The sequence below is a fragment of the Uloborus diversus genome, chromosome 5 (assembly GCF_026930045.1).
Source record: "Uloborus diversus isolate 005 chromosome 5, Udiv.v.3.1, whole genome shotgun sequence".
NCBI classification, from domain to species: Eukaryota; Metazoa; Arthropoda; class Arachnida; order Araneae; family Uloboridae; genus Uloborus; species Uloborus diversus.
In genome coordinates, this window is record NC_072735.1 from 145,634,427 (window position 1) to 145,693,428 (window position 59,002).

General features: G+C 32.4%; 2 protein-coding genes across 2 annotated transcripts; one reads left to right on the top strand and one right to left on the bottom strand.

Annotated features, from left to right (window-relative positions):
* Positions 1-7,646: 7,646 nt before the first annotated feature.
* Positions 7,647-18,988, bottom strand: LOC129222862 (10 kDa heat shock protein, mitochondrial-like). Its single transcript, XM_054857419.1, has 4 exons — positions 18,833-18,988; positions 15,234-15,395; positions 12,299-12,388; positions 7,647-7,830 (listed from the first exon to the last, which is right to left on the bottom strand). Exons 1-4 carry the CDS (start codon positions 18,833-18,835, stop codon positions 7,780-7,782), a joined length of 306 nt encoding a protein of 101 aa, XP_054713394.1. The 5' UTR covers positions 18,836-18,988; the 3' UTR covers positions 7,647-7,779.
* Positions 18,989-20,040: 1,052 nt separating this feature from the next.
* On the top strand, positions 20,041-48,918 carry LOC129222861 (heat shock protein 60A-like). The gene is given in 14 exon segments (XM_054857418.1): positions 20,041-20,164; positions 25,591-25,762; positions 36,046-36,298; positions 37,625-37,707; positions 40,345-40,440; positions 40,596-40,689; positions 40,804-40,972; positions 42,267-42,474; positions 42,948-43,085; positions 43,226-43,261; positions 43,263-43,401; positions 47,128-47,306; positions 48,583-48,680; positions 48,682-48,918. Coding segments are annotated over 13 exon segments (1,722 nt in total). The 5' UTR covers positions 20,041-20,164; positions 25,591-25,594; the 3' UTR covers positions 48,743-48,918.
* Positions 48,919-59,002: the final 10,084 nt, after the last annotated feature.

Sequence of the window (59,002 nt, forward strand, 5' to 3'; positions counted from 1 at the left end):
AAACAACTTTGAAATGCAAGAAAAAAAAAGCAATTAGTTAATTTCAAAATGTATAAAAGAAGAATACAACTTGGTTATAAAATTAAAGAATCACTTAAGTCTGAAGAAAAGAAAACCTTTATAATCTGCGGTGACAACAAATAGTATAACGGCAAAAAAACAAAGTTTAGTTCAATTTTAGCAATTAAATTAAAAATGCGAAGAAGTAATAACTTTTAAGCTTTTATAGTATTAATTCAAATACCAAAGATTTCTTCTTGAAATCGTGATTTCAGACGCTAATTACTTCGAGGCAATGGAATAAAGGCAAAGGAGCTAAGGCTTTAATGAAGGCTTCCTCTTTGCCTGTATGGTTGTTTATTTTACGTAGCATTGAAAGCGTAAATGGAAATTTCAAGCTAGGTAAAATAAACAACCTAACAGACACAGACGCAATCTTAGGAAGTTCATCCTGTGGTTATTAAGTAAGATTCAATACTTTGACGTTGAGGAAAAAAGATGCACAAATATGCGACAGGCAGTGTATAATCGCACCCAGAGCCGGCCTTAAGCCGATTAGAGCAAAAGAGCCCAATGGGGCCCCGCGCCAGCAGGGGCTCCGCTCTAAAAAAAATTTTTCTTAAAAATAAATAGGAAAATAAAGTAAATAAAAAGTTGAAAAATGAACTTAAATTAATTATCATATGCTTAACTGAAATTTAATTTGTTGGTATGGAGCTACTTTCAGTGCGATTAAGGGAATAGGGGGAGCTTCCTGAGGCTTTTAGCATCCCTATTAAAGTTAGCAAATGTATGTCCAAAACTACTTCAAATAAATTTCCAGAAGAAAAAAAAAACATATAGCCAGTTGAACATTTTTAAATCCATATCTAAGGCCGTACCTGCAGTACCCTATAACTTCTGGTCAAGAGAAAGCAACTAAGTAGTAGGGAACAAAAGTACAAATTTTTAATGATTATCAGCAATTAATACGGTCCGCAATAACGTAAGAGTAAAGGGTCCCTATCCCAGGATCTTACTATCACATGGGAAATGCGGAGATTTACCGGAAACTCCGAAATTTCAGGAATTTCCAAAGCTATCTTTTTAATTTATTTCATTTAAATATCGACTTTTATAATTGACTTGCTTTCTTAATTTCTGTACAATTTCTTTAAAACAAAATTAACACTAACGTAGGTACAATTCTGAAAAAATAAATAAATAAATGATAAACTTCAAATACTGATTGTTTAATAAGCGTAAAGCATCTCCATAACAATTTTTAAAGAAAGCAAATTGCCATTCTTCTTCTAACGTTTAAATACACATAGCCTGGAATTTGGTTTTTTATATCTTCAAGGCCAAAAAAAATCTCGGGGCAGCCATCAAAACCCTGAAATATCTCTTAAAGTGACTGAAGATGCGTTTTGAAGACTTCAATTTCAAAAAAGTCAGGAGAAGGCTACTCAAACGTCCACTCTTACCTCAACTTTATCACAAAAAACTGACCAAAATTATATCATTCAGTTTTCAATTTTAAAGAATTTCCAAGGGAGGAAGATTCATAAATTTCACGACCCTCCTCCCCTTCTTCTCATCTAAAGTCTCCAAAGGTAGCCTAAAACAGTGTTTTTAAGATTTAAATTTTGGAATATTTCATGAGGAAGGCTTCTGAAACCTTTTTTCTAACTAATGACCCCTTTCTTTAGCATCAGCACAATAGCTTAAAATTTCTCTTTTAGAAAATACTGCCACGAGAAAACCCTCAAACCCTTCCTTCCTATGGATAGCATAAAATTGGTTTCAGTTTCGAAAAAATTCCGGGAGGAATCTCCTCCCTTTTTCTCTATTGTTACCAAATAGGGCCGAAAATTGAGTTTTTAACACTTCAAATTTTAAAAATTTTCGAAGAGTCACTGAATCCCGTAACGTCACCACTGATAATCTAAAATTGCGCCTTAAAGCCCTCGAGTTTGAAAGTTTTCCGCAGAAGATCACCAAATTCCTTTCTTCTCCATTTTCATCAAACATCACCTAATTAAGACCAAAATTTTTGACAGGAGCCCCTAATTCCCTATCGTTACCAAAATTAATCTAAACTTATCTTAAGTTTTAAAAATAATTCGGTAGGCAGGGAAACTCCGCCTCTTCCCATTTCCCTTCATTTTACACAAAATTGTCCAAATTTACGATTTTAGACGTCTGCTTTGAAGATTCTTCCGGGGACCTTGGGTGATTTATCTGACCTATAACATCCTCCCCTCCCCAAAAAGAAAAAAAAAACCTGATTTCCGTACCGAAACTGCGTTTTTAAACTTCAATTTTCAAGAAGAGCTCTCCCGTTCCGCTTCTTACATCCCAAATACGTCTGGTTTTTTGCATGTAGACTAAAATTGCTTTTTTAGAACTGATAAAGGTTGGTGCATTTTCCTTTTCCGTCTAAGCTATAAATTGCGCACATAGGTGGCTCGTACGAGATGGGTGGGGGAGGGGGGGGGGGGCAACCGTTCACTCACTTCCAACGGTGAAGGGGCGTGCCCCTCTCTTCTCAAAGTTGTGCAATGATGATCGATAAAAAAAAAAGATTTTTTTTCTGGGTGGGTTGATTTATTCCACGAAAATAAAAACTAAAAATTCCAACTAAATGGACTTTTCTCAAGTTATTTCACGTCAATCGAACTTTAAATTGGTAGAGGGAAGTCTACAGTGGCCATTTGGACAGGTTTTGGAAGCCATATTCTACATTTTCTGGAGGTAATCAGTCATGTTAAAATCCCATAATATCGTCCAGTTTTACAAAAAAAAAAAGGGGGGGGGGGGAAGAAAAAATCAGCATCAGGTGCGCCGTTCCCTAACCCCACACTTCTTTTGACCCCACAATTTTCTCGTGCACCAACCGCATGTGATTGGGCATAAAGATTCACAGAGCTACTTTTCTTACGTTCTTAAATTTTACACTTATTTTTGGGGCCATTCATTCATTCATTTCTGAAGAAAAAAAGAAGTTAAAATCAAAAGTAGAAATTTTAAGGAAGACTGATAATTGCGACAGTTTCGAATCCTCGGCTGAATCTGAAAAATCAGTTGGCACTTTTCCCAATTTGTACAACCATTCTGTAAAGGGCCCCGCCAGATTTCTTTAATCGGGTCCCGCATCTGCTAAGGCCGGCTCTGTGCACCTCATTAATTTTACTTTTTTTTGAACAGATAATTGGCAGAAAATGCGTAGGGAATTAAAGTACTTAATTTTGTAAAGCAAAAAAAAAAAAAAATTTTTTTCTTCATAAAATCAATTTTTCCTGATTTTTTGTAATTTTTTCAAAATTCCCTGATCTGTCGCCACCCTGTTCTAAGTTTACTGGCATAAAAAAGTTTTTATTGTTCTTGAAGCCTATATTTTTTGTAGTTGACGAATTCAAAGAGAAAAATGCCAGTACAGTCCTTTTCTCCTATAATTTGATAACCTAGAAAAGTAGATGCTAACCCAATAAGGCCACCTGATGAATACGCAAAAGCGGGTGCCAATTTAGTTATAAATGAGCATGATGTAGTTATATTTAGCGCATTTACCTTATATAATGGAGATGGACTAGGGTGCTGCGAAAAAAATTCTAACTCGTCAAAGGGTGCCGCGAATCTAAAAAGTTTGAGATCCCCGTTTAGAATTGCGTTGCAGCTTGAGTCCACAGTATACTAATTTTCCTTCAAGTTTTTATATTTAAAAAAATAAAATAAAAAAGTTTAAAAGTACCATGTTTTTAAAATGAACTAAAAAGAATAAAATATTTCCTCTAAGTTTCATGTAGATTTAAAGACCTATACAATTTCAGAATTTCTTACAGATTGTCTAGAAAATTTTTGATTATGAGCTTTTAACAACTATCAAAATACTTGTGAGCTTTAAACGGAAAAATATGAATCGCAAATTTTCCAGAGAATCTGTAAGAAATTTTGGAATTGTACAGGATTTTAAATCTATATGAAGCTTAGAGAAATTATTTTATACTTTTTTGTTCATGTTTAAAAACATGGTACAGTAAAACCTGTCTACAACGATACTGTTGAGACCTAAAAAAGAGTATCGTAATCGACAATTCGATTATTCATGCTGACATTTTGCTGGGGCTAAAAAAAAATGTTATAGACAGGTTATCATTATACACAGGTTTCACTGTATTTTAAAACTTTTTATTTCATTAATTAAGAAAAAAAAAACAGCATCATAAAAATCTAAATAGAAATAGCATGCAGGGGTGCCCACATGGAGGGGGGGGGGGGGGCATGGCGTATACTATGCCATTGAAATTTTTAGGGGGTGGAGGGGGTTGTTTTAAGGCATATTTTCCTTTATTCTTGAGGGGGGGGGGTGAGCAAGACCATTGGTCTTCTCATTGTACTGGTAATTTATCTTTTGTTATAACTGGTATTAAACAGGCCATGATTTTCTGACCGAGTATCTCCACAAGATAGGTATCTTAACATCTAGTACCTGTCTAATTTGCGGTTCTGGCAACATGAATGCTACTCATCTCCTCTCCTGCTCGAAACTTGACCCAACTGATCAAAAACTAAAATTACTCGGAAAGCTCTATTGGTCTGCAGGATCTGTCATGGACTCTCTGAAATGATTTTCTTTTTATTTCTGCTACAATCATGAAATCTTATTTATAGATTTCTTTATGGTTTTAAATTGTTACTTTTGTTATAAGTTCAATTTATTGTTTATTGTAAGTACTTTTCCTGTTCTTGGCTGCCTTTTAAATGGATTAATATTTTTCTGAATAAAGCCATGTGTAACATAATTGGCGTTAAAAATAATCCAACTTTCAGGGATCGCCTCTTTCATAAATTTACCTATATCCTGTTTCAAGTATTTTCTGCCTCTAGTCTAACACTTTGGTCATGCCTTGCTCAAGCTTTGGACGAAAATTGCAACACTGAAGGGGGAGGTCTCACAAACTTCTCCAGGGGTGATTGTAACTCCATGAAAAAATACCTGAACTTTTTTTCCAAGAATAAATAGTGTTTTGATGGGCATATATATACACATTACGTGTATGTACACATCATATTATGTATATAAATAATTTAGATACATAGTTATTTGTTGGGGTTGAAACTCGAAGTTTTAATTGGACTTCATACGTCCATGTGCATGGTGGGAATTAAATTCTTTTAATTTTTCTCATTTCTTAAAATTTTTTAAAGAATGTTTTATTTTCCTCCTTTGTATCTGAATCCTTAACCATTAATTACATTCATTTACTAATACACTAAGGCCTAATACACCAGCATTTTTTAATGATTCCCGTTTTTTTTTATGAGTATTTGAAGAAGAATGTTGCATTGCAATAATGCCTTCACACCATCATTAGCATATGTAAAGGGCTTGTTGCAAGAAACACAAAACCAAAATCCAATCCTATCAATTTTTTTACACTATATTTCCATCTTTTCATTGTAGGAATCCACTCTGTTTAACCATTCCCAATTAAACTTGTTCTTCTTTCCTGCATCGATGGAGCCAATATCTTCAGATTTATCCAGATACCTCATTTTTTAAATCAGAACATTCAAAGTTCAAATGAATAAATTTATCAAACAAAAAGTAGCCAAATGAATAGTAAGAGTTAACTAGTAAAATTTAATTAAACAAACTAATTTATATTTACGAGGAGCATATTAATAACGATAAAGTATAATTAGAATTAGTTCAATAACAACAGAACGCACTCAGATAAAGATCATAAACCAGAATATAAAATAAAGAAAATATTTGCATACGATCAATTCCCCCAACTGCCATAAAGAACAAAGACAGGAGTCGAAGCTCTTATCACTTTTCTTTTCCTACCTTCCCCCAGTTTAAGAAACATGAACCATAGCTTACGCTTTATATTTATACCAAATGTCTTCAATTTGGATTTTTTCGTTTCATTAAACATCGCCCTAAATTTTACTAAAGTGGGTTTTTCTGAAAATATAGAAGTTCCGGTATTTTCGAGGATGAAGATACTGGAATTCAAGATGAAAATAACGAAAATCCTGTAAAATACCGGAACACAATCACCCCTGCTTCTCATAAAGAATACAATGAATTGTAACTACATGAACTTGCCAAAAGATACTGATAAGCAGGAGGGGGGAGGGGTTCAAGGTCAAAAAAGAAAACGCTATAGAGGAAAAAACCATTCAATCGGACTAATAATGAAATAGGTTTGGTGTGGATGAACTTTAGAGCATTCTGTGGGACCACATGTGTTACAGGCTCATACTTCATCTATGTCATGAGAGGGATTTATTGGAGGAATTGTGTAATGAAGTATGAAAATGGAGGATTTGTCTGCTGTCTTATAACCGTTAGCTTCTATCCAGAGACTCAAATATTCTTAGTGGCAGGCTGAAAGACTGAGATCCTCATGGCACTTTATAAACATTTTATAACCATCATTTGCATTGCAGGTTTTCAAACATTGAAGTTTGTGTGACATTAAAAACGATGCAAAACAAGTAAATATAATTGAATATTATAATACTTTCACATGAAAATCCCTCTAGAAATAACAAATTTCATTCTTTGAATTTCAGCAGAAATTGGATGGGGTATGACTTCCAAGAGAAATCAAGTTTCCTATCAAATAAGACAAGAATCGGGTTCTTACAGAGTTGGCTCTCAATTCTGGGGGAAAAATTCCGTGTTTTCCCTGTATGAGTAAGCAGCATTACAAACCAGTATACATAGTGTATGTTTGTTTATATCAATGATATTTGTGTAAGAAATTTAATATCCCGATAGTTTAGAAGAATTATTATTTGTTATTTTTATTAATAAAACTTCAGTTTAAAAATTAAATATTTATTTTGAACTTTTTATTTAAGAAAAAAATAGACTTCCCTAAACCATTCAATAGTGGGACCTTAAAAGAAAAAAGGCAGAAGTTAGCAGAACAATAAATATTGATGACTAATCTTGTGCTCTCTAAATTATATTGGCATAAAATTGAAGATGCATGTCAAACAAAACGTTCAACAATTTTTGCTTTTATGATAGATATTTTGGTATTTACTCAAACAAAAACCAGAAAAAGAAAAAGTTAAAGTAAAACTACATTAATTTATTCTTTTCATTATTTTTTTTTTTACATTTTAACTTTAAGAAATTTATTGGTAGTTTATATATTTAAGCATTATTTTTGAAACTGCAATTTTAAAATCTTAGAATTCCCTGTATTTTGCAGATTTTAAAGAAGAATCCAAATTCCCTGGATTTTTCTCGAGTTTTTTTTTTGTGGATTTTTGAATTTCCTGTATTCTCAGGTTTCCCCGTGGCATGGCAACCCTGTCAGTATGAATGATAAACTAATGTAGAAAAATTAAGATCTTTATGCTAAAAACTTTTTTCTAACATTACCCTTGTCGAGGAACATGAAATAATCCAGTCGAGCTAAAACTTAACATTTTAGGTTTATTCACTGGTAGAACAACACTATATTTAAAAACAAGTGACACAAAATTTGAAACACTTTTTGTTTATACCAAATTTTCTATAAGTTTTCAAAAATGAAAAGTATCAGAAAAGTATAAAATATGCATTTTATTACATAAAACTATACAGAAAGTTTAACTGGAATTTATTTTCTGAAATAGAAAAAAACTTCATAAAGTTCAAAGAAAATATTTATTGTTTAGCTAGTGATTAAATGCATTGTACAAAAAAATTTCAAAATGTATATATAAACGTAATGATAAACTAACACGATGAACTTCTTCCAATGTAACGATTTAACTTTTTATTTTCTACTTCGCCCACTTTCCAAGAATTTCGCTATCTCTAAAAAGAAACATATCCTAATGGGGAAAAAAAAGACAATTTAGTATACAGCATTACCTATATAAAAAAATTGCAATATTTAGAGCAGATTAGCAGGAAATGAAAGTTTCTTTCTTAATGTGCAATACACTTACAAGGTTCCTATTAGAGGAAAAAATGTGGGTGAGAAAATTTCACTCTCTGTAGAATTTAGTGAACTTTTTTTTAAAAAAAATCTCATTATTTAACAGACTTAAAAGAAATCACGAGAAAATGCATTAAAATATTTTTCGAGCGAGTGTTTAAGTGCACAATTCTCGTCATCTTGCGCTCTGTCGGGCACCCTGCACTTATATTGAAACAAAAGTGAATAGGTACTTTTCTTTTCTTTAATGACCATAGGGAACAGACACATTTTTTAAATTTAAAAAACTTACACATAAAATAAATTTAAAAACAAAATACTAAAAATGGAATCAAAAGAAATGGAAGTGTGAAATGAAAAAAACTATTTGTTGATTACAGCACTCAAAAATTACAGTTAATCTTGATATCTTTGCATTTAGGTTAAATCTAAAGCAGATACTAAAATTTTAATTAAAAAATATGAGAAGAAATAGGTGGTATGCAACTGTGTCTGAATAGGTTTTACTACATCACCACTATTTCTCCTTCGCTCAATTTTTGATTTAAATTTTATTAGTTGCTTTAGAATTAAACTAAATATAAAGATAAGATTAACTGCAAGTGTTGAAATCAAGAAATCATACTTTTTTTTAATTTCATACATTTTGATGCAAACCAAGCATATAAAGGGTCTTTGGATTTAAAAAAAAAAACATTTCTTACATCTCATTTAAAAATGCAATTGTTCAATAAATACTTTAAAAAAGAGATAAACATATTTCTTGAATTCTATTTTATGATTATTTATTTGTATTTATGCATGCTACCTTATGTTGCAGAAAATTACATACATATAATGTTCATAAACTCATTCAGCATGTTTTCTCATTCTAAGCATACATGGTGTAACTTGAACTAAAAAAAAGCCAAATTAGAACTAAAAGGTAGTAGATTAAGAAATATCAGCAAAACTGCCAATTATTCATAACTACTACACAATTGGTACATTCCTACTACTCAGCAGGGAAATGATGAACTGAACTATTCATTCATACCATACAGGTAAATGTTGAAAACTTTGAAAGAAAAATTTGTATTCCTGGTGACCTGGTAGAAGAAACTGCGAGACGCGAGATGTGCTTCACAGATTTTTCCACATTTTTTGGCGGCATGCAGATAATTTTACCGAAGAAAAAAAAGAAAGAAAAATAAATAAATAAATAAAAGAAAAAAAAAAAGAAATACAACTTGGAAACAGGAATGAAAATCTTCTGCGGATGCGCGATTTTCTGCTTTTTTTTCTTCATTTTCCGGCCACCGAGCATTTTTAAGCGATCGATCGCGATCGCATTGAACTTCGTTTTGTGGGTGGGGAGGGAAAAAGGCTCGAGAATGACGTAGAAAGCGTCAGCACTCATTCTTTTCGAAATCCGATTGCATCCACTTCCATAACACTCGCTCATTTTTGTCTACTATGCCATCCTATCACTTAAACTTTTATAACTTTGTGTGAACTATTATTTTCAACCCTTCTTTATGTATTTCATTTTTTGCTGAAGACTTGTACGCTCATTGTTTTGCCGCGCCCATTTCACAGCCACTTTCTAGCGATCGCGCAAATGCCCCTTCACGTCCCTTCTGCCCCGACCTTCCCATCAGGATTCTTGCTGAGGCACAAGTTCTTTCTTGAGTAGAATGAAGTAAGGAACTTTTTGCTGTTGGTGAAGAGGATGAAATAGGAGTGGAGGGAGAAATGCTGGAGAGTGACGTTGGGTGCAATCGTTAGATGTAGCTTTTGAAATTCCATTGCATCCACTTCTGTAACACTTTCTCATTTTTATTTGCTATGCCATTCTACTGCTTAGACTTAATACCTTTTTGTAGACTAATATTTTCAACCCTTCTTACACTTTATTTATTTATTTATTTATTTTGTAAACTGCCATGCCCATTCAAAAATATTTATCCTATTCCATCCCAGTTAATTTAAGCCAACATCATTCCTCAAATCTAGTTTTAATGCTTATCAAACTTACCAAAGATATAGCTCTTGAAGATCTTAATAAATTCAAATTTATTTTTAATTATACTGTGCTATTTTATTATGACAGACGTGTAAATATAGGAAATTAAGGATGCTTACATTCTCAAATCATGACATAGTGTTTAAAACTTTATCAATTTAAAAATAATCATTTTTATGCTAGTGCTTAAAATGACCATCAAAGCTCAAAAAGTTTTAGATTGGGTTTAGTTTTTTAATGTTTTTTATAGAATATACACAGCTGCTCCATAAAATTTCAAAATGATCCTCAAATTGTCTCTCCAAGGTTAGCCACACTGATAATGTCATTTTGTAATTAATGTCCAATGATTCAGCTTGTTCTAATTATATGGAAGTTTTATAGCATTAGATGCCACATTATAAAGTTTTAATTTCACCTGATTTGTGGGCTATGGGAAATTGAAAGTGGTAAATGGAATTGATATATCTGTTAAAATCTTAAATAAATGCATGAATGCAAGCTTATTTTATTTATTCATTTGTTAGCATTTCTACTAGCAAAACAATATATATATATTAATGGTATCAATATAATTGTAAAAATGTATATATATTTAAATTTTAAGTCTCGCAAATTTTCCTCTTTTTTGACTTCGGGCTGTTTTTATCCCTGTGGAAAAGATCGTTTGGAGATCGCTTTTTGAGCGATGGATAGTTCAGCATTTTAGCTAGAAACATAGTTGCCATATTTGGTCATTCACAAAATCAAAGTAGAAAAATGCAAAAGTTTTCAAAAACAAAGATGAATTGGATGTTTTATTTTTCTGCCAAGAAATGAAAATAACTTAAAATGTACAGCAAATCGTTTTTTTATTTTTATTTTTTAAAATAATTTTCTTGAGGAATAAAAAGTTTTGTGAAAATTTCACCTTATCCTCATTGCTTTGGACGCAAAAGCGCTAAAACTTTTTTACTAAAGTTTAGTCTCATGAGGATTTTTATTTTGAAAATATTTCTTTGCAACAAATTCAGAAATTTATATCTTAATTTTTAGCATAGTCGCCATGCTTGGTCATTCCCAAGATGTTGGTACGCAAGACTCATGAAGTGCCTACGTTTTCAAAAACGGAATTGGATGTTTATTGCAATGCAAACTGTTGAAAATTGCAAAATGTGCCTTTTTTTTTTGGTAATTCTTAATTGTTTTTAAAATTGCAAAATTTTATCTTCAGAATATTATCTTTTCTTCATTGCTTTAGAGGCTAATGTGCTAAAAGCTGACTATTTTACCTAAATTGTAGTTTTTTAAGGATTTTGAACTTATTACTAATTTTATGTAACAAATTCAAATATCTATTTATAACCATGAATTTTTCGCGTAGATGCCATGTTTGGTCATTGGCAAGACGGAAATAAACGATACTATTACTTACCTAAATTTTCAAAAACAGAATTGGATGTTTACCTCAACACAAACTATTGAAGATAACATAAAGTGTTCAATAAATCATGTTTTTTTTTTATAAAATATTTTTTTGAAAAATGCGAATTATTATCTGCACAGTTGTGTTTGATCCTCATTGGTTTGAAGGCTTTGCTATAAGCTAAATCAACAAAGTTGCAAGCACATCATTTCACTTTTTTTTCCAGGGAAGGCTATAAGGTAGTGAGAAGCAAAAGGATACAAGTGGCAAAATTAAAAATTTGGAGATAACCAGTACAGATGGTAGGTGAACCTCTCTTCTGTCTTGGGGCAACAGATTGTACTAGTAGCCCTGATAGGTGCTGCTGTATAGCATAATTTAGAAAGAAATTTCAGTGAAAGCCTACCTAGGATCTAATCTTTAAACGTGTTTTACTTGAAACTTAAAATAGTTCACTTGTATCCCTATGCTTCTCACTGCCTCATATATTCTCAATTTAGATCGTACCAGAAAAGAGCAAAACCCACCCCTATATGAAAACATTAATTAGCTGCATTCACAAGAGATTTTTGTGCCTTGCAAATCCTCGCTCCAGCTTCAGGAGAAAAAAAACAATTGGAAAATTCAATTAACATTTTAAAAACAGATGGTTGTAAGCAAGAATTTTGTCTTTGACCCAACACCCTTAGAGGTACCCCAGCAAGTAGACAAACTCATTTTGTGCTATGAATTTTAGGAAAAACTTTGCATTTATTCCAGAGGGAAGCAGGAGGAAGAAAAATCCAAACATTTACCCGGGAAATAACTGGAATGCCGTTAAAAGCAGGTTATTTCCAGGGTTGAAAGGGTCTATGAAAGCATGTCTACTGATTGGTCAGTTGCCCCCTCCTGATCCCCCTAAATTATTCACCTAGCAAATTGGTTTCATATTTGAAAACAAAGAAAAAATACCTTATTGTCTATTTCAATTTTGGTTCCACCGTATTCTGGCAATAAAACTTCATCTCCTACATTAACAGCTGGTGGAATATGTTCACCATTCTACAAAAAGAAAATGAAAATAATTAATTAAACTGTTACAGAAAAAAACACTTACCAATTTAATCTAATGCTCAAGAAAACTCTGAAACTGCTAACTAGCAAAACATAGAATAAAGTGCACAACCATTTTTGTATAAAGAAAGCAAAACCATCCAAACAAAATGACACACAACGATTTTTTGTTTTGATCCATTTAGCATTCCTATTTCCGGATCTTTTTGGAAGGATAAAAAGCAAGTTAATAGATGCACCAATGTTGAATCCTTGGATTTTTAAAAATCATTTTTAAATATATGAGCATAAATGAATTTGACAGAAAATGTTTTAGATACCAGTCATTTACTCTTTGTATCAGTCTTTGTAGAATTAAGAAAATATTTTAATAGATTTTTAAATATGTTTTTGTCAAAAATTTATATTATATACGAAAGTTATAGTGTCATACAGAGTATTTGGCATTATTTATGGGTGCTACTCTTAAAAAATCATAACACTTATTATTTGAAATGGACTGAATATTTCGTATATACTCTTACTGCCTTTCGGCAAACAAAATATATTTGGTTTGGCTGACTGTACTTCAATATTCAGCAACCGAATTGTAAACAAATTTAAATGTTCAATAATTGGTAAACAATCATATTTTTTTATGCATTAAATGAAACTTACAATTTTGCATCACAGTACAAAATTCAAATAGCAACTTTTGAATTTTATGGAGATCCACAGCAATTTTAATGTGAGATAAAACACTCAGATGTTACATAGTTATAGTCAGCAGTAAAACAAATATATAAAGTCAATTTATTACTATTCAACATTCATTTTTTTTAAAATACTAGCTGCGTGCCCGGCGTTGCACGGGCTACCTAAAAAATGTAAGAGCAGTCCAGTTGATGCTTTTGTAGTACACTGACACTAGTTTCTAACGCGTTAAGGAATAAATAAATGCGCGTAAAGCAAGGTTTGCAAAACACCAGTAAAACATATTTTTGCCAAAACACCTCATCAACGTTAATAATCGTTATCAATGATACAAGTTATGAGTACATTTTCAGTCAGCACAAAAGGGGAAAATATATGCATTATCAACTATAATCTTTACTCACGTTAAACTGAATTACATCTGATAGACTATATCGGAAATATTTATGCACAATAACAATCCGCTTTTTACATAAAATAGTCTACTACCCGGCGTTGCCCGGGTGTTTATTAATGCAACATATCACTCAGATAAAACAGATAAAGAGTGGTATGCTCAGATAAAATCAGAGCATACCACTCAGATAAATATTTGGATGGATTCTATCCACATGGTCGTACAAGAATTACATCAATCCGTTTTCCAGGTACAAACGCTCAAAGAACTCAAATAACTTGTAAATCACTCATTTACTTTATGACGTGCACGGTCCTCCTCGAAAATGAAAGTTATGTCATGTGACGCGTATTTAACAATCAGGCTTGAACAAAAAAAAAAAAAAAAAAAAGCAAAATTTTGCTGCAGATTACGGCAAAATAATCGAAAAGTAAACAACTTAAACACCCTGATTACAGGAAAAGCCTTAAAACAAAAGCCTAATTTTATTTCTTTATATTCGAGAAAAAAAATTGCAACAGATGTTTCTTTTCAATGACTTTCTTCACGCTGTAAATTTTAATAAAAGCGTTCATCCGGAAAGTTGAGTTGAAGCACTGAATAATAATTTGAATGGAGGAAAGCCTTCGAAAAATATGGATTTTATTTTGAAATCTAAGAGTCATAATTAATAATTTTTAATTGATATCTCCGCTAATTATTATCGGAGAATTATGTTAAATAGCCAAACATGAAGACGGGAGGATGACGAATCCATCGATACCTGGTTCGATGGTCAGTTCACTGTCGTTCGGGAGAAGAAGCTTGGACATAGATAGATAGATAGATACTCAGATTTTATATGTATAAGATAAAATACATAGCTAAAACAGGAGAAATGCTTGGAATTTTACAGTACCTTCATTTCTTACATTTTATACCATATCAAATACTATTAAAATCTGTGCACATCTGTAACCCTATCTTGCCTGAAATGATAATATCTCCCAGGTCAATACTGGTATCGTTGAATACAGGACACAACCAGGGGAAGCTATTTCCCCCTGTCTCACTACTCTAAACCTTAAGGGGTAAGATATCCAGTCCTGAAGACATCTAGGGGTATAAGGATTAAAATTATCGATTGTCACCAACCACAGGTGGCAGACCGGGATTGGCAAGTGAAGCAACTAGGGGGCGGAGCCTCCAAGTAAACTATTAAATGTTCAAAAACCTAATCAAAATTAATCCTTTTGGTCCAAGTTTAACAATCCATTGCATTTTAAGGGGGTATTCTGGATCCAGAGGCACGATTTTCGAGGGGGAATTAAAAAAAAATAATCATTTTTACTATCAATTTTATTTTTATCACTACAGTCTACTGTCAATTTAACTACTATCAATACTATCAATTTTAAGAAATATTTTCTGCATGTAAGTTTTAATGAAAATTCTTTCATAAATCATAGGTTAAAGAATAATAAATTGATGATTATATACACACACTCATTTTTATAAATAATTTTTTTTTATTCATATTTTTTATATAATTCACTCTGTAACTACAATAAACAAAAACTATAACAGCTTGATAATTTTTAGAAACTAGCTATAGGCACTTTTCCTAAAGTAGTTTGGTGGTAATTTAGTTTGAGATCAAGAAATGGCACCATAATCAAGAGAAGAAAATCTTCACACAAAGCTATAAAAAATTAACAAATATATATATTTTTGTCTTATTTATGTCTTATTAGTCATACATACCTCTTTTCTAGCACCAGGTCCTACAGCTACAACAGTTCCACGATGAACTTTGCCTTGTGCTTTCTCTGGTATCATAATACCTCCTTTTGTTCTAGTTTCTGGGACAAATCTTTCGACTAGAATTCGATCAAGAAGTGGAATCAGGCGTTTCCCAGCACCTGCCTGCAATTTCATAAATTTAAAATACTTTATTCCATATTGCAACAGAATCGTATTTAAGCAAAAATGAATATTTAATTAAAAATTTAATGAAATCCAACCCTGATTGCAAATCTCTTATAAAGATGAATTGAGGGCCAGAACTCTTATAAAATTTATATCCACTTAAAAAAAATTCTAGATGACATGTGAAACACGGAAAAAGAAAGATAATCATGTATAGTAAAACTTGCGAATCACAAAAGCAGAATCAAGAGGGAAAATTGAAAATCTTTCTGAAAGCCTTATTATATAAACTAAAATGAATTACAGTAGGTGCCGCTTAATGTGATCACGGGTAATGTTATCATTCGCTTAATGTTATCAGAATCACAAAGTCCCGGAACACTTATATGTTAACACACATTAAAAAAGTCGGATATCATAATCGGCGTCTTCGTTTATTGTTATCACTTTTTCATAAACTTTCAATTTTTTTTCCCATTTTTGTTCCTCAATTAACAGAAATACATAAGCAAAAAATGACGAGGCTAATTTTCTGTGTAGCATTTTGTGGTTTCAATAGCAGTTCAAAACTTTTTTCTAGGAATGAAGCTACAGAAATCGCCCCCCGTAACCACAGACTTCCCATAAGAAAACTTTTTTTAGCACTTAAAAAAATTCAATCACTGGACATGTTGCAGGCATTGATGTAGGACCTCCATTGTTATAATTACTTTGTAAGCTGTTAAAGAATTGTGTGGAGATTTAAAACAAAACAAAGTTAAATTAAAATTTAAACAACAAGGAAAACCATGCTGGAAAAGATAGAAAAACTGAATGTGTTTTGAAACCGGTTTACGAATGTCAGGGAAATCGGTCAGAGTTTATTTCACCTATTACTATGTGATTAAAAATTGCATAATTCAGCTTTAACTTTTTATAATTCAGACATTTTCATTTTGTTCATTTAATAATTTAAAACTGCTTTCAGTTGAGTCATTATGATTTTAATTTGAGGTTGCCAAAACAAATGCACCTTAATTGGAAAAAAATCATTATTTTGTGTCTCCTGGATTCTTTTCGGTTATTGTTAACAGTCTCTTATTGTTATCAAATTTTATTTGTCCCAAGTGATCACATTAAGCGGCACCTACTGTACAAGTATTTTATTTGTTTGCAGATATATTGTTGTGCAATATACTTGTTAGTCGACAATGATTTAGTTACCAATTGTGTGAATACAGGCTTAGAATTTAGTAAAAAAAGAGGTCATAATTCCAGTTTTATATAACTTGGATGTTACAAGTACCTTCAGTAATGTTCAGAAATTGTTTAAACAAATGAAAGGTATATACCAAAAATTACAAGTCTTAAAAACTTTAGTCCATCTTCAGCGACATCAAAGGAAGGGCAGAGGTGGGAGAATCAAGGGTGCCCATATGGGGGGAGGGGGGGCTCAAGCCCCCCTTTGAAATTAGAATTTTCTTGCTTTTAGTACTTTTTTCTTCGCAAAAATGTAAAAACATTTCTTCTCCAGCATTAATACGTTATTAAAAGTGTCAAATTTTAACAACTCTTATCTGCACTGAAATCAGTTTCCATGGGGAAAATATCTGAGCCCCCCCCCCCTAAAATTTTGCATACGGGCGCCCTTGGGGAGGATCGGTTGATCTCCTCCAGATGTTTGTTGAAATTGATGTTTTAAAAACAGTTTTAATCAATCTTTGGTAGTGCTAGAAGAATAGACTAAGAGGATTAAGGTCCTTCCACATAAAAGTTTTCAAAATTGATGTCAAGAATTGCAATTTTAGGGTTTTTATTCAAGGGTGCCAGTATAGGGGGGGGGGGGGACAAGTGGGAGCTCAAGTCCCCCTCCCCCTACAAATTAGAACTTCCTTGCTTGAAGTACTTTTCTCTTTGCTATTAATGAAAAATTTATTTAAAATGTCAAACTTTAATAAATCTAATCTGTACTGAAATTATTTCAATGATGAAAATATCTTGCTAAACTATACGGGAAAATATGAGTTCCCCCTTAAAATTTTGCATATGGGTGCCCATGGTTTTATTGGAGTGTTAAGTGTAAAATAATGTTCGGTAATTCTTGAAATTCTTTCAAAATTTAAGTCCATTTTAAAGTGACCTAGGCTGAAGAGGTGTCCCAGCTCTTTTTGGAAATTTTCCAAAACTGAAGTTGAAAACCAAAAAATGCAATTTTGTGCTTTCTTTGTTGATGTAATGAAAGGGGAAGGTTCAAGGCTTAGTCTGAAAATTATTGGACATTCAATTCGGATAATAGCGATTGCAAACTATATTTGGCAACAATATAAGCAGTAAATTACCACCCAAAATCTAAGGCAGAACTACCTTTGAAAAACTAGAATAACTTTCGTAGGTCATCTCACTTCAACAAGAGAAAAAATACTTCCAGTTTTGAGCCCATAAAAAAAGATGAAACTGCAGTCTCTGGATGTCATAACTGAATTGTCGATATTTTGCATGTAAATTAGGGTGGTGCCCTCAAGAATTGTTTTAGGAAATTGAAGTCAATTTGAGGCAAGCTTCGAGTATGGCCCGTTTTTGTGCCAAGGCTCTAGCTTTGGGAAGGAAGGGTTTGGAGACTCTGCGAAACTACCGAAAAGTAAAATTTTAAACTGCTTTGAAGTCACTGCTGCTTTAGAAAAAAAAGAATCAATTTCAAAAAGATTCTCGGGGATATGTCTTCAAGTGAAGAGTTCTTTTTAACTACTTTCTTTGATTAAAAAAAAGGATGTTAAGTTACATGTATAAGTAATCTAATATAAATAAAAAAATTATTCACATAACCTTCAAAATCTATTAAATACAGAGAAGAAAAACTAGTCCTTCTGCTAACTGAACTGCCCATCACATTTTGAATGTGTGTATGTTCGATTTTTGCAAACCCTTGAAACTAAAATTCGTGAGGCGTATTATCAGAAAATGAGAAAATACAAAAAACCTTTGCCATACTCGAGTATTTTTTTCCATGACAGATTTGAGCTATCGAGGTTGTACAACACTTAAATGCTACTTCGATAAAATAAATAGTAATGAGATTTAGGAGAGACGATCGAACAACATAACATTTTCAACTAGGCACATTCAGTACGAGCTATTGTTTGAACCAAAAACCATTTCTAGTAACATACCAATGATGGGAGTGTTTAAGTTATTTTAACGATTCTCTGTTAACGTACCGATGAATAAAACTTGTTTTTTTTTTTTTAAATAAACAGTTATAATAGTTGAAATGAAGTTTATCTTGTTTAAAATTTCGTTTCATACGCTCTCGAAGCAACATAGAAATAAATTAAAATACAGTAGTTCAGTGAAGTTCTAGAAAGCTTTTCCACTAAAGAAAGCTAGAAAACACAGGATAAATGAGTATCAGTTCAATTCGAATTGTTTTATTGATTGAATCGATTCTTTCAACTTACCATTTTTATATAAATAATTTATATATAGTTGAGTTTAAATGACAACTTCAAACACCCGACTAGTTCCTCAGACTTTTTTAATCTGAAGATGAGAGCACCGGTATCGTGCCCTACGAAAACACGTGGGTCAATAATAAGAAGAGAATCCAAATTAATTATTTAATAAAAACATATGATTTTAAATTAAATTTTGAATGTAAATAGCAAATTTTAAAGCCGAACGAAGAGCTTTAAAATTTCTTTAAAATTACGTCAGATTCCAGAAAGTTCCCGAGTTTCTGCGGTCACATTTTTTTATCAATCTGATACGAGAACTAAAATTTTCGCACTGACCTGGCTGCAAAACGTCCGTACGATCACGTAAATGACCTAAATTTTCAAATGAGAACGTTTATGGAAGAAATGCTTATTTTACTGGGGGAAAAAAACTACATGCAATTAGGAATAGCTTTATTCCGAGCTTTAGGTGCGTGTAACGGGAGCTGAAAAAAATTAGTAGATTTCTTCGCTATGGTGAATTTGGGTAAAAATGGGCAACATGAACACAAAAAAGAAGAACTATTCCCCTAAGTATTTCTGATGTTCAAGTGCAACAATCATTGGCAATAATGTTTTTTTTTTTTTTTGAGCACTTTCAAAAACGGATCTGTTGAACTTGAAAGGGTGCATTCAGAAACAAGGATCGGTCGCCTCGGTACCACCGGTGCCGGTGCGGTGGAACCGGCGACGTTGCCTAACAGCTGGACCACTAACATCACAAAAAAGTCTGTGTTGACCAATCCATCAGTCGTGTTTCATGTTTTGATCGTAATGCATGCGGCTATCCCGTCACGAAAGTTACGCATTGGTTGCGTTCGACAAACCTCACCGGTCTACCAGTAAGCAACGGGTAAAAACCGCAGCGTTCTATGATCAACCGGTTACCTCACCGGTTACCATTCTAACCAGTTGATTGGTTGATTGGAGCACGTGATCATTAGTTGTCACGTGATTAACTAACCGTTCGCTCTCGGTCGTGCTCATCGAACGCAACCATTGATTGGAGCGTCGTTTGCTGCTGAACTAGAACTACCGTCATACCGGACTAACCACGCGGTGTTACCGGTGGATTATTTCCGAAGGCAGCCTTAATCATGCAGCCGGCTCAGCTTGTAAGTAGTCAACATACAGCAAAACCGTCTGTTTCTGCGGGCCTACAATTACAAATTGAAAGAGCACATGTTTTCCAGACGCCCTTGATCTCGTGTATCTAACCGGCGAACTTACCGGCTTGATTGTTGTGTAAAGAGATATATATTTCCTTAACTTTTTATAAAGTTTCTATTTTTTAAGGTAAGCATATTCAAAATATTCAATGAGCAAAGATAATTTGGTGCATTTCTTTGCCTCAAAATGAAAATTTGAAAAGGATGGTGGACTTCTTAATTGTCGAGGGCATTTAACACATTCAGGATAAGAAGTAAAAGTTAACCATTGTACAAGGGAAAAAAACAAATGATACAGTCAACGTCTTAAAGCTTCATTTGGCAAAAATAGCTACTATATGTTTCCAAATTTGCTTTGATATGATCGATTTTATCATTTAATTGCGAATATTAAGAAGTCACTCATAAGTGTTGTCTACTTCAATAACGTTGCATTTCAGCGTAGATAAAGATTTATTGGAAGAAATAGTATAAGTATGCAAATTGAAATTTCCAAGTTGCTGTAATGCACTAAAATAGGTTCTAATATTTAGAAAATATTTGTTAGCTTCGTTGTTACACGATTTTAATAACTAGTGACGCAACATTAAGAAAGGAAAATTGGTATATTGTAAAATATGAACAAGATGGGGCATCGCTAGTTATCTAGAATCGTTCAGGTAAAACAATTGGCGTTTGAACTGGGAACTATACACTTAATTGATAGGAGTTAAAAATTGTCCCAGCCATGCGCAAGTTTTCACCCTTCATTTTGCAAGGTAAAACCTTCTGCATATAGAGTGCTACTGAATACAGTAGCCCCTCGTTATATTGCTCATTCGGATATGTCGCTCTTTTCTTCTGTCTCCCGAAATATTTAAGCCTTCAACTTGCTTTAAGTTTGAAACCGTTCATGAAAACACATAAGAAAAGGTCTTTCTTCTGCAGGAGTGCTCACCTAGGGCACAGACTGCACCATTGAAGTTTCCTGGGGGCAGGGATATCTTTCTCATTTTTAGGGGGTCTTTGCCATATTTAGTAAAAGTAAAGTAAGCACCATTGATCTTGGGGGGGGGGGGGAGGCACTTCTGTATTCTGTCAACGAACAAAACAGAGATGCTTCTACCCTTCTGAGCTCGCTGGAAAAGCAGCGGCAATTCCTTCCATCCAAATGTACATACCGGCAGAATATTTTAGTTTAAGATATAGTTTGGAAACTACAGTAAAACCTCTCTATTACGGACACCTACAGGGACATAAATATTGTCCGGTTTAAAGGGGTGTCCGCTTTCCTGAGGGACACTTGAAAAAATAAAAAATAGTTTTTAAATAACCTACTTATTACAAAATAATTAATAACACTTCTTAAAAGAAAACTTATTCTGAGATCAAAAGTTATATGCTTGTAATTACAGAAAAGTAACAAAATGTAATAAGTGTTACATATGCTTCAATTCAAGGTTTTCAAGAAATAAACTATAAAACACGCCCAGAGAAAATACAAAAACATACCTATGTCAGTTTCGTGAAAAAAGATGTAATTGAAGTTTGTTTTGAGTAGTTTTTGCTCATCATATCTTCATGATAAATTTTAAGTTCTTGCGTTAATTTTATCCCTACTTCATCATTTCTTTCGGTGTAAAAATGTCTTAGTTGATCAATGTATATTTGAGCATCACGTAAGCTTCTAATTTTCGTTTCTTCAGAAGATACTTCCACTACTATCTGAGGATCGTCGTCTTCTCCTTCACTTTCGGTTTCGTTATGTGTTATGCTTTCAACTATCTCCTCCATTTCTAAGGAATTGATTTCACATTCAACATCACCATCAATTTCAACAAATTCATTGCCAATTAAAACATTTTCACCACTGAGGCGTATTAATTTTGTTAAATCATTAACGGGTTCTTCGTCATTTACTGTTCCTTCTTCAGCAACAGGTAGACCTTTTTTGAACCCAGCTTTTAGAAAACAGCTGGTAATTGTAGTCACCTTGACTTTTTGCCACGCTGCATTTATCCATGAAGATGCCTGTAAGACATCGATTTTTACCAAGCTTGCAGTACATTTTCCTCCATCTAAACCTGAAACGATGTGCTTTAAAATTAGTTGTCGATAAAACACTTTGAAGTTTTTTATGACACCTTGATCCAAAGGTTGGCAGACAGATGTAACATTTGGAGGGAAAAAAAACAATATTTACATTGCTCAGTTTCACATTTGGATGAGAGGTCGCATTGTCCAGAAAAAGAACTTTGCGCTTCTGATGTTTCATTTTTTATTTAGTTCCATTAGCCATTCAATCATTAAATCCATGTTCATCCAGGCTTTTCTGTTCGCTTTCCATTGAAAGCCAAGTTTTAGCGGATTCATACCTTTAAAGCACCTTGGCTTTGCCGCTTTTCCTATAATTAAGGGTTGCTCTTTAACACCATCCATACTAGAGCATAATAAGACCGTTAAACGCTCTTTTGACATTTTGCCACCATGACATTTTTCACCTTTAAAGCACATGGTTTTTTTCAGGTAATGCACGGTAAAAAAGCCCTGTTTCATCGGCATTTAAAATATTTTCGGGATCATAGTCTTTAATTATGGATGAGTTTCTCGACCCATTCATTTACCGTTTCTGGATTTATAGTAGCGGACTCTCCACTTATTGCATTAAGAGAAACAGAATGTCTCTTCCGAAATCTTTCAAGCCATCCATTCGAGGCTTTAAAATCCTTTATTCCAAGGCTCTGCGCAGCTTCTAGTGCTTTTGTTTGCAGCATTGGTCCTGACACGGGAACTTGATTGCTTCGCACTTGGCAAAACCATTCGAACACGCATTTATCAATTTGATATGAAGGTCCCTTTTCAGATGATATTCTGTACTGCTTGCTGTTTCCATTCTCGCACCAAGCTTTCATTAACTTTTCTCTATTTTTTACAATTTCTGCCGCTTGTGTTTTCCCTACGCTAAAATGCTCTGCTAATTTTCTTACACCACATTTTTCACTTTTGTGATATTCGAGCACCTCAATTTTTTCTTTTAAAGTCAAAGCTTTGCGAGGCATTTTTTCCAACGTAGATTCGAATAAGGACACACTCGACTACAGGGTCAAACGCAAAACTTATTCCAAAAACTCTTAAAATGAAATAATCCTTCCAAGGAAGCTGCTCCACCTCCCCTTTCTTTGGCAACGATCCCCCATTATTTCGATCCATAAATTTTCAGCTTTCTTTTTCCCTTTGAAATAAGCTCAATAACTGGAATTAAGAACGCATCACTTCTCAACCATCGGCCCCGTCCATTAAAAGGCGCCGATGACGAACAGCAAAGGCCGCAGTAATAAAACTTAACAATATATAAACGAATCACCAATTCTCTTTTGTAAACTCTGAAGACCACATGGCGGACAGTTTAATTACTCTTGGGGAAAGATAAGATGTTCGGCCAGTGTACCATGTGTTTTGTTCACTTAAGCCGCACCCAATAACCAACAATTGCCTTTCTGGGAATCCAAGCTGTCCCCAGGAGCCTAAAATGTACTCCCTACCCCCAAACAATGGGTTCTACATTCGTTTCCCACCTCAGCAGATTTTTTCCTGGCAGATTCTGAACCGGTTGTGCATTTTCGCAATGGGGTAAATAACTTTTATGGTTTATTGTGGAAGGAGGAAAGGTGTTGCTCATTGTTATCTCTGGTTCTCTTTGTGTCAATTATTGAAAAAGTCCTGTATTGGAAGTGAACCCCAATCTAGGATGTTCAATAAATCTCTCTTTTTTCTTTCAAGGAGAAAGAGTCAGATTTGCTGAAATAGTCCGTCGGTGTCCGCTTTAATGAGAGAAGAAAGAGCTTTTTTCCAAGAAATGTTGTGTCCGGTTAAGTGAGTGTCCGCTTTAATGAGGGGCATTTTAATGGCTTAACCATAGAAAAGGGAAGGGGAAAAAAAGAAACTGTCCGTAAAGAGAGGTGTCCGCTTTAAAGGGGTGTCCGTTAAGCGAGGTTTCACTGTATTTGGCATTTTCTTTTGTATTGATACTGAGGCCCTTACAATGAGAGACAGCAGGAAGGTGTCAAGAGAACAATGCCCTTTTCACTGACTGCCATTTACTACCATTGAACAATAAAAAGGGAACCCTTCTAGTTCAATGTTTAATACAGAAAAGATTTGTGCTTGGTGCACTAATTGGGATTTGCATCAAGGAAAGTAGGAATTACCTGGATTCAGGCCCGTGTCCAGATTTTCATAAAGGGAGGGGTTTTAATCTTACCTGGGGGTGGGGGGGATTCAATCCCTCACAACCTTTAGTTTTACTACAAATTTTCGATCCCAGTACGCCGTTTATGCACCAGTAAGTACTGCTGCACCCCCCCCCCCCCACCACCCTTCCCCTAGAAGAGTAATTCTGGCTGCTCGAGTGACCAAAGTATTCCTTCATTTTTCAGATTCACTTTTATCAAACCTTGTTTGTTTCTTTTTAATTAAATCTGTTAACTATGCGGTTTATTTCAACAAATATTAAAAACTCTCCATGAATTCTTTTTATGTAAGAGAATGCATATCAGATTCTATGTTCTGAAATAATGCTTAGAACGAGCTTATTGTAGATGCAAATTACATTATTAAACACAATCACTAATACATCTTCATAGCTGCAACACATGCCAAATTCATCATTACCACCTTACATTAAGCAATACTAATGCTTTGTATATATTGGTAGATAATTCAACGGTTCAACCATCGCAGTTTTTCCAGAATGTTATTTCAGTCGGCAAAGCTTTAACAGTTGTAAATTACATAACATTTGAATGTTAAGCAAAATTTTTTAAGTTATAAAAGAAAGAAATTCAAGCGTTTAAGTCCAACTGAGTTGAATTAGAGGGAAAAAATACAGAATTATTGAGTTAAAATTACAGAAAAACTTCAAAGAGAAAGGGGGGGGGGACGTTCAATGCAGGCTTTCACAATAAAGTTAATTTAAGTCTATCATTTTCTTCATTTGACATACTTTTCTTTTTCAATGGGAGGGGTTTAACCCCTAAAACCCTCCCCTTGGACACGGCTCTGACCTGGATGGACAAATTTTTTAGGAATAATATGGTTACTTTTACTTTTCACGTCCTCAAATGGTAGCAATACATGAAAATAATTCTTTTTCTTAAGTGAAACTTAAGAGAAAAAGTATCTTAAAACCAGGGGCAGCACTTGTCAACATCGCCTGGGGCAGCAAAACTACTAACTAGATCTAGCCCTACTACCAATCTTGTAGTTTCCCTCCACTAAACTCGAGTTTGACCATGGAGAGATGACATATGACCTTGAACTTTAAACATCATTTGTAATAGGAATCGACTACAAGACGTGAAGTAATAAGAGGCGTATTATCGCCCATTCTATATGTATTACAAGATAATAACAAACGACCTATTAAAATGCTTCTGCGTCAAGTCGACCACCATCTCTCCATGGTCAAGCTTTGTAACTAATCCGATTTAGGAACTATTGAAGTTGAATTTAAAATATCATACTACTTGTTACAACTTCTAATAAATCATATCTGTTATTTTTCCTTTCCAAAAGCAAGATGCACAATCTCCACTCTGTTTTGCGACCCTTGTTGTCTCGTCACTTTGCTTTAGGATTACGAAGGAATTTCGCCAAAGATGTTAAATTTGGACCAGATGTTAGGGCTCTTATGTTGCAAGGTGTGGATGTGCTTGCCGATTCTGTTGCTGTTACAATGGGACCTAAAGTGAGTAATCTATTTTTTATGAGCCTTTTATAAAAAATACTTAATTATATTAAAACATTAGTTCTCCAAAATAATTTTTTAAATCGTGTTCTCTTAATATTTGTTATTTTAATTGTAGGATTTTAAATTTTTATTTGTAGGGTGGTGACAGATCCTAGAAATCAGGGAAACTTAATTGATCAGGGAAAAACCTGGAAAATATCGGAATTTCAAAAAGACAAAAACAAAAATTCAGGGAAATTTGATTAAATAAAAGAAAAATTGCCTTTGCTTGAAAAAATAAGTACAGTAATTCCTTGTAATAAAAGAAAAATTGCCTTTGCTTGAAAAAATAAGTACAGTAATTCCTCGTACACTTCTGTTAAAAAAAAGAAAGAGGTGTGAATTGCCCCCCCCCCCCCCCCGTTGAATAATAATGAATCACAACCATGGGTGCCCATATGCAAAATTGTGGAGGAGGGGGGGGGGGGCTCGGATTTTCCCCCATGGTTTTGCTGGATATTTTCCCAAGGAGACGGAGATTTGACATTTTTAATAACTTATTCATTCAGGGGTCTGGCCAGAGGATATTTGGGTCCATTAACGGACCCTTCTCAAAAATCCGATCAACCAAAACGGACCTTTCACAAAATCCGGATCAAACAAAACGGACCTTTCACAAAATCCCGATCAAACAAAACGGACCCTTCACAAAATTCTGATAAACAAGATCGGATCTGTCACAAATTGTTTATTGAAAGAGCAAATCTGAAAGCAAAATAATGCATATTTCTGTGTATAAACCGATAATTTTTGGAACCTTTTTTAAGTCAAATTAGAGGGATCAGCTAATACAAAATCGGCTAATTTTGAAAAAAAAAAAAAGGCACTCTTTCGATGCTTCTGCAATGGATAAATAATTGCTACTGATAAGTAAATATAATGGTTGTTTGTTTTATCACAGCTAATTAACAGCGGTGTTGTAAACTTTTTTGAAAAGGCATTGGTAAGCACTTTTCTCCGCTCATGATTTAATAAACAATAATAATATATATCTGCGAAATGAACTTAGAACTGCAAAGGGATAGTAAGGGTGAGGGAAAAATATGATTGCTTCAGATAGGGTTACCAACTTCAAAACTATCACCACTTAGTGTCTGGCGTTGAACCTTTATAATGACTTGATTAGAAAATATTCTCATCATTTTGTTGGCTTGTCAATATTTGCGTTTTTACAGTGCGGGTGCGATGTTTAATTGTTATTTTGGGAGAATATTATATGGGTTTTGATTTTTCGATGCTAACAAGGATGATGAACTTTAAATAAACTCTTTTAATTACCGTTTTTTTTTCCTTTAGATGTCTACAGTTTGAAAAACGCAATCTTTTAACATCCGATATGAGAATCATATTTTGTTCTTTTTTCAAGCTAACTTCGCTTTATTAGGATTCAAATAAATGAAAAGTCTCTTTATTTCTGTTAGAACTCTCATTTCAAGTTTTTAAAGCAAAATTCCATTTTCTGTTATGAGTCAAAAATTAAAATGCTGAATAGATGGTCTATGAAAGAAATTAACAGCTGAAAGTCAGTTTGGTTTATAATTTTGCTTGTTTGTTTTATGCAACGGTGTTGTTGCAAACTTCTCTGAAAAAGTGAATCGTAAGCACTTTTCTCCTTGCTCATGATTTAGAATGCTATCATTTGGTGTCTCCTCTCTCGTCTTTCCTCTAGCATATAGTACACAGATTATATTGCACATAAGTTGGTCCCTTTGTATTTTACACAAGGCTGTATATTATACTGTACGTAACTCACACGGTTCACAAAATATATGTGAGGATTTATCGTTTTATCATCGTTTTATCAAACAATAACATACAGCAAAATGAACTTAGGACTGCAAAGGATAGTAGGGATGGGGGGGGGGGATGAATGTGATCGCTTTAGATAGGGTTACCAACTTTAAACTTACAGGGTTCGTACGGGTCATGGAAATCCTGGAAAGTCATGGAAAAAAAATAAGCAAATTTCAGACCTGGAGAAGTCATGGAAAATTGAAAATTTCATTGAAAGTCATGGAAAAATGTCCTGAACAAAGAGAAAGTAACAGTAACTAAAGGAGCATTAGAAATCTTGAGTGATTTAACTGTATAGCACACATAAAAGCTATTAAAAGTGGAAAATTGAACGATCCCAAAATCAAATCTGAATTTTGAAATCTCATTGCATCCACTTCTATTGCAGCCGCTTGTCTTTTTTTGCGATGTGATTTTACTGCTTGGACATCATTTATTTTGAATTTACTGTTATTTTCAACACTTCTTACGTTTCATATTCTGTAGTAGCGAAATTTCACGTTCTTAGTTTTGCCACGCCCACTCAAAAAGAAAAAAAGCAATTCAATTGCATCCGAGTTCGATTCCATCACTCTTAAGAACTTTATTATTAAACTGATCAGAGTTTATCTTCATTTGTTGAAGATTTTAGAAAATAAAGGTCTTTAGTCAGGCGATAGAATTCAGAAAAAGAGGAATTCTAATACTCTAAAACAGTAGTGCCCAACATACGGCCCGCAAAACTAATCCATGTGACCCACTGCTACGTTCAATGTCAGGAATCAAGCATGTTCTGGAATTTCTGTTTCTATTAATTTATATGCATTTAAAAATGTGCAAATAAGTAAACAAAACAAGTATACTTTTGAATCAGAAGATTGATTCATTACTAAAGGGTTTTTTCAAAAAAGATCTGATTTAGAAAAACATAAAAAACTAAACTATGTGGCTTTACTTTAAAGAATCAAAATACTGTCAGGTAACGTGGATGATTAAATGCACTGTTGACACTAAAAGGCAACTTTTGAAGCAAATTTATTGAAACTTAGTGATGACTCATTCAACCTTTGTCCCATTCAATATCATTCTGCCTGTTTATAAATAAAATATGTGACATTTAAGCATCATCAAATTTGTTTCACTGCATTTTTACTTTACTTAAATTTATATGATGAAGAAGAATAAGAATAGTTTTTTTTAGGTGTACACTTATATTTTTCCCATTACGAGTAAGTGCTTCAATGAGGCTGTGGCATTCATGTAGACGTTTCGCTAATGCTCATTTCCAAAAATTATCGAGTTTGAGATTAAATAGTGCTATTCTTTTCGAGTAAAGAGGTCATGAAAATTTTCACTGAAGTCATGAAAAAGTCTTGGAAAAGTCATGGAATTTTTTTATCCAAATAGAGTATGAACCCTGAACTTATCGCCACTTAGCATCTGGCGGGTGCGATGTTTAACTGTTATTTTGGGAGAAAGTGATATGGGTTTGATTTTTCGATGCTAAAAAGGATAATTAATTTTAAATAAACTCTTATTTATTCTTTAGATGCCTACATTTTGAAAAGCGCAATATTTTTACATTCGATATGGAATCATACTTTATACTTTTTTCAAGCTAACTTCGCTTTATTAGGATGAAAATAAATGAAAAGTCTTTATTTTTGTAACAACACTTATTTTAAGTTTTTAAAGAGGAATTCCATTTTCTTTTACGAGTCAAAAAATTAAATGCTGAATCGATGGTTTATTATTTATTTATTTATTTTGATTCAACTGTGCCCAGGCATTAATGAAATGTTTATCATAGGACTCTAAAGTGCAATTCTAAAATAATTTTATCAGAAATATTTATTTTACAAGCCGTTTTTATACTTTTGATGCTTTCATTTTGAGGTTTGTGATGTCTTTGCATCCGCTGTAGGAATCCGATTTTTCGAATTTTTGATGATTATTACGCTTTGTTAAGAGGTAAACAATTGAAATATCTTCCTATTTTTGTTAAAATCACGGAATTTATAAGTTTTAAACGAAATTCTGTGCTTTTTAAGAGTGTCTTGAGTCAAAAAGTTGAATGCTGAACCCTATTCTGAATTTTGTGTTACTTATTTATATTTTTGTTACAATTATTTTAAATACTGTACAGAAATATATCTAGTATAATTTAACATAATGCAGAATGGTAGATAAATATTGATACTTGAAAGAGCGATGCCCCCCCGCCAAATATCAGAAAAAAATCCAGAATGATTTTCTCGTCATAGAAAAGGAAAACACTCAACTTTAAGTTTAATTGATGCAGTTTGTGCCATCTCTAAATTCTAAAATTTCGTTTTAACAATTTTTTTTTTGCGAAATTTTTCGATTTTTCACAAAATTAATTCATTTTTCACAAAATTATTTGATTTTTCACAAAAAACGGACCCTGTGAAAAATCCTGGACAGACCCCTGTCATTATTGACTGGAAAAAAAATATTTTTACATTTTTACAAAGAAAAAATTACTAAAAAAGGAAGTTCAAATTTATAAGGTGACTTGAGCCTTGAGCCCCCACTTGCCCCCCCCCTCCCTATATTGTCGCCCAGATTTAGATAAAATGAAAAGCTTTCTGCGAACACAAATCTTAACTGGAAAATTTTCTGCAAATAATTATTTTGCCTAACTCGCCCTTGAGTAAAAAATTAAATTTATATTCAAATAAGAAAGAGACAAAAAAAAAGTGCTTTAGATCATTTAATTTTTTTTATAATAACATATAGTTTGCTTATTTTTCACCAACTGAAGAAAACTGCCAAAGCCATTATTTTTTTTACACGTGTGCTTTAAAAGGCTTTTTGAGAAAGGCTTTTGCAGAAACAAACTCTGGGATTTTCTTAAAAATTCCCTTAAAAAAAATTTTTTTTTTAAATTAACGTTAGCAATTTGAAAAAAAAATTCTGCAGAGCCAAAAAAAAAAAATTCTGCAGGACTGTTGTCGCCCATGAATCACGTTAATGCAGATATTCGCCTCTCAGTCACATGACATTCGGTTTCAGAATGACTAACCATTTCCTAGAACTGGAACCTATTTCGGCGGGGCTTCGAAAATTGCTTCTTCTAGCCTTTCCATTGGCGGAGTCCATTTGGTGTGTAGAACTGGATGCTGGGAATCCCGGGGTCGAGTTAGGCTCCAACGTAGACTTTGCCCAACATCTCGCCGCCCCCTGGGTCGACATTTGCATTTCGAATCATCTTTCATGCCGTCACACCTTCCCATTTTGAAAATCAAATCAAGCGCCTGTCGATGCATTGCAAAAATTGATCCCCACTGAATTTTTCTTCAAATCTTCTCTAACCAAATCTCTAAACCAAATGTTTTTAAACCATATGTTTTTTTTTACAGGGGTCTGGCCAGAGGAAATTTGGGTCCGTTAACTAACCCTTCACAAAAATCCGATCAACCAGAACGGACCTTTCACAAAATCCCGACCAACCAAAATGGACCTTTCACAAAATCCAGACCAACCAAAACGGATCCTTCACAAAATTCTGATAAACAAAAACGGAACTTTCACAAATTGTTTATTGGAAGAGCAAATCTCAAATCAAAATAACGCAGCATATTTCTCACGATAATGTTTGGAACCTTTTTTAAAGTTAAATTAGAGGTATCAACTTATACAAAATCTGCTAATTTTGCAAAAGAAAAAAAAAGGCGCTCTTGCGATTCTCCTGCAAGCAAGCGATTCTCCTGCAAGCAAGCGATGCTCCTGCAAGCAAGCAAGCGATAAATAACTACTAAGGCCAAATAAATATAATGCTTGTTGTTGGTTTCTATGAAAGAAATTAACAGCTGAAAGTCAGTTTGGGTCATAATTTTTACTTGTTTGATTATGCAGTGGTGGTGTTGCAAACTTCTCTGAAAAAGTTAGTGGTAAGCACTTTTCTCCCGCATGATTTAATAAACAATAATATACAGCGAAATGAACTTAGAACTGCTAAGGATAGTAGGAATGGGAGGGGGGAATGTGATCGCTTCAGATAGGGTTTTTTTAAGCTAACTTCGCTTTATTAGGATGCAAAACACTCAACGTTAAGTGTCAATGATGCAGTTTGCGCCATCTCGAAATTAAAAATTTCGTTTTTACAAAAAAATAATTTTTTTTTTTTTTTGCAAAATTTGATTTTTCACAAAATTAATTGATTTTTCACAAAATTAATTGATTTTTCACAAAATTAATTGATTTTTCATAAAATTAATTGATTTTTCACAAAAATAATTGATTTTTCACAAAAGACGGACCCTGTGAAAAATCCTGGACAGACCCCTGTTTTAAAACTTTGTTGTTTCCCTCAATTTCATCAAACCTGAACTTGATTAACATTAGACCGCCGAGGAACTATGCTGTTTTAAACAAAAAAGACTTTTCCTTATCGGTACAGGCAGGGGCGTGCACAGAAATTTTGGACCCCATCACAAATGACTTTTCTGGGTCCCTCTCCATATTGTTTACCCCCATATTTCAGTTAGTTACAAAAATATTGGGTCCCTTTCAGGCTCCGGCCCGGGCCAACAGGTGTACCTCCCCCCTCCCTATGCACGCCCCTGGGTACAGGTGTCTCCCAGTATTTATGGAGCATTGTGCAAAGAAAAAACAAATCCGACGATTTCAGAACCTTCTCTTTTTTTGAAGCCTGCTAATTAATATAACCTTAATTTCAAATTGAACTGGCGGCATCGTGAAATAGTAAATCCAGAATATTGGTCAAACTTCAGAAATCATACACAGTTATAATGTATATTATTAAAGAACATAAATTAAATCTTGGAGGAGGGGTGTTCTGTATTCAATTCCCCCTCAATTGAACATTAGATATATTTAAAAATTAGAATATTGAATAAAGAACTTTATATTTTAGTGCCTAAATAAAGTTATTTATTAGTAAATAAAATATTAAGGTAATTGATTCAACTATTAAAGTAGCAAAATATATTTAATTTACTGCTTTGTTATGCAGTAATAAATACATTAGTAACACCTATGATAAAAAATTAGCATGCCGCGCAGCGTTGAAAATTAATCATCCATGTGCCGCGAGAATTAAATATCGTTCAAGAGAAAGCCAAAAGCTTAGGCGGGAAAATAAACCGATCACAGCAACAGGGGCGGCAAATAGGGGGGTCAAGAGGGGGCGGTTGCACCCCCAAATTTTTTGAGCAGAATGATAGAAAATGGGTGAATTCAATTTATGTAAGTCGGAAATAAATGTTCACTGAAGGAAATCTCGCTGGTTCTAAGCAACTATTTGATGAAACTCGACACATTCTCAGACTAGAAGAAGTGTTTTTCGTTATTTGGATGATGACTTAGAAATTCATGAAGTATTTTCGGCTTTTTCAGAACATAGAAAACTGATAGAAAACCATGGTTAATTTTAACTGAAGACGACATTGCCTTATATAGGCTAAATATTTCACACTTGTGTGCCCAGTGTTACGATGGTATGTTCAATACGAGAGGCTCGTGAAAAGTGGTGTGGCAGCATGGTTTTCACAAGAAAATTCCTTGATATTTTACATTCACTTTTACGCTCATTTTTTAAGTGTATATTTATTTAATGAGTGTTCATTGCTTTCTTCTGCTAGAAACAAGTTTCAGCTGCTCAATACACTATAATGCTTTCATAGAAACTTCTTCAAAATGCATGTGATTATTAAAAAAAAGACATATTAACCAAATACCTTTTATGGGACTTTCTAATTATGCAATCGTGGAGTGACACAAGATATTCTTCAAGAGTTAAAATGACAAAACCATTTCTCTAACTTCAAAACAGTGATTTGACGACGGGAAGAATTATTGCAAAACTATTCTTTCAATGGTGAAAAAGCTCATGCCCTTTAGCATGTATGACTTTGTTTGAATTTTTATCCAATTTGTTTGCATCGGGAAAAGGTTTTTGAAAAATGCTTTACTCTATCAAAATCTATGTCTTCAATCCACTACTCGACTATTCAAACCACAGTTCAATCTGCAATTGATCTGTGTGTACATTTCAATCAATCATGAAATTTTTCAAAAAAAAAAAAAAATTCTTCCTCCTAGACAATTTTAAAGAGGTGCAAAAAAAATCCACATGATGATGTGAACATTCATTTTTGAATATTTTGTATGAAGTAATAGATTCAGTTTCGAATGAAATTAACACAAAATTTGATGGTAATTATTTTTCTGTATGGTTGGCTGGGATTATGGTTATTTGGATTGGATTTTGAAAACGAGAAATAAAATGTTTCAACTGTGAGTAAAATTTTTAGCATGAGGAAAGAACAATTACAAGCAATATACCGACAGAATGGTTTTCACATCTAGAGACTGCAGTCCTTATTATGGGCTCATCAGTCTGGAATAGTGAATAACAGAGCTGAAGGCAGATATCTCATTGAAGCTGCGAGCACCAACATGACTAGATTATTCAATGATGAAAAGTTTAAGCCCCTCACAGTTTTTGAAGTAGCATGGGTGATTTTGAAGAGCAAGATATAAAAAGTGTTTTTATACATAACTTTGTTACTTCAATTATTTTTTAACTATTACAATCCGTTTAGCTAGTAGAGACTTACAAGCAATATGCCGACAGAATGGTTTTCGCATCCAGAGACTGCAGTCCTTATTATGGGCTCATCAGTCTGGAATAGTGAATAACAGAGCTGGAGGCAGATATCTCATTGAAGCTGCGAGCACCAACATGACTAGATTATTCAATGATGAAAAGTTTAAGCCCTTCACAGTTTTTGAAGTAGCATGGGTGATTTTGAAGAGCAAGATATAAAAAGTGTTTTTATACGTAACTTTGTTACTTCAATTATTTTTTAACTATTACAATCGGTTTAGCTAGTAGAGAAAGATTTTTTTTTTGTGTGTGTCTCAGGAGGTTAGAGAAATATTTTCGAAGCACAAAGGGGAAAAAAATACCTTTTCTATTTAGCTGAACTGGCAAAACAGCATGACATTGGGCACTGATAGATTAGTAACACGATTCCCCGCTCTTCCGAATTCCAAAAATCATGCATTATAACTTTTCCAAAAGTTATAAAAACTTAAGTAGCGAGATGTTTTGTATGATAACTTTTTAGTCAATGAATCAAAATTTTGTTTCTAAACACTAATTTTATTCATACTAAACCGATTTTATGACAACTTTTTGTTAGCTAATGTGTGTTTGGTTTCGCTTTGGGTTATACATATTTAAAAAACTCGACCCCCCCCCCCAAATGAAATGGTGAAAGGCCCCCCTGCACAGCAACACCACGTGACCATGACGTATGAAATTTAAAGTTTCTTGGATTTCTCCGGGACCTCTTATCAGATCCAGACCAAATTACTATAGGACCATCTGGGAAGTATACCCTTCCGAACAAAAAAAAAATCAAATTGATCCGGTAGTGTTGGAACACGAAACACACATAAAAAGCCGCAATACGAAATCATAACATCCTTTTTTGAAGTCGCTTAAAAATATGTGTTGATCTTTTGATTTTTAAAGCTGTGTAATGTACATCAAGAACACATGATTTTAACACGTGTGTAAGAACACGATTTTAATTTTCCATTTGAATTATTTATTTATCGTGGATAGCTATAATTATGAGGAAATTAATTCATAAGAATTTATTCTTGGTTATTTGTAATTGATAATGTCTGAACTATCACAGTAAATCATTTCTTTGAATATTTATACCAAGGCCGAGGTATTGTAATTTTTCAATAGTTCAAGGTTTTCAAACAATATTCCTCTATGGAAAGCTCTGCATATGTGGAAATGCAATATGAGATTTTACTCTTAGTTATTTAATTATAAAGAAATTAGGTATAAATATCAATATTAAACATTCTTTAATTCATAAAATCTTCATGACTTTTTTAAAATTTGTTTTTCTCACAAATTGTATTTAAACCAAAAACAACTGGTTTAAACCAAAAAAAAACCGGTTAATTAGGTTTAAAAAAAAATTTTTTTACCAACCCTGGGGGGGGGGGGGAATTTAATTGTTGGGGCGGGGAGAGAGGGTGCACTTAAGTCCATGTACGCTACTGTCTCTTATGTTTCTAATTCAATGATCATGGTTGTCACATTTCAGTACTGAGAACAGAATTTTGTTATTAAAAATATTTGCCAACACTTGGTATTTTTGTTTGGATATGTTTAATTGAAGGACCCATGTCCTTTCGCCGGATGAAGGACCATTAAATCTTGTGAAAGACTGAATTCTACCTTCAATACTGAAGAGTGGCACCCACGACAATGATACCATTCAGCTATGGGTATCTGTTCAGCCATCCACTTAAAACATCCACTTGTTGAAATCATTCAACTTCTATTAAGGTAATATGTATTTTAGAATAATTGCAATCTGATATGTAATAAGATACTTATTTTTGTATTTATTATTCATTATTTCTTACTTTCAATCAATTATTTTCAGGGCCGCAATGTTATTATTGAACAATCTTGGGGCTCTCCAAAGATAACAAAAGATGGTGTCACAGTTGCAAAAGCAATTGAACTTAAAGACAAATTTCAAAATATTGGAGCAAAACTAGTGCAAGATGTTGCTAACAATACCAATGAAGAAGCAGGTGATGGTACCACAACAGCTACTGTATTAGCTCGGTCAATTGCCAAAGAAGGTTTTGAAAAAATTAGTAAAGGAGCAAATCCAATTGAATTTAGAAAAGGTAAATTATGAACAGTGGCAGACACAGGAATTTTTCAAAAAAAGCATCATTTTTATGTCCTATTCCAACACACATCCAAACATATTCTTCTGATTTTATCTATTGTTGGGAGCAAAAAGAATTTTAAAAATGTGTTTTTAATATTTGCTTAGCATTAGTTAATAAAATAAATTTATTAATAACAAGTACTTAAAATACCAGAATGCACAAGAATGAATGTATTTTTCCTCATAATTAAAAATAAAAACAGTGAAGCAAAATCATCATAATAAAATAATTTATGTTCAAACACAGTTCAATTTTTAATGAACTAGTGATACCCGCACAGCTTTGCCCGTAGTATAGAAAATTAAAAGGCTATTTGATTCTCATGTATATTTACAAGTAATGGATAATTTTCTCGCCAATTAGTTATGTTTATTTGCTTGCCCATGTTACGGTTCCACGTTTTGGTAATTTGGTAGTTTAGTCGTCCATGTTTGTGATAGTTTGCTTCGTAAAATTTTCTTAAAATTGGAATAGAAAAAGAACAAAATGGAATTTTCAAAAAATCGCTTCCAGGTGCACAACAGACTCATAGCAGTCTAGGCACTATGAGTGTCACAGAGATCCAGACAGAGACTTTCTGCTTTATTGTTAGTAAAGAAGGGGGGAATTTTATTTTTTCATTTATTGTATCGGAAATTATTAACTTTGCTTGGAATTATTTTACGTATTACATAAATAAGATTATAGTCAATCTCCAACTTACAACCAATGGGAGGGGTCCTCATTCCCTGGACCCTCCCTTTGTGTGTACCACTGGCTATGAATAATATGAATGGAAAAATAATAGCATGCTGCAGTATAGTTTGTTCATCCTTAAAAATGGAAAGGAAAAATATTGATGCAGGTAGACATAACTATGGAACAAACTATTAATTAGGAAACAAGTTGTTTGAAATATTTTTTTATCTTTGTCATTTTTGACTTTTTGTCCATTGCAATTTTATTTGTCAATGCTTTATTTCCCAGTATATCATTTGAGTTAATATTCAATGCAAAATTAGTTTTATCAATCATGGATTTTATTTTTGTTAAGATTAATATTGTATCAAGTATGCAACAATCTGTCATAATAAAGTTCTATGTTAAAAATGCTGTTGTAGAATCGGTTTTGATTCCATCAATATTTCACAAAAAATGTACTTAGAGGATTTTTTTTTAATTTTCAATAATATTCAACAAAATATAGGAAACAGTTTTTTATTTTAAATATCTCCATAATATAGTCTTGTAATTTATACTTAGTATTTTAAAATGTTGCTTGAAATCTGCTTTTTGTAGGTGTCATGTTGGCAGTTGAAAAAGTAGTTGATGAATTAAAAAAACAATCGAAAAATGTTACAACTCCGGAAGAAATTGCACAGGTATATATAATAGTGTCTTAGTTCTGTTTTCATTTTCTTTTCCTTTTTTAGAATGTTTCTTTTACTTGTAAATTGAGATTGAAACTTTGAAATGTTATTTTGGTTAAAGATAAAATATTAAGTTTCCTTTGTTAAGTTAGGATTGTAATCAAAATAAGATTAATCTAGGTCTCTTGCTCTATGTGTATTTTTTGTTCAACTTTGGAATTGGGTGTAAATATCTTATGCTTTTGTAATTGCGTAGTGTGAAGCAACTTAAATACAATTTCTTAGTAATTAAAAGTTTGAAAATGTTTGGTTAAAATATCATGATACTTTGATATTTATTTTTTAAACTACGGTATTTTCAATATACAAATTTTATTGATCATAGTAATGTAACAATTTTAATTCATATTAAAAGTCAAGTGCCTAATTAAACATTAAACTTTGGTCAGAAAAAAGGAAAATGTTTTATGACTGTGCACAGATTAAAGCATTTTTTTTTTAAATTTCTGAATCATATAACTGTTAAAGTTGCTAACAAAAAAAAAAAAAAGAGTTAAACAGTTAAATTGACCTCATTAAATTTGATAAAAATGATAAATGAAATATTAGACATAATGAAAGAAACCTTAATTTTAAGGCTACATATTGTAATAAGAATATAAGAAAATAAAGAGTGATATGAGGATGCATTTACTATTTTGAAGTCTTCAATTTGTGCTTATTGAAATTATTGGATATATATCAAAATATCAATATCAGACATTTTTGATATTTTCAAAAATATATTTTCTTACCCTGTTTTTAAGGGTGTAAAAACAGCATAATTTATAATTTAAAACAACTATGTGGCAAAACATGAGAAGAAATTACCGATGTCTTTTTAATGATCAGGTTCAGTTGTGTAACATTTAAATTACAAACAAAAATATATATATATATATGTTGTCTGTAGGCACACTGTTTAAAAATTAAGGTCTTAATACTCTTCAATTTTTTTTTTCATATCACGGGAAAGTGTTCAAATTTAAATGTTAAAATTAATCATATCCTAAAAGTGCCTATTTTTAGGTCTTATCTGCAAGTGGGAGCATTGGAGAAAACTCCCACCTCCCTAACATCTCAATGTATAGCTGAAAATTATCTTAAAAGCTTCAACATCAAAAGTTCTGCGGACAGCCCCGATTGCATTTTTTGAGGCTTCTATTTCAACAAGTTAACAGGGAAGGATTTGTTAGGCCCCTATCCCACTCCCTTTCCCTAATATAGCAATACAAAATAGCCAACTTGAAATTGCATCTTTAAAAAAAAAGTTTGAAATTGTGTAAAATGAGATGCAAAATCCAGATTGGCAAAATAATTCCAAATATCAAATTCTTATTTTCTTCTGTACCTAATTAATAATTGATGAAAAGTCAGTAACGCTGTTTAAAATAAATGTTTGTTGCCAAGTTGTATACATTCCAATGAAGCATTAAAGAATATAAATGTGTCTCATAATCGGAAATTTTATTACTTAATTGCTTCTAACAGCACTTTAATTGTTTTTTGACATGGTGTTAACTCGCAACACTTAAAGGAGAAAATTACTTTTTCAGGTTTTAGAAAAAGTATATTAACATTCAATTTAGGCCTTGAATTTAGTTATCATTGTAATAGCTGCCAACTTCCGTAACTTGTTCAAGAAACTTCCAATTTTAAATACCTTCTCCCAACCTTCCCAATGAAATAAATGGCTCTCAAACTTTCACCAGCCAAGCAAGATTTCCTAGAAGCAATTTTTCAGTGAATAGGATTTCGAGAAAAAAAATTCTACTGTGAAACTATTGTAATCCCAAAAACGAAACCTTCCTACAACACTATTATGAAAATTGCCCAAACATTTTTGAACCTTTTCAGTTCAATTATTTTTCTTTTGAAACTATTAAATTTCCTAAAATGCATGATAAAACGTTACACATTTTCCAAAAAAGTTCTTTAATTTTTTGCCTGATGCTAGAAATGTTCATTTGGTTTTGAAGCCTCCTCCCCCCCCCCTACTGAATTAAAGAAATTTATGCTTCAATTTTTAAAGTCCCTTTTATGCTCAAACTATTTTCATTAAATTTAATTCAAAACCTCCTGCATGTGTTATCATAAGTCTCATTGATTTCATCTTTTAAATATTGGCAGCTATGCCGTAATATGCATTAAACTTCCAATTATTCACCAAATTGGGTGGCACATGCCATGCCTAATACAAATTGCAGATAAACAAAGGTTCAAATGAGATACAACAAAGATAAAAATTATTATACAGTGAAAATATATGCAGTACAGTAAATATTTTGTATTTTTGTGCAGTAGAACTTAATATCAATTAAATGAGGGCATGTATGATGAAGAAAGCTCAAAAAATAAATAACAAACAACTAGAAGTTGAATTTACAATTTTTGAGGGGGGGGAACAGCTATTTTGTTTCTTGCTATGAAAATACATGTTCCTGATTGTTAAATGACTCACAGATAATAGAGAGTTTACTGTAAATGTTTAATAGGATTTAATTTGTAAACTTTTCTTATGCGTAATCATACTGAAAATATTTCTAGTTATAAATCTTTATAAGAAATTAAGCATATTATTTTAATCTTAAATGAAAATTTTACTTTCAGGTGGCTACAATATCTGCTAATGGAGATAAAACAATTGGCGATTTGATCTCAAGTGCAATGAAGAAAGTTGGCAATGATGGTGTAATTACTGTAAAAGTATGTTCGTACATTGCTTAAAGTTAGGAATTCTAATTTGCATGTGATTTGAACAGATAATTTTAAGAGAACAAAAATGTTAAATTGGTTTATAGTGTGTAAAAGAATTTATAGTTTTGGACCTTTCAGAAAATAAAACATATAACTATTTTCAGGATGGAAAAACTCTTAATGATGAACTGGAAGTTATTGAGGGAATGAAATTTGATCGTGGTTATATATCTCCATACTTCATCAACACTGCCAAAGGTAAACTGGGATATTTTGTTTGCAAGTTTTATGCCTATTAGCACAAACACTGAAATTATGTAATGCATATGCTGTTTGAATCAAAGAATTACAATGCTTTTATTTATTGTACAGGTGCAAAAATTGAGTACCAAGATGCTTTAGTGTTATTCAGCGAGAAGAAAATATCTAATGTTCAGTCTATTATACCTGCCCTTGAATTAGCCAATTCAAAGCGAAAACCTCTGATAATTATTGCTGAAGATGTTGATGGAGAAGCTTTAAGCACTATGGTGTTAAATAGGTTAGTTAAAATTGATCTTAATTTTATTGTCATTAAGTAAATTCCAATAGATAATAAGAGTAATTTGCCATGATAATCACCCAGAAACAAGTTTTACTTTTTCACACAATCTCTAACAATATTGGTGTCCTGTGCCAGCATTTTATCTGTGCCCTAGTTTCAGCTGCGTAAAAATCTTTAAGTTGCTGTGTCATCCACAGTAGGACATATTGCAAAATGTCGTCATCTGCAAATTGTTTGCCTCAAAGATGTTTCAGTGGGTCAAACAGATGGCAATCGCTTCGGGCCTAGTCTAGTCTGTAACATAGAGGCTATCTTTCATTCTCAAGAAAAAATATGTATTATGTTGGTTTTAGGCTTGAGTACTAATCGGCAATTTGATTTTTATTATTTTAAGTAGTTTATTTTATAGTACCATTAGGAAAATATCTGAAAAAGAAACATCAAACACCATGTTTTCTTCAGAACCTACTATATATACTCGCATATAAGTCCACCCCTCTACCTTTCAAAGAAAAATTGGGGGGGGGGGGGGGCTTAAAAACCCCTGTGTAAGTCGAGCTCATACTTTACTTTCTGAAAAAATAAAGATGTTTTATCTCTAATTTTAAATGCATAAACTTTATATAAAAGAGGGAAATGAAATGTAGCAAGCATTTTTATGTTAAACGTCCGGTTTTTATTCTTTTGCACCAAAAGGGTTCATTTCTGCTTTCACAATTTTTATAAAGGATTTGATTTTGCTGTTACAATTTTGATTGCTTGTTGCATTCATTTTTGGATTATTATGATAAAATTTTGCGCTTCAGTCATATTGTATAATTTTTTTAAAAAAATGAGCATTAATTTGCGACTATTAAGAAAATTCATAAATACTGCCATCCGCGCACATTTTGTGTAGTTAACCGTTTTGTTATTTAGTCTTTATTTCACAGTCAGATCATGTAAATATTTAGTAGTATGTGAAGTATTTACTTTAGTATCTACTTAAAAGGGTTGGACTAAAGGCGGGGGAAAACATACACGTTTTCAAGTTTTTTCTTCAAGAATTGTTTAGGGAAATTTTCGGAAATTGTGCCTTGGGGGGGGGGGGGGGGGAGATAAGTTGACTCCTAACTTTTAACCCTATTTTTTATGCTAAATTTCTCGTCCTATGCACAAGTATATAAGTTATTTCTTAAATTTAGTTAAAAGCACTTACCATAGTTTTTTGAGCTCATATACAGGTCTAAGTTACAGAACTAGTTATATTCATACAGTAGTCATAAATTAAAATTTTTTTAACTTTCAATAGGTTGAAAGTTGGCTTGCAAGTAGCTGCTGTAAAAGCTCCAGGATTTGGAGACAATAGGAAAAGTACCTTGCATGATATGGCTATTTCTACTGGTGGCATTGTGTTTGGAGATGATGCAGATTTGGTAAAATTGGAAGACGTTCAACCTACTGATCTTGGAGAAGTATCGGAAGTTGTTATAACAAAAGATGACACTCTTTTATTAAAAGTAAGCAGTATTGGTTATTTCTAGTGTTTATCAAGTTAAAAAGGTCAACTCGACACCATCCCCCAATTACCCGATAAATGACAGACCTGACTTGCCTTTTCCATGGTAATGCTAGAGTAAAGGTGTTATTTGTTTTACTTCATTGTACCAAAAAGAAAAAAATCTAGTCAGAGCATCTTACTGTTTCTTTATTCATCTTGAGAACAGAAAATGCATAAATCCAGGACTTATGCCTTTCTGCCCCTAACAAAAATTGTGGCCTATAAATTAAGTGTTTTGTAACAAACTTCCTTGTATATCTTTGTACAACAAACTGTTGTTCAAGGATTCACTTTCCCTTCTACACTAGTCGATTTCTCTACATAAAACCATAGCTAACTCAATTTTGCCAAAAAAAAAAAAAACTCACGCTATTTCTGAAATAATATATTCACATATATTATGTGTATCAAAAAATAGTTATTTTTTTTTAGGGTAAAGGAAATAAGCAAGATATTGATAGAAGAGTATCCCAAATAAAAGACGAAATTGAACAAACTACATCTTCATATGAAAAAGAGAAACTGCAAGAAAGGCTTGCTAGGTTATCAAATGGAGTAGCACTTTTAAAGGTAAGTTTTTGAAATTTTTGCTTAAATAATACCCATGCAAGCTCAGCGTAAAATCGTTATTTTAAATTTGCTGTAGTAAACTAATTGGCTTTAACATTGGTTTTTTTAAATTTCATTATATGCATAATTCATTGATGCAGGTTGGAGGTTCCAGTGAAGTGGAAGTAAATGAAAAGAAAAGATAGGGTGAATGATGCTTTAAATGCAACTCGTGCTGCTGTTGAGGAAGGTATAGTTGCAGGAGGTGGTACTGCTCTTTTAAGATGCCTACCAGCTTTAGATGATTTAAAATATGAAAATGAAGATCAAAAAATAGGTAATGCATAGAATTTATTTGGTTTTTGAAAGTATTTTGCTTTGCTCTATTTAATAGCAATATTTTTCAAATTAAAACTAATTTATAATTATGTGTCAGTTTTTGAAAGTGTTTCAATTTTTGATGTACTTCTAATAATATAAAAGTATTTTGATCAAATAGAAAGCTTAATGTAATAGGGGGTTGGGTTGGATGTCTCTGATTATGGGCCAGCATTGCAGTATTATGGTACTATCTTCTGTTATATGATTGTCACTCCAGTAATTTTCCCTCGTCCATTATACCCCTTTTCAATCCGCTTAAAGAAAAGTTTCCTTTGGTAATGACCTTAATTTTTTGGAAAAGATGTTTGTTTTTGCACTGCTAGCAGATGGGAGATTTGTTTTGGTCTTGCTTTCAAATTAGGGTGGCTTCTGTGGCTGTTCCCCCACCCCCTCCAAAACTTTCTTGATAAGTACGATTAACTAGATTATTGGTTTCCAGCAAAAAACTGTGAAAATCGCAAAAAAGTGGAAAAAAAACTTTTATCCTTCCCGTTTTGGTCATTTCTTGAGTATTTCAAGACTGTTTCCTTCATTTGAAATTTTCTCACAAAATCTCAAAAATTATTCAGTTTTTGAATAGCAGAAATACAATGTTTTTAAAACTTGTAATCATGTATCTGTAAAATAAAGGCTCATACCTAATTCCATGCTTCCTTAAGAGTTTGTTTAAAACTTTGTTATGTTTTTACTTTTCTCCTGAAAAAAAAATTCAATTCATAATTTCGCCTGATCTATTTGTGCTGTATTTCCTTTTGGTATCTGTATTGGATATATGTACCTATTTATATTTGGATGCAGGGGTCTGTCCAGGATTTTTCACAGGGTCCATTTTTTGTGAATCAATTATTTTTGTGAAAAATCAAATTTTGCAAAAAAAAATTGTAAAAACGAAATTTTTGAATTTTGAGGTGGCGCAAACTGCATCATTGACACTTAATGTTGAGTGTTTTCCCTCTTTTCTGTTGAGAATATCATTCTTGAGTGTGTTTCGAGTATTGGAGTACGGGAGGGCGGCATTACACTCTGGGATCATGTATCAATATTTATTTACCATTCTACATTATGTTAAATTATACTAGAAATGTTATATGTATAGTATTTAAAATAATTGTAATACAGAAATTCAGGCAGAGTTTCAGCATTTAACTTTTTGAACCAAGACATTGTTAAAAAGCATAGAATTTCGTTTTAAAACTTATAAACTCCATGATTTTTACAAAAATAAAAAATATTTTAATTGTTTACTTCTTAACAAAGCGTACTAAACATCGAAAAATCAGATTCCCATAGCAGATGCAAAGAGGATGCAAAGACATCACAAATCTCAAAATGAAAGCATCAAAAGTATAAAAACGGCTTGTAAAATAAATATTTCTGATAAAATTATTTTAGAATTGCACTTTAGAGTCCTATGATAAACATTTCATTAATGCCTGGGCACAGTTGAATCAAAAATAAATAAATAAATAATAAACCATCGATTCAGCAATTTAATTTTTTGACTCGTAAAAGAAAATGGAATTCCTCTTTAAAAACTTAAAATAAGTGTTGTTACAAAAATAGACTTCCATTTATTTTCATCCTAATAAAGCGAAGTTAGCTTGAAAAAAGTATAAAGTATGATTCCATATCGAATGTAAAAATATTGCGCTTTTCAAAATGTAGGCATCTAAAGAATAAATAAATAAGAGTTTATTTAAAATTAATTATCCTTTTTAGCATCGAAAAATCAAACCCATATCACTTTCTCCCCAAAATAACAGTTAAACATCTCACCCACCAGATGCTAAGCGGCGATAAGTTTAAAGTTGGTAACCCTATCTAAAGCGATCACATTCATCCCCCCCCCCCCCCCCATCCCTACTATCCTTTGCAGTCCTAAGTTCATTTCGCTGTATGTTATTGTTTGATAAAACGATAAATCCTCACATATTTTCGTGGACCGTGTGAGTTACGTACAGTATAATATACAGCTTGTGTAAAATACAAAGGGACCAATTTGTGTGCAATATAATCTGTGTACTATATGCTAGAGGAGGGACGAGAGAGGAGACGCCAAATAATAGTATTCTGAATCATGAGCAGGGAGGAAAAGTGCTTACGATTCACTTTTTCAGAGAAGTTTGCAACAACACCGTTGCATTAAAACAAAAAAGCAAAATTATAAACCAAACTGACTTTCAGCTGTTAATTTCTTTCATAGAATCCAACAACAAGCCATTTATTAGGCCTTAGTAGTTATTTATCGCTTGCAGGAGCATCACAAGAGCGCCTTTTTTTTTTTCTTTAGCAAAATTAGCAGATTTTGTATAAGTTGATAACTCTAATGTAACTTTAAAAAAGGTTCCAAACATGCTGCGTTATTTTGATTTGAGATTTTCTCTTCCAATAAACAATTTGTGAAAGATCGGTTTTTGTTTATCAGAGTTTTGTGAAAGGTCCGTTTTGGTTGCTCGGGATTTTGTGAATGGTCCGTTTTGGTTGATTAGATTTTTGTGAAGGGTCTGTTAACGGATCCAAATTTCCTCTGGCCAGACCCCTGGGACGCCTCACTTGCCTAATCGACGAACTCCATTAAACAAAAAGTCGAGAAAAGTTATGAAGAAGATAGTGTTATCCATAGGAGTGAATAGGCCTCTTGTGTTACATTTTCTGCCATCATATGGTCAGAAATGTACTGAACCAAAACTTCAATATAAATTCATATGCTAAGCATTGATTAAGCATTTAAAGCAGAAATATATTTTTTTTAAAGTGGAGTTAATTGATTTGGCAACTGAGGCATCTATTTATCATGATCAGCTTTGTGCTGCCTATCATGGAAATATTCTTCTTTTGATTTAACTCTCACATGTTTAATAACTATAGTTGGGAAAAACCTAACCTGTCAGCACTGTGAAGGCTATGCCTGATCTTAATTATAGCATTACGATACTGCCAGGTTAGTTTTGCTTCTACTATGATAATGGAGTTGGATTGCTGCCAAGAATATTGTTTTCATTATAAATGTACTCATAGCAGTTTTAATTTTATCTCTGATATTTTCCTGCCATTTTCTTTCATTTCAACTTTTTTGTAACAGTTAGACACAAAAATCAAAAATGCTTACTTTTATTTTCCGAGGTTTTTAGATTGATGTCTTTTGTTAACTGTATGATAAAAGAGCAGCTTCTGGGTTTGTAGGGGGGTCTAAGGGCAATTTTTAGGCACAAATAGGGGTCTGCCGCAAATCTTTCAGAGTAAGCTCCCAAAATGCAGATTTAGGTTACATTTTGGGGTGGGGGGAGGTGTTCCCAACTCGAGATCCACATTTGGTACGATAGTGTGGCAATTTGTTTTCTTATGTCAGTAATGCACACAAGTAATATACTATCAATTTTTTTAAAATTTATAATTGGAAATTCTTTTCTGGAAGTTTTTTAATGTTCATTTTGTTTTATGAATGACATTAGAAGACAAATTTGGAGCTGCAAAGAATGATTTTACTGCTGATATGATTTTTGCGTAGCTGCAGTTTTGTCCTTTCTGTAAAAGTTGTTTTTCTGTGGTATATTAGTTTGTTAAAATGAAGCTATTTTCTTGATATTTAAATTATCAATGTATTTGCACAACTGTTAAATACGTGGAACCAATTTTCATGTTTAATGTATACATATGAACTTAAAATTTTATGTTTATTTAGGTATTGACATTGTAAGAAGGTCATTGAAAATGCCCTGCACCCAAATAGCAATGAATGCTGGAGTAGACGCTGCTGTTGTTACGCAGAAAGTTTTAGACAACAAAGGAGACTTTGGATATGATGCCATGAAGGGTGAATATGTAAATATGATTGAATCTGGTATCATTGATCCAACCAAGGTAAGCATAAGATATTTCTGTATGGTAAATGAAATCTCACTGCATTGTTTTTTGTCCTATTTGTTTTGTTTTTTCTCTAGTTTCTTATTAATCTTAAACTTAAATAAATTTTAAATGAAAATGTCCCTCAAGCTCTTTTTGATGCTATAGTTTATTACTGTTGGATAGAATATTTGTACAGTAACCCCTTGTTATATTGCTCATTCCAATACATATTCCACTTTTTTCCTTTGTCTCCCGAAAAAATACATTTAAAATATGTTGCTTTAACATTTGACATCACAAAAAAGAAATACTTCTCAGGAAAAGTATTTTTCTTTTTCTAATCGATGAACAAAACTGGCACATTGCCCATAGACTTAACTCATTGCTGTTTTAGTGGCAACTTTAGATTCGTAATGCCACCATCAGAGTTTGAAAATATTCAATATTTTGATATATCTGATATTTTCAATTAGAACAAACTGAAGTCTTTATAATATGCATCTTCAATTCACTCTTTATTCTCTTATATTATTATTACAATATGTGGACTTGAAATTTAAGGTTTCTTTCATTATTTATGCCTAATATTTCATAACATTTTTATCAATTTTAATGGTGTTAATTTAACCACTGTTTTACTCATTTTTCTTGACACCTAGTTTTTCACAGTTGCAGTGGCGTTCCCATCAATTTTTTTAGAGGGTATACTCCCAGTAATCCATTACACACAACTTGTGTATGTGATCATATATAGTATGTCATAATAAGAAAAATTATGAAGTTTGAGGGTATACGCTATATGTCTAAAAAATGTTTGAGAGTATACGGCGTATAGGGAGACCCCTATTGGAACATTACTGTTCAGTTGTATGATTCAGAAATAATAGATACGCATTAGTTGGTGCACAGTCATAAGACATTTCCTTTTTTTTTCTGACCAATGTTTATTATTTAACTAGCCACTTTTAACATGAATTAATTGTTACATTACTAATAATTTTATGAGTATAAAATAGAAAAGGAATATTATATTACTTTGTTATACTAATGATGTAATAATACATCATTAAAATATAGTACAATAACCTTTTGGTTATTTTTAATAATAAATGAACAATATTACTATTTAAGACTTCCATTATATTCCATTTTTATGTTGTCTCCCGACAAGCACAATATATTGAGGATTTACTTTTGGTTGATATTTTGGTTGATATTAAAATATCAACCAAAATTTAAATTATTCAGCCAATTTTTTTTCTCAGTTAGCTTATTCTTTTTCCCCTTTTAGGTTGTAAGAACTGCTCTTATGGATGCTGCTGGTGTTGCATCGTTACTAACTACAGCAGAATGTGTCATTGTAGAGATACCAAAAGAAGAAAAAATGCCCCATGGGAGGAGGCATGGGTGGTATGGGAGGAATGGGTGGCATGGGAGGTTATGACATGTAAAACTAAACTTTTGTAGTGTTTGTGAAAGTTCAGTGAAGTCTGGGACTTAAAAAAAAAGAGTGCAAGCGGCAAAGGCAAAATGCATTTTAAATCATGCCATTCCGTCATTGTTCTATCAGTCATATTTTGTCAATTCATTTGTAGAATCATGTATTATAATAAATAGTTTTTTTATGTAGAAATTGAGTTATTTAATATTCTGTCTTCATTTACTTCTTCACTACTTACAAGACAGAGGTGTTCAATTATGAAGCATTATTTTCAATGCTTTTATCTTAAAAGTTTTTTTCTTTTGAAAACTGCTTCAAATGTTGAATTTTTAAACTTAATTTTACTTTTTAAATGTTTTAGATTAAACGTTCATTATTATCTTGCATTTAGAAAAAAGCAGAAGTAAAAAACTGCAGTATCTAAAAAAAAGTTTTTTTTTTTTGTTGATAGAAACTAGTTTTTGATTCTCTATGAACGCTAGTAAAATGTTGAAAATATGACGTATTTCGTGTTTTATTTTCAGCGGAAACCATAAAATAGTTGACCAAAAATGCAAGATTTTTTTTTTTTTTAATTTCAGATACCACGGTTTATTTTCCCAGGGCAGATTACAATCTAAAATGTTGAATGAATGGGAGTTTTTTTTTTAACTGAAGCAATAATAAGTAGATGCCAAATTTTGATTCCCCCCCCCTCCTAATTCATTAAGTTAATGTAGTTAAAGCTTTCTTATTTTTTGTTATAGCTTATAGCTCTAAGTGCGCCCCCTGCAATAAAAACTAAGGTTTTCTAAACAATTATGTACAATCATTTGTTGATGAAACGTAACTTCCGTATAAATTTTTTTATGTATGCTTTGTAAAGCATACTTAATGTTAAGTCTTTTATTTGTTTAGTTTGTGATGTTACTTTAGAATAAAGTCGTCTTAAAAGTAAAATGTAAAAAATGTCATTAAGGACAACCCTTGTTTATCGCAGTTAGTTCATTCCCGTCTTACTGCAATAAGTGAATTTCTGCAAATTAGGATTCTTCTAATATTTTCCTATTTTGACCGTGGACGACATTTTAAATGTGATCAACATAATTACACCCTTTAGTTTACCTTTGCTCGTATTGTCCCAACATATTGCTCATATTATCAGGGATTGTAACATATTACATTGTAATCATTATAAATTAAAGCACACTAACTTATGGATGTTTGAAATTAGTTTGAATGATGGTATCTCCACCACTTTGCTACTGTATTCCTTCCCTTGAAATCTTAAACCTAAAACCCTTTCATGTTTGAAAAGCAACCAAGTAGTTTACCATCTGCAGACGAGTTCAAAATGAGTAATTGCTGTTTAAAGTTTTGAGCATCCGTGTATTTGATTCAGATAAAACATTTTCAGAATTTGTTTAAAAATATTTCTTATTGACAAATGACCATAAAACATAGTATTTAGGTAAATTATGTGACAAAGAACTACCTAGTGGTCCCAATTGAATTTTCATAAAAAGTGCAGACACAACTTTTGTGCTTAGCATGACAGTATACCCCGATATAAACTTCCTAGCCCTCAGTCAAGAATCACTTCATACTTTTAACCGTTAAACACTATCTTGAGCGTCCCCCCCCCCCCTCCCCCCAACAGGAACTACAATAGCTGCTCAAAGGAACTGGCTTTACTTAAAAGAATACTAGCTGACCCATCCACGCGTTGCTGTGGCAAAGAAGTTGGATTAAAATAAAATTTTACTCATTATTTTGATAGAATCAAATAAATATTTTTAATAGAGTTTAAAATAGTATAGCCGATTTTAAAACATATGAGATTGATAATGGGCGTGATTCAATGTACAAACGATTCATAAATGTTCCTGGAAAATTATGGGCAGCTGATGAGGCCAATTTTTGCCAGGAACATGTCATGCCAAAACCCGGAAAGTTTTCCTATAAAAGTTAATAACCATCCTGAAATTATCTCGGAAACCTCTTTAAAAATTCGAAGATCTTCCCGTTTGAAGTTAGTCGTGTTTCTGGAACTTTAGTGTAAACTTAGGAAGGAATAAAAAAAAAAGCTTAGCACCTTTCTGATTTATTAAGGAACTTCTATAAGCAGTAATGCAAACATAGCCAAAGCTTAGCCAGAACTGCAAGCAAGTATAGAAAATTTTTACTCAGTAACGTTTCGGATTTTTTTTTTTTTTTTTTTTTTTTACAGTGCAGGCTGAAGAAAGTACAGGGTGGCGACAGATCAGGGAAAAGTCAGGGAACTTTATTAATCAGGGAGAAGTCAGGGAAATATCAGGGAATTTTGAAAAAATAACAAAAAATCAGGGAAAATTGATTTTATGAAGGAAATTTTTTTTTTTTGCTTTACGAAATTAAATATTCTAACTCCCTACGTATTTTCCGCCAATTATCTGTTCAAAAAAAAAAGTAAAATTAATAAGGTGCGATTATACACTGCCGCATATTTGTGCATCTTTTTTCCTCAACGTCAAAGTATTGAATCTACTTTTTAACCACAGGATTAACTTCCTAAGATTGCTTCTATGTCTGTTGGGTTGTTTATTTCACCTAGCTTGAAATTTCCTTTCATGCTTTCAATGCGACGTAAAATAAGCAACCATACAGGCAAAGAGGAAGCCTTCATTAACCTCCTTAGCTCCTTTGCCTTTATTCCATTGTCTCTAAGTGATTAGCGTACTGTAATCACGATTTCAAGAAGAAGTCTTTGGTTTTTGAATTAGTACTATAAAAGCTTAAAAGTTTTTACTTCTTTGCGGTTTTAATTTAATTGCTGAAATTGAACTTTCAATTAAAAAAAAAACTTTTTTTTTTGCCATTATACTATTTGTTGTCACCGCAGATTATAAAGGTTTTCTTTTCTTCCTACTTAAGTGATTCTTTAATTTTATAACCAAGTTGTATTCTTCTTTCATGTAATTTGAAATTAACTAATTGCTTTTTCTCTCTCTCTCTCTTTTTTTTCTTGCATTTCAAAGTTGTTTGTTACAAAAGCAATCTAAGATTTTTTTTCCGTTACATACTGAAATAATTTGAAATAGAGTTAACTTGTGTACTTAAGTAAATATCTTTATTTTTTTATTGTTAAAATGCTGTATTCATTCATTAAAACCTAGGTTCTTGATTAGAGAAAAGCTCCCTATGAATGGATGTCAAATGGTTTCATCTGTTTTGCATAAAAATGTCAATAAGTTATATAAGAATAACTACATTATTTCTATTATTTCACTATTACTCGTTATTCTTGCAACAATTATTACTGTTTGAAAACTTAGTTCAAAAAAATTTCAACTACCTTTTAGTTCTATCATAAATACACATATGTTTTTAAGAGTAATTTTAATAGTTTCTTAAAATTCTTATGCTAAGAGGTTTCTAGAAGTAGAGTATATTTTTTAATTTTCTATAATCTTTCCATGTAGAAAAATTTAATGTACTGTTTTGTAGGTTTTTTCCCCCAAAAAAAAATTGACTTGGATATGTTTTTTTTTAACCATTTTATTTTAAAACAGTAGCATCTTTTTTAAATATATCTTTAGTTCAACAACTTTAGACAACTTAAAATGTTTAAAATACTGCATTTTATACAAACATACAATGGATTTCAAGTAGAGCAAAGAAAGAAAACCATTATCATTGGTAACGTAAAATCAGGGAAATTTGGTGAACTTAATCAGGGAAAAGTCAGGGAACTTTTTTTCACAGTTCCTGTCGCCACCCTGAAGTACTTATTGAATTCAGTAAGTACTAACTAAATTTTCTATGGAAAAAGCACTATACTTACGCTTAGTAAAATTTGTAAGTATGACTTTGGCCAAAAAAAAAAAGCAAAAATAACTTGAAAGTGATAGTAAATATCGAAACTGATTGTAAAATAACCGAATGTAGAAACTAAGCGTAAACCACCATACGCTTTTAGATTCTACACAACATTTTATTCACATCTGCTTTCTCTATAGTTTGTAATCAATAACTTCTTTACAAAATACACTAACTAAATTAAAAAACATAATAATTAAATTTTTTCAATGAAGTAGATAACATTGACTTTGAACTTTTATTTCTATTATGAGAAAACTGAAAACTGTCTAAGCACTAAGTTGTGCACAATGTTCTTGCTTAACCAGTCTTTTGCTAATACGAAAAGTATGAAAACTTTCCACTTGTGAGTAGGTGATATATGGTTGCCCATGAGAGAAATATTTATGTTTCAAGTCCAAACCGAAAGAAGACATTTTTTGTTCTTGAGATCTATTTATGGTCTTTGCAAAAGCTAAACGAATCAAAAATTGAAGCCTTTCAAATGTGTTTGAAAATTATGACGCTATTAATGGATTACGTGGCAACACAAACATTTCTCCTTTAAACTTTATCGTCAAAATTGTTGAATTTTGATGAAGAAACGTGTACCGTTGCAAAATTTAGGTGGGTTTAAATCGCGAAAAAGAATAAATTGTTGAGCCAATTTTCAACCGGAAATCGTGTAGTCGCATTCCTGGTGTATCCAGGGTATTTAAAAATTCAGTTGGAATGTTTACTGCTTTGTTTTCATCGACAACTGTATAGACTTGTTCAGCATCAATGGGGAGCTTTTTTTTCCAGCCGTCAGTAATGGCCCATTATTCGCAATAATTGTAGCTAAGACAGCGTCATTGCTCTGTTGTTATACGTTGAAAATCAGTGTTAACTAAGTCGGTGGCCCAACTGTCAGGTGACGGCATATCATAATAACTAAGTGGCAAATTTGAAATTGAAATGCAAAAACCTTCAGTAAAAACTAAAACTTCATATTTATCTCTGTAAAATCTGGATTTAAATATTTGTGTGTTTGGTAAACTTTATGAAATACGTCTTCAAACGTGAAAGTTATATAGTTTCTCTTTAAGAAATGATGATTGTGTTGGATAGAATGTCGTCAAAATTGTTTTAAACAGTTGACGAATACTGTTTCTCCTTACGTCAAACCTGCATTAGAAAGTGTCAACTCCCAATGACTTTGTGCGACCAATAAATACAATTTGTGACATGCATAGGGATATGTATTTGACAGTCGACAATTGACGATCCACAAATACTCCTGTCTGTTCGAAAATGTTTACCGAAACCAAAACTGCTACAAAACCAGCGCGATTACAGAGGCAATTATGATTTTAAAAAAATTAAATTTATCTGGAAATAGACTCTCAATTAGTTCACTTTTCGTCTCAACGGCAGTGTAGAAAATGTTTGTCTATTTGTTGTACTGTATATTTTGATACAGTTCCATTTCACCGTTTCCAATACCCAGCAATTGCTTAGAAAATACTTCAGGGATTAGATTATTTTGCGTTTATACTCGCATGTTCATGGCCAATCGCATTATCTCGACATTACGCTATAAAAACGATTGTTTTAAACATGAGTTGATTTCATCGGAATAACTGGTAATGTCTGCCGGAAGTCCCCAGACAGTATTCAGACAATTTCGCCTTCATGAGTCATAGTACACTTATCCGAAATTTTAATTTCACTCCTCTCTTGCAACACTACAGCCATTCCACGTTTTTTTTTTTTTTTTCTTAAATGTTACACATTGCGTTTTGTTTATGAAAATTTAATCGGCAACTTTAAAGCTGAATGTGCTGTTCGTCTACCATCTAAAAAAAAAGTAGCAGCAATGCCTGACAATGCAAATGTCACTGCAATTTTCTGTTGCGAACGTATCTTTGCAAGAATTAATGATATTAAAAGTTTCTTGGGGAATAAAATAAAGAAAATAATTGTTTTCCGCTTAAATTCATTAAACTTCCTGAAATTAACCTGGAATATTTTTGAAGAATTTAGTGGTCTTCTTAGTTAAAGGAAGTTATGATTCTAGCACCTTCAGAGAAGTCTAACGCAAGTTTAATATAATAGCCTGGAACCTTCCTGCTTTTCTAATAAGGCTCTCAAAGCATTAATGCACACATTGCCAACGCGAAGACAGATCTCAAGCAAGTATCACGAATGCAACTCTTGCAAAGCTTCGTGATCCAGATGTTTTTTCTCACACATTGGGCGTTGAGTCAATCTGGACGAACCGTAGTAGCTTTGAAACCGATACACCTATTTAATACGTTTAGTTAATCTTGATACTGGTGGAGAAAAATATTTTTCACAACGGTGTGAAATCTGCAATTTGTAGCAATTCAAAGAAACGTTTTGAAAAATATAGTTGATTTTCTCAGGAAGTGAATAATAACCTGTAATATCCCGAAACGTTATATGGAAATTTCAAGCAACATTTCTGAGTTTTCTTATCATGGTGTTTTTAGTAGTAAGTCATACGATGTTAGAGTTATATCGATTAATTAACTTACACCGCCATCTATTAAGAATTTTTAGAACTAAACAATTAATCCACACTATTATTGCATAATTAATATGAAATTTTCAATAAAAAATTATAAAAACTATCCTATCGTTTAAGTTGGACCAAATTACAGATACTTATGAAATTTGATAAAAATCGGTTCAGTAGTTTCGGAGTTTACCCCGAACAAACATCGTGACACGAGATTTTTATATATATAGATTTTGTTACTCTTTTGCGGGAAAAGTTGTCACCAACCCATTTAAAAGAATGTATTTGAAAAAAAAAAAAACTTGATAGCATGAAGTAGCAAGGGAAGACTAATCAATCCAGGTAGAACTCTCTCTCTTTACCAGTAGCAATTTCAAATAATACCTTTTAATAGCATTCCAGAAATTCAAAAAGTTTAGATTTTGATTTATTTTAAAAATTAGTTCATAAAACAGTAAGTTGCTTGAAACAAGATTTTATTTCAAACATGCATTATAATACAATAAAATCTGCAAAACATGAACTTGTAAAAAAAAAAAATAAAAGAATCCAGTAAATATTCACTTTTCTGCCAGTATAAGTAACTTTCTTATCAAAGTGTAGTACTGTTCTTAAAAGAGTTATAGTAGGGTGGCCTTAGCTATAGGGCATTTTTCGAAAGTTAAAATTTCGTTGCTCCCACCCTCTTGTTCCAATGGACAAAGGAACATCCTCCCTTCAATTGAACAATTTCTAGGCGTGCCTCAAATGCCTGAAAGTTCAGTCAGTCCTAGAAATCTAGTAAAAAAATTTAATGCATTTTTCTTTAACTTCGCAACAATTTCCAGAGAATGTATTTTATTAGGACTAATAATTTCTATAATATCAAAACATAATAGAAAAGTGAGGATTTAGTATTAGTAGGGCAGTTTTTACAGTCTTCAGCAATGATGTGTGAAACAATTTTTTTCCCTCGCTTTCATATTTTGTGAGAATATTGTGATCCTGAATTTTACTCCTCTTTCTGCAGCATCAATTGCAAAAATTATTTTATCAAGTTTTTCCATTCCTCTTGTAATATCTAAATTCAACCTTCCAAGTTGAAATCTTTGTTAAGGAAATCGGAACTGATTGAAAATCGGGTAAAGAAATATTTTATAACGGGTATTACAAAATATGTATAAGCTTCTAGCATAATTTGAGTCACAATTCTCTTAACTGTGGTTGGAATAATATCGTCTAATGAGGAAAGTGCAATAGTTTCGTGAGCCAAATTAAAGCTATGGTTTGAAAATATTTTGAGAGTAACTTTACTGATTTCTCTGGATTAATATCCTGATAATTGATCAATTGACGCATGAATAGAAAATCCGGATAGGGAACTTGAACAGCTTCCGGGGAGAGAAAGCAGGCTCGAACGTTGACTTGAGTACAAGAAAAATACATAATGTTCTTTAAGAGTTCCTCTTCTTTTTAGATAACTGAAGCTGACCCTAAAGTAGTTCAATTTTGAGTACATAAAGAGCCTTTGACATCCACCTAGCACAATTTTATAGTTCCTGGCATACGAAATGATATCCCATTCTTTAGAATCCAGGTGAGAGTATTATGGCTAATTCTAACAAAACTCTATGATTACCACGCTGTTGTTTCTGAATAGAAAGGTGTTGCTCAAGAAATCTGAGCATGGTTGTGAGAGTATATCGAGTATTTCCATCGTTACCAGATATATATTTTTTTGTCAAATTTTATCCTGGTTCTCAGTCACTGTCGTCAAAATTATCGTTGCTTGGATTGTTTGAAGTTGGAAGCTAAATCATAAGCTGTTGATGAGACATATTGTTATTCCATTTCTTCGTAAGTTCTTTTCTTTCGAACAATTCCTTTTTTTTTATTTCTTTTTTTTCCCCCACTGCTTTTTGTGCTAGTTTTTTGTAAGCACCAACCATGGAGCCTGGGCGTCCTTTTTCGCACTGAAGAATTCAGAATTTTCTACCGTTTTCATTTTTGATCTCTTTCAAAGCATCTGCACGCTCAATGTCAGAGAAATAAATGATCCATAATTTCAGGTCTCTCGGCTCAAAAATTTTTTTCTCCTCCCTTTTTAAACGTGAAATTCTTGAAAAAAAAAATTCTGTAATTGTTTCATGCATCATAGAGTTAGGCTAATTTGTCAGTTCAGTGTGCATTCTTCTAGTAGGAATTGATGATTTTTTGGCAGAAAACAGAAGTCCTTGAAGCAATAATGCTGCATTTCTTACTTTTTCGTCATTGTAAAAAAGAAAATAATAAACAGTTAAAACTTGCCTATTTGATGGTATTTTCACTCCAACAATTTGATTAGAAATGTAATCGAGAAGATAGATATAAAAATCTCTTCTTAACTTGCGTGAACAGCTACCAGTAGACGTTGGTGCTATGTTACAAGCCTAGTTTGATTGTCACAATAGTCAGGCAAAAGTCACCAGCAGCACAAACCGCTCTTGAGCGAAAATTTGTGATAAAAGACAATGCCCGTACTTGGTTAAAATATATGTAAACAATGCACATTTTGTAAAAAATAGAGTTACCGCACAAAGGGAAAATTAAATTTAAAAGATAATGTTATACTTAGAAACTAAAAACGATACACATTTCATAAAAACAGAGTTACAAATTCAGTTTATCTAATCACAAGAAAAAAATGTATGGATTTATTTTTTAATATCAATAATACATTTCTTTTCATTAGTGTTTTCTCACATTCACTCAACCAAGGTTAATGCCATGTTATAGAAAACACTGCAAGTTAACAAAACTCAAACTAAATTATGTTTCTAATTAATTTTAAACACACTCGTATGTTATGTGTTCTTACAAAAAATAACTCGGCTAAAAGCTAATGGAGGAGCTTTTGGGAGACCTCATGAGTCGCGAGCGTCTTTTGGGCGAAAAAGCTTTGCCGCCTGGAAAGGAACCACATGAAAAGCTATACAAAGTCGCAGGAAAAAGCAGTTTGAATTAAATAACACTTGACAGGAAATAAGGCCATCAAAAATCCAGATTCGCTAGAAATTTGTTTTTTAACTTGAAAAAGATGAAAAAAATGTCTTTTCGGTGAAAATTTTATAAACAGAAAATTCTATTCTGAGGCACCCTTTAAACTTTTCTGATTGAGCTAATATTTTGCACACATTTTGTTGTCCATTGAAACAAAATAGGGGGGTGGGACTTAACTTTTTACTAAGTTGAAAAAATAAGGGCCACCCTAATATACAGTCGAGCCTTGTCGATACGAACATGATTAAAACCAAATGTTGTTAAGATTAACTACAATATAACACTGATTTAAAAATTGTCTAGGGACTGGGAAAAGGTATCGTTAAATCAAGGTGCATAGACACTCAATGCAGTCCAATCTCGACCAGTGAAATGTATCATTGAATTGAGAAAATCATTAAATCATAGTTATACTGTACATTTGCAATCCTCATCCTTTTCTATTTACACAACACAATTTGTTTTCAGATAAAACAAATTTATTCTAAAGGTCCCTTTGAGTTCATTTAACTGGGTTCGCCTGTATATCTATAAATGTTTCTTTCTCTGTCTCATTAGCTTTAAAATGGTTTAATGTAATTTAAAAAATTGTTTAAAATTGATTTGTTTTCCACTGGTAAAAATAGACAAGATGATGATAAATTCATCTTGCCGTCCATTAATTGCTTTGTACAAAGTTAATGAAAGGCTAGTGTTTGATTACTTTCAAAAGCAGACAAAAAATCATAACTAGAAATTTTAAATAATCTAATATAAAAAAATACATTCATATCAAAATATGTTACTATAAAAATATGAAGATTCCTGCAATTTTTAATCATTTTATCATTCACCCTCAAATATTTTATTGTCATTCATATTTCTGACTTTGACTTAATCAAATGTCTTAGTCTTGTACTTTTGAATAATATT

Coding starts and splice junctions, on each gene's coding strand:
- LOC129222862 (XM_054857419.1), bottom strand. Junction 12,389..15,233: donor GACCTGGTGCTAGAAAAGAG/GTATGTATGACT, acceptor TTCTTTTTGTAG/AATGGTGAACATATTCCACC. Junction 7,831..12,298: donor AAATTGAAATAGACAATAAG/GTATTTTTTCTT, acceptor TTTCCCCATTAG/GATATGTTTCTTTTTAGAGA.